The sequence below is a fragment of the Peromyscus maniculatus genome, chromosome 15, assembly GCF_049852395.1.
Source record: "Peromyscus maniculatus bairdii isolate BWxNUB_F1_BW_parent chromosome 15, HU_Pman_BW_mat_3.1, whole genome shotgun sequence".
NCBI lineage: Eukaryota > Metazoa > Chordata > Mammalia > Rodentia > Cricetidae > Peromyscus > Peromyscus maniculatus.
The window spans coordinates 8,255,694-8,327,782 of NC_134866.1; the positions used below are offsets into that span (position 1 = coordinate 8,255,694).

The window sequence follows — 72,089 nt, forward strand, 5'->3', positions numbered from 1 at the left end:
CCACAGATGTTGCCCATTGCAGAGCAGCACACTGCCCTGTCCGGATGCAGTTGCCAAACAGAAGGTTCTCTTGGCAGGCGCGTGGGCACGTGGTGTGCTCAGCGGGCTGCACCCCTGAACCTGCTCTTCCGTTGGCAAATGGGCCTCCTCAGAACTGGCTTGCATCATTCTCCACAGGCCTCCTGCCACCCAAACAGATGGGCACAAGTGTAATTGTGCCAGCCACTAAGAATGCACATCAGTTTGGAGCACCTAATGAAAGACTTGTCTCTTACAGACGATGTCACCCGTGTCCAAACAGCCAACACATGTCATCATGGGGGCCGCACAGGAATTACTTTTATATGCTAATTTCACAATCCATAATTAAAGAGTCTTGGTTTTAGAAATTAGAGGATGAGAATGAAAAAGAGTTGGGGGAAAAAAAAAACACTGTCTCCCTTTAAAGCTCTAGCTGGCGATGTCTGTGGAGCTGGGGTGAGGTGCTTTCTCTCTCCCAGTGGAGTTTAGATTTAAGGCTTCTTTAAACACTAGCTAAATCCATGCCTTGGGACTTATGTGGCTGCCAAGGGAGCTGGAGGCTGAAAGACAGCTCTCTCAGGGACCAGCACATCTCCACACACAGGGATGAAGAAGTTTAAACTCTTCCCACTGAAGCTAGTTCCATAAGCCATGTTCCACAGAACAGGTTCAGAGAAGAAGAATACACCCAAATTCACTGTATTGATAGCCGACTTGCAGTAAAGTCAGAATCCAGGCTGGAAGCCTTTATGGACTCAGTTATCTCAGTTGTCTGGTGATATAGGATGCCTAGACAACAAAGTTAATGTCAGGAGTACCCCATATGGCCTCTGGTGTACCTTACAAATTTAAAGGTTTAAAATTGACAAAGAAATAACACCACCTACAACTCTAAAGCACTTTAGCTCTGGTCTCTTTTTTAGATGCTGAAGACAAATCAGAGATGCACTGATGTACGTTATCCACGTGTCTCCCAGCCGTCTGTCCTGCTGGATCTAATCTTACTCCCCAAACTCTAAAATACCCAAGACTCATTTGGAATATGAGAGAGAAAATATTAGCATCCTAGCTTGTCATCTTTGGAATATTCCACAAAACCCAGGATCATAGGAAAGCCACATAGGAGAAAGCAGATCGTAGAGCAAGGTCAGTGCCCAATAGCCAGCAGGAGGCCCCGTGACTGGACAAGTACACTGCCTGATGTCAGATGGCCCTCAGTCTCTGAGACAGGCTACAGATGCTCATTCTGAGCTACAACACTTGGAAGCCAAGAGCCCCCAGGCCTGGTGCTTCTCTGGTCACATTAAGGGTATCAGGTCCTTTTCCACAGATAAAATTCCTCCAGTCTGTCTACTTTGGGCCTTTCAAAAGTCACTCCTGTTGGCAGACAGCTCTAGACAGAGGCTGCACTGGGGATCACATATCCACGAAGAATATGGCGCAGAAGGAGACCAGAGCCAGGGAGGATAGTTGATTGGCTGCTGCAGGGGGCGGCCTCGCTGTCACAGCTCTGGGTGGTGTCTTTGCTAAGCATAAAAAAAAAAAAAACTATGCAGATGGATGTGAGTCTCAGTTATGCAAGGAAAAGTAACTGTATCTTAGATATTGAGTCAAGCCCTGTCCTGGAGGAGACTTTAGATAAACTAGATAAACCATTTTAAAGAAATTAACCTCCAGTTTTGTTTACCTACAAGTGTGATTTCTATAACTTTCAAAAATGTTCAGGACATCATCTATTTCCTGATGTGCAAAGTCAGAATAAATGTGAGAGTTTAACATTAGCATCCTTCCTTCAGGGACTCAGCCTGCAGGTCACAGATGTGTCTAAACTCATTCTCACCATCTGGGATTTTTTTTGCTGCTGGTCTCCCCTCTTCCAGGCACAAGTCCCTGCAGGGTTCATTTGTCTGGTGGCAGGATGAATGACTGACTCCCAGCACGGACAAGCTTAGGAAGCCGTAATCTGCTGCTGTCCCCCTTGAAGGTCATGAAATTTAATGCTGTGATTAAAGCTCAACACCTCCTATAAATCTCCAGAGAACGGTGATCCCTAAGAAGGCAGATAATTTGGAGGTGGGATGTGTTGACCTGTGCACACATGTTAAACAATTATAAATGGTTTCCTTTCATCTGTCCCAGAAGGAATCGACAGCAAGACACAGAAGCATAAATCCTGTCTAAATGAGACAACCAGGAAATAGCCCATGAGGATTGGTGGGTTCATCACAGTCCTGACACCCGTGTGCGGTGTCAAATGGTGACAGATGACCATGGTTTCCAACCTTGGCTTCACTTGAACTAGTGGCTTCTATCTCTGGCTTCCTTCTTGCAGTAAGAAAAAAGAAATGTCTCATTTATCCTGTTGGCATCATTCCCAGTCAGTGAACGAGTGTGACACTTCTCCCAGGTAACCATCACAAAGGTCCCTAGCTGAGCTACTTAGTGTAGGAATCGTTTTGGCATTGGAAAATACATGGGAAAAGTCATTCCTTGACTTCATGCCTGAGATTTACAGGAGGGGTCTGAGATGCTTGGCATACATGGGACAAGGCAGTTTGGACATCGCCTCTTGCCATTCATGTAATGTTTGATGTGCCAGGATGAAAAAAATGACTTGATATGCAGGCTTTGTCCCAGATATACACGAAACCCTTGAACGCATTATAGGCTCTTTCACCGGAGCAAGTTGGGCTGGAAGCTGATGAACAAAAGTTGGTTGGGAACCACACGCTGGATCCTCGAAAGTCCATATAAAGTATTGGAAGCTAAAGAATTGAGGCAGAGTGACTGGTAATAGAGGGCCACGGCATACACACACACACACACACACACACACACACACACACACACACACACACTAAGCCTATTTGGGGGCAGTAAGCTTAATGATACTGACAAGTACTGAGCCTCCAGGCTGACTCCCTATGACATATTGGTCTCAATGGAGAAGGCCCTTAACTATTGTAATCACTCAACATTTCAATATAACCCACACAATCTCTCTCTAACAGTTTGATGGAACACTGGTATGTTCTGATTGGCTTTCTGTTGCTAGGATACAACACCATGACCAAAAGCAACTAGAGGAGAAAAGGGTTTATTTGGCCTACACTTCCAGGTTTCCAGGTCACAATCCATTACTGAAGGAAGTCAGAAAAGGAACCGAAGAAGAAACCACGAAGGAATATTGGTTATTGCCTGTCTCTCTGGCTCATGCTCTCTGCTAGCTTTCTTACAGAGTCCAGGCCCACAGCTCTCGCGATGGTACCACGCACAGTGGGTTTGGCCTGCCCATATCAATCATCAGTCGAAACAATTCCTTATAGGCCAATTTCATCAACTGCATCCTTTTAAATGCAATTCTTTATTTAAAGTTTCCTCTTCCTATGTGACAAAGTTGTGTCCAATTGACAAAAAAATCATCCAGGACACCACACCCTGTGGCTCAAACAGCAGAACTTATTTATGGACTCACAATCAAGAGGAGCCAGAGGGAGCACCCCCACAGTGGCTCTTTCCTTAGGTTCTGGTGGTTTGCTATTTGAATCTTCAGCCGTGTTTAACCTGTAGCTCATCACTGTGTCATCCCAACCACACTTCATTCTCCCTGCTTGTGTTTCTTTATATAAATTCCCCCTTTTAATAGAGAAGCCATAACTATTGATTAGGGATCCATTTTTCTGCAATATAGCACCTGCAATAACCCAATTGCCCAACAAAGCCATATTCCAAGTTGCTGAGGTTTCGAACTTCAAAAGACAAATCTGAGTTGGTGGGGCTCGGTTCAACACAAAGTGCTCCCTAGTGTGTGACCATTGCAATCATCCACTGTCCGTCCATTCCCCAGCTGAAAGCCCCAGGCCTGTTCTGCCAGAGCCAGAGCAAAGGTCAAAGGTAAAGTGGAGGAAAGTAACAAGAAGGGAAATGAAGATCAAGAATGGAGTCAAGGGGAAAATCAAGGGCCAGCCGATCAAAACTGGAGTATGACACTAAGAAGTTACATAAATTAGTGTGGTGTAACTATGTAAAAATCAGAGAAGAATAAAAACAGTGTGGTGCAACTATCAAAACAGAAGTTTTCATGTTCTCTCATCCTGAAAAGCCTATGTCTACAATTCCCCCCCCAAGCAGGCTGAGAGCTCCTCGGGAAGGGGTTCCAGTGGGGCTTTCCTCAAGCAAGGCCTGGAAACATGGTCTCTTGTGCCTGCCCGGATGAAGCACTCCAGGTGCCCTGGAGAGACAGCCATTCCATTCCATTCAGTGGTTACCTTCCTACTTAGGGACTGATTCCTTCCCTAGAATCCTGAAGAGGATTGGGAGATTTTGATAGATCTACATTCTGAGTTTTATCAAAGACAACTTTCCTGTTTTAGAAAACATGTTTTTTTTTTTTTTCCTTTTTTAGTTTGTGTTTATTTCCATGCACCTTGGGCATAAAAATGGAAAAAGAATATATTTTTAATAATACAAGATATTGGAGTTATATTTTGATTTTAAAAAAGAAGTCAGTCACTTCCATTTCCAATAATGGTTTATTAGAACCATACCACCAGATAAAAACAAATAGAAATACTTGGTGCAATATGAAAAAAATTTCTCCCTATAACAATTTAAAAACTGTCAGGATGTAAAAAATAAAATAAAAATCTAAGCATAGCTAAGATTCAGAGAGCCAGGTATAGGAAGCTTTGCCTCCATGGACCATAGAGGTCCTGCTTGTCCTAAGAAGCTGCTGCCTTGAATTAGAAGCCTCCATGGGCAGCATGGGGGATGGAAACCTATGCAAGGGCTTCTAATGGAGAAGCAGAATGGGTGTTTTCCTCATGGTAAGCTTGGAGAAAAGGAACAGGAACCCGGGAGAGCGGTGCTGCAAGGAAAGGCTTCCTTCACCGCAGGAGAGAGAGCACAGAGGAAGCTGTCTTTCTAAGTAAAACAGGGAAATGAGCACCTTCCTAACAGACGCCATGAGTCCATCTCTGCATGCTGAGGAGTGATGGCTGATCCTGAGTGTCAGCTCGGTGGGATTTAGCAGCACCTAGGAGAAAGGCTTCTGGAAATGTCTATGAAGGTGCTTCAGCAGGCTCTCTGAGGAAGGAGACTTGTCCTGAATGTATGGAGCACTGACTCCCCCTCCCCCCACTCCAGGGTGAGACCTTTCTGCTTCCCAAGACGTGGGGCTATTTCTGCACCTCCTTGACCACGTGGTTTACATGCTTTTGAAACTGCCTCGTTCGGGAATTTGGAAAAGTGTGGAACTGTAGACTAGATAAACCCCAGAGTACTGTGAGAAGAGCCTGTGGCAGGGCCCAAGAGGCCCTGAAAAGTCACTATAGAAAGCTGTGCTCTTGCTTTCTATACATTGCAACAGAGAACCTAGAATTCCGGAAAGGCCAGGATCACAGTATATCTACCAAGAGAAGCTGTTGGAGCCAGCTCAAGAGAGGAACCACATGGGTTTGCTATAAGTCACAGAGATTGAGGAATGGAGATACCAAAGACAGTTGGACCCTGTGTGACTCCATCCTGAGTCCTACATGCCAGCAGAGAGCTTCATGGCTTTGTATTTGCCCTGCTATATTCTGATATTTCCTTGCCACACGTCTATTTCCTCCTTCTGAGATAGGAGTGTTCATTTTGTGCCGCTGTGTAGTGGAAGTATGAAACTTATTTTTTAATATTTTTTTTTTTTTTGTATTTTTAACAAGAGCTCACATTCAAGAGACTGCCTTGAGCCTCAGAAAAGCCTTTAGACTCTGGGCACTTTTTAAACAATGTTAGAACTGTTAAGACTTTGGAGACTACTAGAGATGAACTGAATGCATTTTCATTATGAAATAAACACAAAACATTAAAAGTGGATGAACACACTGGATCTATCCATGAATGGTCCATCAACAGCCAGGAAAGAAAGGAAGAAGAGCTCAGAGGGCTGTGGCCCTCAGTGCTGAACTATTTATTTCTTTCTTTTTATTCTTTCCTCATACAGTACATTCTGACCACAGTTTCCTCCTTCCTCCACTCCTCCCAGATGCCCACACTTCCCTTTTCCCCCAAATCCACTTCCCCTCCATTTCCCATTTTTTTAAAAAAAGCACGGTCTCCCAGAGCTATCAACCAAACACAACGTAACAGTATTTCTTACTAATAGAGGGGTAGCCATTGCCTTCAGTTTCTTCCACTGGCTTCTGTAGAAAGTCCCAAATTATTGGGCACATAGATGTCCCTGAGTGTAACTAAATGGGTCACAAAACGAACCTTTTCAAACGTCATAATTCTGGGGACAGGAACAAGCGAGGAGGGGAGTGTGTAGGAAGAGCAGGATGAAGTGAGAAGAGCAAATGCCTAGAATGCAGTGTATACTTATATGAAATTGTCAAAGAAATAGCTTAATTTCTAAAAACAAAAACAAACAAACAAACAAATAACAACAACAAAAACACCCCAGCTGGTTTCTTCATAGCGATAATGAAAGCTAGAGCACAGAAGTCTCGTATTCTCAGTTAAGCTGAAAGGAAATAACTTTGGATCGTCAAAATACCGTTGAAGAATGAGAGTAAAATACACTCTCAGGAAACTTACAGCTGCATTCTTTATCGTGTGCAGAATTTCATTTTTAAAACTCTGAAATACATGCTTTAGGAAAAAGGAAAACAGCCACAAAAGAAAAGATGATGATGGAAGAAATTAAATAAAATTGTGTTATAAAACATAAACATTGGCCATACGAAACAGTATGAATGAAGTCTTGCATGACTAAATCAAACCGTAATACAAATGCGAGCAATTCAGGGGTGAGGGGAGACACCAATGCACTGTATTGTCTGGGTTAAAAAGCAAGATACTGACTACATTGTGATACATACACTGTGTGCACTGTCTTTTCCAAGATGATGTCTAAGAAGACAGAGGCAGACCAGCGTGGAAGGTCTAGCACCTGGATGCACAGATGTCTGCTTGACCAGTACTGGTCACCAGGCTGATGTTGTAGTGGGCCTGTTATCTGGAGCCACATGGGACAAGCCAGTGCTAAGGGTACTCTGAAATTTGGGTCTGCTGGGGTTGGCCTGACCCTGGAACAGACCTTCAGCCTGAGTCTGGGCTGGGCTGGCACTGGAACCACCCTTTAACCTCATATGGAAAGGGTCTGGGCTGCTGGAGTCATTCCTGCACAGAACCTTTCTAGACCCCTGAGGCCGCTGGAATTGGCCTGGCATGGAGGTAATCCTGGAGAGCAGGAAGCGGGGCCAGGCCAGGAGGCTTAGTTTAGGGGCTCCAATCTTGAGTATTCAGCCACACTGGGCATGGAGCTGGATTTTACTGGGGCAATCCTAGTGTTTGGAAATAGGGTAACATCCAATATTCACCTCCCTCTCCCCCTCTTCTATTCTCAGCTGGAGGGCATAGCTCTTCCTGCTCCACTGCCTACCCAGGGTTGGTACATGGATAACAAATGCACCAACCTAAAATTGCTCTTTGGACTCTCAGTGGCACACACAGTGTATGGCTAAAGCTTGCAAATACGGCACTGAATAAAAACTGGCACAAAAGAGACATTGATTTGAAAATGCTAAATTCGGGATAAGAATTTCAACTCTTACACATAGTAAAACATTCAGTAATTTGGTAATATGGTTTATGAGATGAAAATATGTTTAAAAAGCAAGGAAAAGGTTATCCAAGCAGCAGAACTAGAGTTAGTCCCTGAGGGTGCAGTAGAATGCAGAAGGAATTGGGGGCCCTGTGGAGGCTGTTTCCAAGACTGTGTTTCAGCCAGACTCTTGATTCACAGATTATCTGCAACAGCAGTGTGTGTACATCTCACGCACTTTTCTGTGAGGGTCTTTCAAAGTAAAACAAAGACAATTACTTAAAAACATAATGTCTCTTCCAAGTCTTGGATTTGGAAAATAAAAGCCAGAATTGGTAGGTAGCAGACAAGCTGTAAGCAATCTTGCACAATTGGGTGCCGGAAATGAAGCTGAGTGCTGCTTTTCACGTCTCAGTCAGTGTGAGGTAGATGGTTTAATAGTTGTGTTTAACGTGTCAGATACAGGAACTGTAATAGTCCTTCCTTAAGCGATCGTTTACTAATTTCCTCCCAGTTCAAAACCTTTTCATGAAAACGGCCCTATCTCTCCTGACAGGCACAATTAAATCCTTACCTAATGGCCACCCTATTCTTGTGTCAGCCACTCCCTTTGGTTCCCAAATATGTCTACAATTCCATGTAACCCAGACTGGAATTACCACAAGGTCAAGGTAACAAGGAAAAAGTCCCATACCAAAAAAAAAAAAAAAAAAAAAAAAAAAAAAAAAAAAAAAAAATCAAGCCAAGAGAAAGCACAGGTTGGCAGCATAGATGTTACTCTGCAGAAAGAGGCAGTTTGAGGAACTGATGGCCATTGCCAGAGCTCCTCTGAGGCTAAGGGACACTTCCATTTACAAACCACATTTTGATTTTCACAGAGCAGGCGGGCCATCATTTAGGACCTCAAGTGTCTTTTGTTTCGAGTGATATAAGCGTCCCAGGTGGTTTTGTTTATATTATCCCATTGATTTTTGCATCCGCTCCTGCAAGACATAGGTCTGTTGTCATCTGGCTGTCTGGAAGACTGTCCACTGTTCTGTCCTGAGTTAGACACTTGGGGTAAAGTGGCACAGAGGAGCCAGATAAAAGCTGCCCATTACAACCCTTGGCCACTGGTTGTCCCTTCTGTATAATTGTATGAATTACTTCAGCAGTTCTCCCGGCACGGGTACCAGCGTGTCTCCTTGCCGTCTAGAAGACATCCACTGAGCCCTGGCGCAAGTGGCCCCAACTGTGCCTTCCAGAGTCATTTCTGCAAGGATGACCAGCACATCACTCACAGGATAGAACAAAAATATAAGCAAACAAAAACGATTGGAAACATTCATGTAAAGGTGCTAAGTGCACCACACGAGTGGTCATGAAAGATCAACGATCTCGTCACTTACTGACCCCATGAAGCTAATAGCCTAGCTGCCAACCTGTGAATGTGCAGGAGCCTAAGCTTGAAGCATACGGATTTTAAGTGAAGAGAAAAGCAATAAGGGGAAAAGGGAGGAGAAGTGGGGGTGGAAAGTAGTCCACAGGAGAAATAAAAACAACAACAACAACAAAGAGGCCAGAGTCCTGTAAGTAAACAACTCAGTTGAGTCTCCGAAGAAGCTAGTATGAAAACTGGTCATCATGAAAGAAGTCCTATTTCCCTGTATGTTTCTTCTACTATAAGCCTAACTTGGCTGTCACCATCTTTTAGCCTGAGCTATTTTTATCACAAGAGGCTTGTCCCTGCCTTGTTCTCCCATCTTCACACCCCTCAAACTCCATCTCAGTCCCCTTGATCCCCACCCCAGGTCTCCAGGCTCTAAGTATTTTTCAAACTGTCCAACACATCAAGTCACAAGTCAGGGGAACAAATGGTAAGGGATTTCATGGTGAGTTCCTGAGAAATCAGGTCTGGGAAAGTGGATCTCTCTCAGTGTGAGCATTCAGGTACCTTCTGCTGCTTCAGGTCTGTTGAGGACTGGAGTTCGAAAGGTTAATGGGGAGGGTGAGCAGAATTAGGAAGACCCTTCAAGCCAAAGCAGGCTTCACGTTGTGAAAGGGAAGTGATAGGACACTGGGAAACAGAGTTCATGGTTGGGGTTGGGGGACAGCTATGGGCAAGAGTCCTTGTGCACACACGTGGACCAGAATTCACCCCAGCACCCAGTACAGACCAGGCCGCAGCACAGTCTGCAGATGCGGTGTCGTCAGGGGCGGAGACAGAGGGTCCCTGGGTCTCACCGGTTGCCAGACTAGTGCAGGCTCGGTGGAGATACCGTGTCTCAAGGAAACAAACCACAGAGGAGGAGAGCAGGACACCTAAGTCCTCCTCTGGCCTCCTCATGTGTGTACACACACACACACAGGTATGTGCGTACACAAAAGTCTCTTATTACAGGAGAGATGGCTTGGAAGAGCTTGTGGGCAGTGTGTAAGCCAACTGAAGCTGTATCGTGCCTCAGCACCCAGCCACGCTCAGCAGCGTGCTGGTAACAGCCTGTGTAAGGGGTGATCTCGGTGTGAGTAAAGAAGGTGTGCACAAGATGTTGAGAAAGTGCAGATGTTGAGAAGGTGCACAAGATGGCGAGAAGGTGCACAGGATGGTGAGCAGGTGCAGCGGATGGGGTCACCGGCTGAGTCTGGGGAAGCCGTTTGGTCCCTGCTTTGGCTGTTGTTCCTCTTTCTGGACTGGAGACTGAGTGGGGGGTTCAAAACTTTTGACCCAATGACTGTCACTGAGGCACAGCGGAGTTGGTATTCACGGGAGACCTGCCCTTTCCTAAACAGAAACAAGAAGCCCGCGCGGAGTGGACTGGGGATGGGAACAGAGGGGTGGGGGAAGGGACTGGGAGGAGGGGAGGGTGGGGAAAGTGTACCTAGGATGTAAGATAAATAAATGAATTTTAAAACACGGAAGAGTTAGCAGTTCAAGAGCTCACGTTTTCAGCTTTTCCTGGAAGGATAGGCAAGGGGCCAGCAGTCAGCATCCCTTCATGAAGGAGAAGCTGTGCCTCCCTCAGGTGACATCTACTCTCTGGTCAGATACAGGCCCCTTGCGGCTAGAACAGTCCCTGTCTCTCTCTCTCTCTCTCTCTCTCTCTCTCTCTCTCTCTCTCTCTCTCTCTCTCTCTCTCTCTCACACACACACACACACACACACACACACACACACACACACACACATACACACACACACACACACACACACACACACACACACACACACACGCCTGTGTCACAATGAGAATTTCATATCCCCCAAGGACAATAACCTCATCTGTTTGGGCCACTGATATAAATTAATTGCCTTTGAAGAACACAGGAACACAACAGTTGATCAATAAGTAAGTACTTGTTCAATAAAACACTAGGCCATTAAGATATAGTTTTGGAAGAAGTAGCTTTGGGTGGATGGAAGTGAAGAGTCCTATTTCTTTCAGAGTTCTGCCTGGGGCTAGCCTCGAACCACACCCAAGCCAGGAGAAGGTAAGATCCAGACGCTTCCGTTCACCCTGCTGGTTCCGAGGAGTTGCCGCTGCAGAGCGGGCGAATGAGGATGGAAATGCAGAGGGAACGCCGCCATTGCCTGCCCTGCACCCTCTGTGCGGTGTTCCCTGCCTCTCCTAATCAAAATGGAGCTGTGGGTTTGCTCAGAGCTTATCTCTGCTCCTTCCCTGGCTCCAGCGCAGTCTGAGGCACAAAACATTCTCTGGGCCAGGTTCCCAGGGAGCCAGGCGTGAGGGGTCCTCAGCCCTGAGCTCACATACACTTAGGCGTAATGGGGGGAATTGCACTTGGTGATGATGTGATACGTAATCCTAAAATGGCATAAAAATGCACACGGACAAATGTTGCAAATCAAACTGCGAATTGCTGCCAGAGGCTCGTCCCCTGTGGCGCCTCGCTCGCTCTGAAAATGACTACCAGATGATAAAGCAGAGGGGACCCCGTGCAATCTGATTAGAGGAGGGCCTGGCAAAGCCATTAGGAGAAAATGGGCCTCCTTCAAGTCCATTTTACTTGCTAAAAACAGGGAACATAAGGTTTAAAATATGAGCCAATTTTTCATCTCATTTCTCACTGTCTTGTATCCACTACATCCATCCCAGTGTTTTGAGACTAAGCCTTGCCTCTATTGAAGTCAAAGTTGCGAGGCTGGGGGATGGCTCGGTAATTAAGAGTATGTGCCGCTCTTGCAGAGGACCTGAGTTCAGTTCTCAGCACACAGGGCTCACAACTGCCTGTAACTCCCAGGGAATCTGATGTCTCTGGGCTCCATGAGCACTTGCACTTGCATGTACATACCCATGTATGCATGTACACAACACACACACACACACACACACACACACACACACAATATTAAAATAATAGAAGTAAATCTTTTTAAAAATCGAAGTTTGTAGATGGATATGATAGCTCACACCTATCATCTTAGCACACAAGAGGCTGAGGCAGGAGGATTGCCATGAGTTTGAAGGCAGTCTGGGCTAGGTAGTGAGAGCTTCAAGTCAAGCTGGACTCCGATGTGACACTGTCAAAGGTGAGCCTAGGCTGGGCACAAGGCAGTGCTGTGCCTTTGGCTTCCAGGCAGCTTGCTCTGCCGGCCTTGTCTAGAGGAGCAGTTGGGGAGAAGGAGAAGCCAGTAACAGTCAGGATCGAGCATCATTCAGGGTCCCCTGCATGTGTCTGTCACATGACCCCTGTGCCCTGGGATATCATGGTATACAATGACTTACCACGTCTGGCCAGGAAGGAAGAGAAGCAGCTGTGCATTCAGCTTTCACCTTGACTGACTTGAAAATATTTTCACCTTTCAGTTTACATAAGAAATGTGTCTTCCCTCCAAAGACCCCGCTCTACAGCTCCCAGCTCAAACACACGTCCACCCTGAAAGAGTCTTTCCCTGAACATACCCAGCAGCTAAAGGGCTTAAAAGCTTCAATTCTCTAAAACATATAACAGAAACAATGGAAGGTTGTCCCTGGAATGTAAAATTAACCCGATGTTAAAAGTGCTTTTCAAACAAAGCACTGTCTTCTGCACAGCCATCCCCGGCTGACATTTTCACAGGACATCACTGGTCTGGTCCAGCCCTCTCATTTCATACAGAACATAGCCAAAGTCTAGAAAGCATCACTGAGTTGGGTGCATAGAGTTCCTTTTCTTCCTAGGTCTAGAACTCAACCTCATATTCGCTGCCTCACATTAGGTCCTCAGTACTCTGCACTTCAAACAGGAGTCAGGTCTCACACTACAGTCTGGTTCTTAGAGAAAGAGACAACTGGGATGTTTCCTTCTGGATGGTCCTGCCCACAGGAGTCATTTGTACTAATGTTGTTTTTGATGGTGATGATGATGATGGTCCTGAGCCAATATGAACACACGGCCCCCTCAAAAGTCCTGGCCTGTAAAGAGTTCACTCAGTGGCGATTTAGAGAATGGAGTCTAGGGTCTATGCTAAGTGACTAGGTGAGCAAGTTTTTAAGAACCCTTCTGGCAAATTTTTGATTAGAAAATAATACCTGAGCTGAATCCAAAAAGGGCTTTCCTTAATAATGTCTTCTGGGAGTGGGAAGAGGGGATTTGTCCCACTGTGACTTCCTTGGGGGAAAAGAAAGCATAGATGAATACATCCTCGAAGGAGGGGTCAAGGAGCTGGACTGAGCCAGAGAGAACGAAGCCACCAAGAATGTGGGGGGAGGGGGGAAAGAGAAGGAGGTTCATGCCAGTCTTCTCAGCCCACAGGAAGAGGGTAGCCTCAGAAGAAACCCCATCTCTTACCAGAAGGTGAAGTCCCTGTGATATGGCCTTGTGTTTCCATACAATGTGATCTCGCAAAATACATACAGAAGGGCATCTAGTCTAGGACACATGGAGGGACCCTTCGCAGAGTTTAAAAGGCATAACTTCCTCATAACCAAGCCAGGTCCTCAGGTGACAGGCTGTGGTGGCTCGGGAAGTTGAATGACCTCATCCCTCTGGCTTTCAGCAAAGCAGGGACCTTCTGAGAATAACTACCTCCATAGGAGGAGAGGTGAGGAAGACGAAAGAAATCAGGTTGGATACTGTCAGAGGATCACTGGGACTGCTGGGTACAGAACAGCCTATGTGGAGTGCAGGGGGAGGCAGGGAGGTCAAAGCCAAACTGAGGTCCTCTGAAGAGAGGGGAAATGAGGCCTGGAGTAGACTGTGGACTGGGGAAAGGAGAAAGGGATACAGACTCAAGAGAGGATATAAAATCAACAGAGCAGAGTCAAGGCTTGAGTTCACTCCTTGCGGGTTTACAGTGCAATGACTTCATGCTCTTGACTCACTCTCCGAACACGCCAGTCTTCTCGTACCTGACGTTTTCATGCATATTGAACGTCTCAACATGCTGTATTTTACACTTTTATCGTCACCCATCTCCTGCTCACCCTGTGTTCGGCTGCCATCTGGGATCACATTCCTCTTCCCAGCAGGTTCCTCTGCTGCCTCCCGGAGTGCAGATGGTCTACGGGATAGTTTCCCGGCTACTGTTTCTCGGAAAGCGGTTTTTGCTTTGTTTTGTTTCACCTTCAGATTTGATAATTTTGTTCAGAATCCTGGGTTCCCTGGACCAGACTTTTTCTTTTCAGCTACCTACCAGTTCCCAAATCATACACAGAGACTTCTTCCTAGTCATAAATGCTTGGCCCAGCTTAGACTCATATCTGACTAGCTCTTTTCACTTAAATTAACCTGTTTCTCTTCATCTACCTTTTGCCTCAGGTTATTGTCTTTCTTCTGTATATCTTCCTTTCACTGCTTCTGTGTCCGTCTGTCTGTCAGCTGCCTGGCTTCTGTCCCCAAGTGTGTCCCTTGCTTTCTCCTCTCTTCTTCTCTCATCTTCGATCCCGAGCCTAGATTCCCCTCCTCTTTATTCTCTCTGCTTGGCAGCCCCAACCATCCCTCTCCTGCCTAGCTATTGACCATTCATCTTTTTATTAGACCAATCAGGTGCCTTAGGCAGGCAAGGTGAAACAGATGCAACACATCTCTACAAAATGAAACAAATGTAGCATGAACAAATGTAACACCCCTCTCCACAGTTAAAGTAACATTCCACAGCATACACAAATGGAAGACATCTTTGCCCAGTTAAAATCATATTCCACAGTAGTTCCCAGGCACTTGCTTTCACTGCTTTAAGAAAAGTTCAGTGCAATGACAGTCCCCATTGTCATCAGATGTCAATCATTGGTCTTCTTGTTCCCTGACAAAATAATCCTCTTTACAACTCCCAGCTGCCTTGAATGTTCCCTTTTGTCTTTGGATCCGAAAGGACAAGGAGAGAAGCAGGCCGTGGTATCTTTGTAGCTGTTGTGTTCAAGGCTCAGAGGCCTTGGTTTGGAGGTTGAAAGTTTTCCGATATTTTTTAAATAGTTGGCCGTTATTTCATCAAGCTTTGTTTTCATCTGCTGTGTTTCTCTATTCTTTCTCTACACTTCATGTATCTCCCATTGTCCTGTACATTTTGTGTTTTCATTCTCTAAGCTTTCTGTTTCTGACCCGCCCCCATTCTCTCTGGAGTCCATTGCCGTGATGTTATGCTCAGTTATTTAGAGTTAAATTTCATTTATTTTCATCTTTCCATTTTAAGGGTGTCATTAGAAGTTGTTTCCATGCTTTTCAGTTCTTTATAAAGAATTTTTTATCTTGCAATTTTATTTCTTTCATATGTTAATTTTTGGTGTCCAGTGTTAAAGCAAAGAACTACTTTTGTGTTTCTGTATCTCTGTGATGTCTTTCTTCTAGTCTCATTTACATTTTATAATTTTTCTATACCTTTTTTATTATATGCCACATATTGTATATGAGAAAAGAGTGATACAATCAGAGGCTTTGGATAAAGTCATCCCTCTCTAGGGATAGTCTGTTTCTGGGCTGGAAAATGACTTTGCTCCTGTGTGGGACTGAGCCAGCTGGGAGTTGGTTTATGGTCTTTGGTGAGGAATTAGATGTTTCTTGTCCCTCCTCCTCAGAGGATGTGGGTCATCATCATTGCAACCAGAAACCTGGTATTGTGACTAGAGGACTTCCCCTTACATGGTCCCTTATAGTGGTATTTTATTTGTACTGAATGTACTGAATTAAAATGTGATTTTAATTGTATGTTAATAAATAAAGTTGCCCCAGGGGTCAGAGCTATTAGAGCCATAGCAAGAGCGTGGCAGTGGTGGCACACGCCTTTAATCCCAGCGCTTGGTAGACAGAGCTAGGTAGATCTCTGTGTGTTCAGGGATACAGCCAGCATTGGAGACATACGCCTTTAAGACCTGGAGGGCTGTACTTACAGGCAGTGAAGAGGCAGTCACGTGTTTGGGTTTACAACCAATGAGAAGGCAGAACAGAAAGACTATATAAAGACAAACACACAGGAAGTAGGTCTCTTTCGGAGAGGTAGGAGCACTGCAGGAGGAAGGGTAAAGTTTTAGCTCTGAGCTCTGACCTCTTGGCTTTCTCTTTTACATTGGTTCTGTGTTTCTTATTTAATAAGACGGTTGGTTACATCTACAGTCCCTCCCTGTAATCTTTGCTGCTTCAGCCTTATGAAAGAGCTATGCTCATATGCTTGCTCTATGATTCTGCTTCTGCTTCATATAAAAAAAAATAGCCCCCAATGCTGCACATCTGGCATTTTCTGCCCTTTTATGTATCGGACCCTGGTTAGTCCCTTGAAGCCTTCAGCTGCAGGTCTACATATGTGTGCACATATGTGCTCTAGTTTTTTTTTTTCATTACTCTCTCAGGATCTGAATACAATATAGTCAACCAAAAGAAGAAAGTGGGAAAAAGTGATACGTGAGTTTTCAACATACTTAAAAAACTGATAATAATGTCAGGGAACCTTGGGAAACTGTCCCATGCAGAAAAGCTTTTCCACAGCAAGCTTGGCGGTAGCCTTTGAATGGCCTGCTCACGGCACCCGTCCTTTCTGGCATCTGGAGGCTGAAGGTTCAAGAGGGTTCCTGAACTGGTAAGCGTTGATTCTTGAGTCTAAAGTATTGAAACAATTGGTCTGTGCTGTAGGCTCTCTCCTTCTGGGAATCTGGAGTTTATGTACATACCAAACAGGAAGAAAGTGCTTATGTGATCGGCCTCCAACAAGCGCCCCAGCTGGCAGCATCTCATACGTGTTTGTCACAACCCTCTACCGTGGGGAGTTAAACGTATCCTCCGGGACCGCGTGGAGAGGGACTGGTGAACACATGCACCTGGTTTCCCACAGACTCAACTCCACCTGCCTTTTAAACTTTTACAAACTGTATTGGTGTCCTTTTTCCTAAATAGATCATGCCATGCGCATGACTGTAAGCTGAGTCTTGCAAGCCCTTCCAGAGAAGCATCAAACTTGGGGGTGACTGTGGGATGCCCCACCACAGAGCAAATGAGTTGGGGAAACTAAGAATGTGTGGTTCGGACACACAGTGCTAAAGTACTCGTGTTCTCCTTGACCTGCTGTACATTCACTGTTCGACTAGGGACCTCTGCTCCCACTCATCCGCCCTTGCTTCTGGGAACACGGCCAGCCTTTGTCGCTGAGCTGCCGCCAGCCTTCCCTTTTCCTCTCTTCTTCTGCCTTCCCCACAAATGCAGGGCAGCGTTACGTTTCTGGACCCTCTTGCTATGTGCTCTCTACATATGCACTCTCATCTGCACCCACAGCTTTGAGTACCTCCTCTGCGCAGGGTACTCACATGCTTACAGCTCTGGTCTCGCTCTCCTTTTCAGGCCCCACAACTGGATCTCAACATCCTGCCCATTTCTCAGACAGCTCAAAGCAGCCTCAAATCCTGGACTTTATGACCATTCTTGTAAAATGCCAAACCAGGGTCTTTGCCTCAGGTCCTCCTCTTTCTTCATGTTCTCTCTGGCTTCACATGGACAGCTGGCTGTTCTTGGTCTCTTGTTCTCACTGCATTGCCTTGGGATGGCCTGCTTATCACACCAGTCTTAAGAACAAGGTGCCTCTCTATCTGTCTACAACCCTTTCACTTAATGGACTGGTATAATAAGACTTCGTGTAGCATCTTCTGCATAATTTGTACCAGACACCAGGGATGCAAAGATGGTTAACACACAACATAGTCTTCCAGGACGTTATTGGCTGACGAGTAACAGGAGACACAAAAACGTCAAGATGCATGCATGGTTCATGCAATAGCAGAGTACAATCAGAACACAACATGAACTAAAAACCTGGGGAAGCCTTCTGGCTTCCCAGAAGATGAAGACAGGACACTGGTGGTACATGCTGAAAGCTCCGTGACCAGTGATCGAGATCTTAGGGGCAAGAGGATAAAATGCACATGGCAGGGAGAGTTATACCATATCATACCTATGAAAAGTTTCAACATAAAGTGTCACAGAGAAAATTCAGTTTACTTAAAATATAGGGGCACTGATTTCCTGAAGCAGCAGTCATTTTATAATGTAAGTACCAGAAGAATTAAGAGACTAAAATGGGCACAGTTTGGAATACCCAGCTGGTTGCTGCAAAAATCTCATGAGCACAGCTGGTGAGCAGTCTCCTTCCAATGAAAGCGGGAGCCAAGAGCCAAATGAAATCTCTAGGACATTATCAGCACAAACAAACTAAATTGTCAGGAAATCTTTGAAAGAGAAGAATTGTGGCAAAGGCGGCATTCAGAGGCCTTTATTGAAGGGGAAGGGATCCCTTCTGGATAGTTCTTGTTGTGGTATAGATTAGTGTTTGACCCTGTTCATGCCAACATTAGCCAACACTTCAGAGCCTGGCTGCCCTCACTCGGGCATCACATTTTCCTCTGTTGATGCCACCACCACTAATGGAAGAAAGACTTACACAAAGAATGACCACAGCATCCATTTTTCCTGACCCAAAGCTAAAGACCCCAAGCCCGGCTCACTAGAACAACCAGGCTTCCTCCTTGTCCGCCCTCCCCCAGCTGCTCACAATCAGATGAGGGAGACTGCTCCAGGACAGAGGGGACAAAGAACATCCACAGTAGGGATTTTACTCCAGAATTTTCCTCTTTTCACATTTGAAAAGATGTCAGCTGGAACCCTGTCATCTGCCCCCAAACAGTGCTGAGACAAAGAGAGGACAGTTGATTGACAGCTGTCATTCAGGTCTATAGTAGCCAGATACTCTCCATGAGCAAGCAGATGTTGCTAAACATTTTAACATGCAAAAAAAAAAAAAATGATTCCTGCACACACAATGCATGCTGGGAAGTAAATTGTCTAGCTAAAGTTTTAAAATTTTGTCTATTGCCACAAAACACAATGATCAAAAATTACATCTTCTACATGGACATATGTTCAGGGCAACAAACGAAAATCAATAGTAATAAAATGACAGCAAATAATCTTGACTCATTGCTAACATCAAAAGTGTAGATTCCATCATATAACAAAGTTATACCTGTGTATAAATAGCCCACTGTAATACATAGCTCTTTCTCTAGATTAATAAAAGCAAATTTATTTATGTATACATATTTTTGTTCCCAGACTTATAAACACTTTTTATAGTATTATGACCTTAAAAAAAAGAAGTCAGCAAACACTTCCTGCTCTATTTTTGAAAATGCTCCATGGAACTCAGAAAGCTGAGTTGCAGTTCAGCAATAGACTTATAAACATGATAGGATAAGTCACAGTCAGAGGCTGAACTTTCTGTTTTCCAAGCTCTACTGACTGGTTAGTCTGGAGGATGAATTCCAACCGTAGTTGACCCTAACAGAAGGGAGAATCATATTTGTATATTTAGGGACACTAGTCCTTATTTTTATACTCATTTTAACTTTTAGAAAATGTTTTTTCAAGCTATAGCAAAATAATAATAATTAATAATAACAACTCAAAAATCGAGGCCCCTGTTACAGTCTTTGTCCAAACATCACTCTGAACAGAATGAATACAACAGATTGAAACACACAATTTAAATATTTCCAGGGGTGGTGGTCACGCCTTTTCATTTCCTCTGCCTTTGTTACTTGGGGATTTTCTTTTTTTTTTTTTTTTTTTTTTGGTTTTTTCGAGACAGGGTTTCTCTGTGTAGCTTTGCGCCTTTCCTGGAGCTCACTTGGTAGCCCAGGATGGCCTCGAACTCACAAAGATCCGCCTGCCTCTGCCTCCCAAGTGCTGGGATTAAAGGCGTGCGCCACCACGCCCGGCTACTTGGGGATTTTCTATCTAAAATGAATATAATACATGAATGCAAATAAATACCGAAATGTTCACCTGTAAATTTCACCTGTAAACTCATCCCACCTGTAGGTTACAACTAGGCAGACTAATCAAGTAGTTTAATTCCAGCACATGAAGAAGTGATTTGTTAATTAAGTACAAAAATAATAGATGCAAAAGATTCTGCTGGGCACCGTAGCTAGAGTTTTCCTGCCTAGCCCACAGTCAGGACAAATCTCTGTCACCCGCCAGTCCCACAGTCGCTCAGACCTAACCAAGTAAACACAGAGACTTATATTGTTTAAACTGTTTGGCCATGGCAGGCTTCTTGCTAACTGTTCTTATATCTTAAATTAATCCATTTCTATAAATCTATGCCTCGCCACGTGGCTTGTGGCTTACTGGCATCTTCACATGCTGCTTGTCATGGTGGTGGCTGGCAGTGTCTCCTTCTGCCTTCCTGTTCTCTCAATTCTCCTCTCTGTTAGTCCCACCTATACTTCCTGCCTGGCCACTGGCCAATCAGTGTTTTATGTATTGACCAATCAGAGCACACACAGACCATCCCACAGCAGGGCACAACAATATTGACTTGAAGAGAGAACCTGTCTGCTAACCCTGAGAACTCTAGCACCATGATATTATCAGCCCTCCATTAATACCATTAACCACTAATCAATCAGACAAAGTGACGTAATAACGATTGCCACCACTCTTTCAGAATTTACATCTCGGGGAACAGATCTGAAAGTGATGTATACCACCTTTCAGGCAACCCCCACCACAGCCTGGAGAAGTGAAGCTATTCTCATTTCAGAAAAGCTGGGTCACATATCCTGAGTTGAAAGCTGACAGGTTGGTGTAGTCTAGTCACATACCCAGGAGCCAGCTGTCACTTGTTGCATCTAGTCTGTGTGGTCCCATTGGCGTGCACCCCTGGACCTGGTGTCTCTCTGTAGTCTAGTCTTCTACCACCAACCCTGATGGTCATTTAATGCTGATTTCAGAAGGCCTCCCTTGGGGTTCATGCAGCCAGAAGCATATGGCTGCCTTTGTCTGCCACACACACAGAGAAGAGAGGGCATTGTGAGACCAGGGATATTGCCCACTTACCTGCTCTCATATGGAGGGGACATTACAAACACTTGAAACAGTATCAAAACTTTCCTATCAGCCTGCCAAGGACTGGGAAGAAGATCCTTATACCCTGGGTGGGAGATGAAGGGTGAAGATGGAGAAAACACAAAGGAAAGAACAAGATCTTACATAGGAAGGATCAGGCAGCAAAAGTTTAATATCATCGACAGCATCAAATGCATGTTCCCAAACTAACAGAATTGTAAAAAAAAAAAAAAAGAAAGCAAAACAATCACAGAAAATTTACATTAGAAATTTGCCAACTTGATTTTGTTATTATTGTTGTTTTTTTAGAAGAACTGTTTTCCTTCAGAGATCATTTCTGTTTGATTTTGGTTTGCAAGAGTCTTTGATTAACTAAAAAATATAAAAGCTGTATGTTCTCTCTAATATCTAGATCCTAGCCTTTAATATACATATGTGATGTTTATAAGTGGGAGTGGATATGGGTTAAGGCACACCAAACCAGAAATGGTTTTGTACACACACACAACACACACACACACACACACACACAACACACACATACACACACACACACTAATAATCAAATAAAAAGTGGTTATTAACTTGAGAGGGAGGAAAGGGTTTGAGGGAAGGTACCTGGGGAGGGATGGAGAGAGGGAAGGGAGGAGGAAAGTGATATAACTCTATTTCAATTAAAAACATATTTGTAAAATCGATAAATGAGGGTAAACAGAGATGCTGAGGGAGAGGAAGAAGCAAAGCTGTATATGGGTGATGGGAACAGGGAAGAAGAGGAAAAATGAGAATCAAATAGAACAAAATTCGTTTTAAAATGCCATAATGATACCTAGGACTTCATGTGCCAATAAAGATAAATTATTTTTAAAGCTATTTGATTGATGAGGACGGCATGTGGCACTGGTTTTATTCTACTTTGCTTTCAAAGTCCCACGTGACAATGCTGTATTTATCAGGGGGCGGGAAATGCTGCTATCTCCTTAAATAAAAATCTTGGAAAAATCTAAAGATAACTACATTGGCTACTGTTTGCTGCTACCCCACAATGGATAGCCTTCTGCTAAGCTCTGGCGTCTGCCATCATAACCCAGATTAGACCATGAAGCCCATATCAGAACATCAAAATCCCATTATGGGTCCACTTCTGCTTCACACTACAGGACACTTCAACCACAGAATTTTCCTTTTCTCCTTTTGAAATTATTTCTATCCATGTGAGCAGTTTTAGGGGCTTTATGTCATGTCTGAGTCCCTAAACTGGAAGACCTTGACACAGAGGTGAAAGCCCTGGGCATGAGCAAGAAGATCTGCCTACAAACGCAGTCTCTGCTAGGCCTGAACAATAAGCCCATGTCTCTCAACCAATTTTCCTACTTCTCAGGAAAGCAAGCTGAAGGGTCTTTAAAGGCCATATATTGATCTTACCTTTTATTTGATCCCATCAACTTTTGTTCTTCCAGCCAAACCAATTAATTTCAACTTCTCCCAAAGGGTGGCATGAAAGAACATTAGTCATCGGAGCCAGGTCTCCTTGCAAGCTTACAATGACGGCCCTTCCAAAGCATTTCCTCCGCACTTAGGGTACCACCACAGAGGAAGCTGTGGCTTGCATTTCATTACGTGACATCTACATAAGGAAAAAACCGTGTGCACCAGTGCACACAGTGTGCAAGGAAGAGTCTTAAACATTAGGAGACAGGCACCATATTTTCCCTCCATTTGATTGCAAAGATGACCGTAAGAACCAGGCAGATCTTATCAATAGGGGAGCACACAGGAGCCAAGAGGAAGTGGTGAACTGGGAAGATGATGTCTCACCTACAGGCATTTGGATTTAAGTATTTGCACAACTCAATACCAGTCTCATCAAATAAGGCTGTCTGTGGGACCAGCTTCACTCTTCTATTTTTCCAATCAGGCCCCTTCTCCTGGACTTCATTGGCTCTCAATAGTGCTTTGAAACTATTAATTCTGTCAGAGGTTAATCTATTGACAAAGTCAGAGCCCTCAGGGTGCAATCCCTTCTCGATGATTGGATCAACTGGCTTGGCGTCAATCAAGCCTTCCACACTTGAGCCTTTGGGAGCATATTTCATACACAAACCTAGCAGCAGGCTGCATGAGAGCAGCAGCAGGAAGACTTCACAGAGGGCAGCGTCATAAGAAGCTGTGCTCCCTCTGAGACCATCATACAGCGCACAATCCCACAGCCAGCCCCACAACACTATCGCGCTCGATGGGAAGTCAGAAGTGAGACAATATGAGGAAGCATTAAGCAGTGTGCTGAACTCTGAGCAGCCAACAACCAGTCACCAGCTCAGCTGTGGAACTAGCTCAAAGGGGAGAGGGTTCAGGGGAAAGGTGGTTACAAGATCCCACAAGGTTGAACGCCAATTCCTTTGTGGAGGGTTGAAAGGAAAAGGCTTTGGTAATTAGTATTCAACGGACCTTGACAGGTGAGTCCTGAGGACAGGGTCTATGGTGCAAAGAGCTTAACCCCTTAGGAACCTTCATCAGAACCTCTGCTATGCTATGTAATGCACAAGTTAACCTCCCCATTTCTATGAGGGCACTCCAACTTAAGTGACCACAACTTTTCAAAGAAGACACCGATATGACAAGGTACGGTGATGAAGGGAGACTTGGCCAGGCTTTCATCTGTGTCCAGCTCTCTGCTGCGCCCTGTAGAGTGACATCCTCTCTCAGCATCTGGAGCCACAGATGCAAAGCCGAAGCCCGAGGGTCACCAAAGAGCAAACGCAGGTAGACAAGGGTTCTTTTATGCTTCGAGAGCTTCAAAAGAACAAAGGCCTGGGAACTCAGGCCAGCTGCCTGCTGGAGGAAGCTGGCCTCTGGAAGAGAGGGACGGACGACAAGTCACAAGATGGTGAGGAGGCTCACTGTGCAGCAATGTCCTGTCCTGAGAGAATGACTGGCGGGTGGTTGCCTCAGAGGACACGTGAGGTGAGCAGTTAGATCATCCTGCGCTGGTTTCTTTATAGCAGCAAAGTTGGCAATTCCAGGTCTGTCTGTTTCCTGCCCTTTAATTATAGCTGTTGAAATCCATCACTGTTCTCTTAGGAATTTGGCTACCTATCCCTCCTTCAGGAGCCATAGGGAACATTTCTTCTAGCCACACACAAAAGTTGCAACACCCGACAGCACAGGCTCTCTCCTGTTCTGTTAGTAGTGAGCGTTGCTTTTTATGGTGGGCGGGGTTTTTAATGTTATTATTAAATAAACCCTTGCCAAATATACTCTGCTGAAGAATCTTTTATGGAAAACAGATGGAGGGAACTAAACTGAAATGCAAATCATAACATTATAATGACTTCTTAATTTCAAAAATTATGGATTCAGCATCCCAGGAGGGACCAGGGTAGACTGTGACAGCAGCTGCGGAAGGGACATCAGAAGCTGGAGGTGATGCAAGCCAAGGGAGGCCAAGGAGCTCCAGAATTCACAAAGGGCTTCTCTCATCTTTGAACATGGCATACATAGTAAGTTCTTGCGCATGTCCAAGTCCAAAGTCTTTATACAGGTAAGGGGAAGAAGCAGTGAAACCAACAGCACTCCAGATGTGTCCACATAGGCCACACCGAGTATGAACTTCTAGAAACTCCTATTTAATACACTTCCTCCCCACTTTCTTTACTGCTCCACAGACAGGAGTATGAGGCCACAGTTTGCACATGCCCCTGTTCAAATACAATTGCCCAGAGGTCAAACTCCCACAAGGTGTACCTAACACAGAGGTTTCCATATGTTTTCAAGACTGGCCTTTCTTAAAACACACTGCTCTAGCAGACTGAACGTTTAAGCATTTCTTATAGAAAATGATTACATTTTTCTCCCCAATCTGTCTTTCCTACTGTGCACTTACCATTTTCTTTCCCTTGTTTTTTCCCAAATACAGAAGATACTTTGGGATTATTTCTGTCTTACCAATAAATTTTAATATTGCCCCTGTGAATAAAATTCAACATGCAAAATACACCTCACTCTCCCTCTATCATTTGAACTTTTTAAATACAAAATCTTCTTAGGTATGACAATACCATGTGCAGGCTTCCAATTAATAATACATTTAGAAATAAATCCAAGAAGTAATGTTGTCATCGGCATGGACGTGTGTGCTGCTGCAGGGTCTCTGGCCTATGTCTTCTCGGAGAATTAACAGCTGTCCCCTTGGCAGACTGCACATGCTTTGAGCAGTGCTCGTCTTGGTAGGGCTGACTCAAATGAAACAGTTGGAAGTGTGCAAATTTCTGCCGAGGGACCACTTACTGTATGGGAACTCAGCAGGGGTTGCCCACTGAGACAGAATTGTGAAGTTGTTCTTCCTCTCTCCCCTTTTAGGCCACTTCCTTCCTCTGCCCAACAGAACATCAGCAGAATGCCAATACCAATGGGATAGGTGAGAACAAAGGAGTGCCTGGGTCAGCTGTGGCTCACCTCCTCGTGGAGAAATTGATCGAACTCACTGGGGAGGAGATCAGTAGAGAAGCATGTATTAGCTTCTCTCCATGAGAAGAAGGTATAATCGGCCCAAACCTATGCCACTAACAGTCAGTAAGGACAGTTGTGCTGACTGCCACACATGGAGAACAGGAGCCACTCAAGAGCTTTTGGTGCATTGCAGTTTGAAAGATAAACAGTTCCCTCAGCATCACACGATTCTGCAGGAAACAGAATGCAGTGCAAAGTGGGGCATCCCACAAACTCTCCGGACATTTTGCTGCAGAAACACCAACAGATCTCTCAACAGGTCCCCACCCACATCCTTATCCCCCAACTTGGGAGCACATGACATGGAAGGGTTCCAGGAGGAGTCAGGAAGGCCCTCAGAATACACTTGTTCACTCAAGACCTAGCCTGGTTCACAGATTCAATACTCAAGAGCGTGGAGACAAACCAGAAAGTAACAGAACCTGGGAGCATTTGGACACAAACCAAGAACCCTGAGAGCTAAGCAGCAGCCATCTGCTTTCTTAGACAATACGGTCCCTTAAAAGCCATCCATGTCTTTACCCTGCTGTTGATTTTAGTCAGGTCGTGTGGTTCCTTCCTCCAAGGTCCACAGCTCTAATGGGTTAGGAGCATAGAAATATTGTAAGGGATGAAGGAACCAACTGGGCAGCCTGAGGACACAGTGTAGAAGAGGTTGGACAATCTAGAGGCTCCCAACAAGACCTTCCACTGAAAAAGATAAAATTATATACAAATGCGGGAACACTGTCTTATCATTCATTTGTGTCAGCTAAGCTGAAAGGATGTTCCCTGGTGGGTGTTCCCTTTCCTGAGTAGTCCCGAAGGGCACTGTGTTCCAGATTTGAGTGGACATCAAAAAGCTCTGCCTTCCACTGTAGAGTTCTGTGCAAAGAGGCCGGAGCTGAGGGCCCCCACACAGTTGGCAGCCTGCCCAGCCTGGGAAGCTTCCCAAGCGCATGTGAACCCTCATCGACAAAACCTTTAACTGACAGTGTGGGATGAACTATACAGCAGCCTGAACCTAAAGGAGCATCGATAGTCCTCACTCATGGGCTGAGAGAACCCCACCTCCCTTCAGCTTCTCTGAATCCTGAGCACACAGGGATCTGCATCAAGGGCACCTGTTTGTCACGCTCAGCAGTGGATGGAGCAGGCGACCGACAGCCAAGAGCTGCAGCTTCTCTAGTGGGTACCAGTTCACCTGTGGGGCCAAGTGTGTCTAGATGCCCATCCACATCCAGCTGTCCACCAGCCTTTGATTCAGTAAGAAGGCGCTGGCAGTACATATATCTGCTGCTGGCCTAAATCTTGAGTCCTAAAAACCACCTTCAGACTCCACAGTCTACGCCATTTTGCTTCTCTGGCCTGCAGCAAAGCCACGTAAGTTCTTTGTATTCATGATCACGTTTCACTAAAGAAATTTCACACAAGCTTGAGCTATATAGAATAGGTATCCAAGGCAAACACTTACTGAGAATAAATAATAAAGGGATTTATTTTAAAAATCATTCTTTAATATGCATATAATTTTATAATCTTTGAAAGATGGAAGCAAATTTGTACCCTAATGAGCTGTACATGCTTTACTTTTTCATAGAGAATTACATCTTGGCTTTGATACTGCCCATAGTGCATCTTTAACATTTTTCAGAGCTGATTGATATTTTGATGTCATAATCATCTATGCTGAGACTGCTGCCTCACATAAATATGCAGTACAGAATGACAGAAGTATGCTTAGGGCCATTTCAGAAACTGTTGAAAAGACTAATTCTCCCTCTCTGTCAGCAGGTGTTAATTATTTGCTATTCTTCACCTAGGGATGGACACCCATGAGATATTCCCTCATTTATCCTGGGATTTCAACGGTTACTGGAATTGTCCCGGGTCTTGTTTAGGCAGCTATGTTGCTGGGACTTCATAGATACAGCTTCCCTGTCACAGCTAAAAGGTACCATCTCAGCGCAGACTTCCTGCTCTTCTGGCTCTCAAGATCCTTCTGCTTCTACTTTCTCAGCATACCCTGAACCTTGGGTACAGGAGTTATGTTGTAAATATATCAACTGGGGCTGGGCACCCCATGGTCAGTTGTTCTCTGCATTTTGACTGATTGATGCTTTTGCAATGGTCTCCATCTGCTGCTAAAAGAAGCTTCTTTGGTGACTGTTGAGACCATTGCAAAAGCATCAATTTAAGATGGCTGTGGGCATAGCATAAATATGTACCAATTTTCTATTTACATGGTGAAAATTGATGGTAGGAAAGCTTTGGACACTTTATTTCTATGATTAAGCTACTACATTCCTACAAGTGTGGACCGTTACGTATGTGCAGTGAAAATACAACGATCAGTAATGAACAGCCATCTTGAACCTGAACTGAGGCTTTTCCACCATTTGCTTGTGTTTCACAGTGTGATAGCATAGGAGGATCAAAGTGTGTGTGCTGTGTGTTCAGCAGCAAGGCTTCAGTGAATTCACACGATGCAACATAGTCAAGGACTGCCAGAAACACATCAGACCATTAGGAATCAGAATTAATTTTTAGTGCCGTGCATTCAGAAACCATTTTACTCTTGCTAAATCTCTCTAACTATCACATTCAGCTACGTAACCCTAAGTAAGTTTGTTTGACACATTTGATAAGTGATAGTTGTATAAATCTGTTGAGTGAATACAGAGTAAAGTATTTCAGGGGCCAAAAATGCAAGCTTCAGGACATGTTTACAGCTTTCTCTGCCTGTGAGCACCATCACGTTCATGGGATCACGATGTGCATTGGCAAATTCTTTCACTGAATACCAGAAGCTGTGCTTGCCATGGTCATGCAGCCAATGTCTACAACTGACAGAGAATATATCATGAAGATACTCTTGTCTACTGGTTCTCTTCCTGACCAGGTGTGATTTGTACTTTATCAGCAATAAAGACAAGGTGAGCATCCACTGAAGAAACCATAGAATCTGTTACATATACTTAAGCTCCACAGACCTAAATCCCATTGGAGAAGCTGTTACTGTGTTTAAGAGCATTGGTTGCCAAGGACACATAAAATATACTTCAAGAGAAAAGAACTGATCATCTTTCTGGATCCTTGTAAACATCCTAGGTTGTGAAATTATGGGCCAGACTCTGATGCCTTTTAGTCTTACTACAAGTGGCTCTGGACCAGCTAACTTAGAAACTTGGGCATATGTCTGCTTCTTGAGAACCTTGGATTCTATGTGAATGAACCATGCCTTATAAAGAAAAAGTCTTTGCTCCTGAGACCTGCAGAGAATATCTGGTCCCCATGACGATGAAAATGGAGGTTATCGTCTGATTTTGCAGCTGTTCACTGTATCACTCTGTAGCTGTTCTAGAGTGGAGGTTTCCAGTGACATCACTGACATTTTGTACATTGACACTTTGCAGTTGAGGCTGACTTATTCACTAGAGAATGTGGACAAGCATCCCCAACCTCCATATAGTAGGGACCCATAACAACACCAACCCCAGCTGGAATAACCAAAAGTATCTACAGATATTACCACATGATCATAGTAGCAGATCTACTCCTGCCAAGAGCAACTCAGGGGCCTTGGTAGATATTGGGGTGCAGAGTCAAAGTAAAAACAGATACACTGTCAGGTACTCAGAGTTCAGAAGCAAAGAAAGAGGGACTGGGCAGACAATGTCAAGTCAGAACTGCGAACAAGTAAATGCTCCACACCAAGCCTATCTTCAGATATACCACACGCCAAATAGAGTCAAAACAGACAAAGGGGACTAAGTCAGATTCAAATGAGGACAAACTGGAATACCAACTGGAAGCACACTTGGGGTTGATTAGCCAGATATTAAGAATTTGGAGGTAAGGCGGTGGTGGCGCACGCCTTTAATCCCAGCACTTGGGAGGCAGAGCCAGGTGGATCTCTGTGAGTTCGAGGCCAGCCTGGTCTACAGAGCGAATTCCAGGACAGGCATCAAAACTACACAGAGAAACCCTGTCTCAAAACAAAACAAAAAAAAAGTATTTGGTAACATTGATTAAAGAGTTTGAAGACCTTAGAAACATTAGTAATAATTAAAGGTAATAGAATTATTCTCAATCCCTGAAGTCAAAATTGATTATGTTAGTTAGCTATGGCTGTATAACAATATGCATCAAATCACCAGAATCTTAGATAATAGGCCTTGTGACTTCTCCTGGGTCTATGGTTCCATGGCAATTCTGGTCCTGAATGGACTCATGCATGCATCTGCAGTCAGCTACTGGTCTAAGGATTGCTCCAGGTATGAGCCAAGATTTCCCATGTGCTTAGGTAAATGGAATATGAGCTTCTGGTGTCTGTTGATCTGAACTGTTCCATTATGAAGCAAAAACTACTTTGATTTACTGCCACAGTATAATTCTAGGTAGACTGTCCACTCTAAGGCTCCCCCTATTATTACACTGTCAGAATGATCACCGCGGCAGTCTCACTCAGCAACACAGATCTAGTCCTTCCAGTTGATAACCTTTGTTTAAGCATTGGCTTCAGAATGACTCTAACCTTTTCTAGGAGTCTGTCATAGGTCGAGAAGAATTATTTCTTTTATCTTCTCTGTCACTCACATTGCCCTTCTTTTGTTATCATATGAACCCCCTGCAACTCAAAAGACATGGAGTCACCTCCAAACTGGCATTCACTCTACCTCAGCCAATGTAACAGTGACAATAAAACAGCTACCACTCATTGAGTGCCTGCTGTATACTAGGTTTTATATCAGGATCTGCAAGTGGACGAATTTTTTAAAGCTTTGAAGTGGCTAGTTTTAGAGATAAACTGAAATACTCAGTTTATCTAGTGACTATGCAAATAGTTACAGTATGAGGTATCTTCCAATCCATCAATGAATGAATGGTGTTGACAAAGATTATAACTAATAGCTGTCTGGGATATTTATTTGTGCTATGATGAACATATCACAATATAAAATCTAAGCAATACCCAAGCAAAGGTAGCAGTTCACTCCAGCTAATATATGTGCTGGATTTAAACCCCCTAATCTGACCCAGAGCCTCTACTGATAATCAAAACACTATTGCCTCTGTAATGTTGAGTAATTTATGCTCAGTGAAACTTTTATTTTTTGCCATGAAATATTACTTTAACTCTGTAAAGGGGTATTGCATTTATTTATGCTACATTTGTCTAACTAGGAAAAGATGTGTTACATTTGTTTATGCTGCATTTGTTTAATTATGTAAAAGATGTGTTACTGCTTCACCTTGCCTGCCTAAGGCACCTGATTGGTCTAATAAAAAGTCGAATGGACAATAGCTAGGCAGGTGAGGGATAGGCAGGGCTGGTGGGCAGAGAGAATAAGTAGGAGGGGAAATCTAGGCTCAAGGAAGGGAGAAGAGAACAAGGGAGAAAGAGAGAGAGACACCTAGAGCCAGACAGACAGACAAGGAGTAAGGAGGGAAGTAGGACATACAAAATGAAAGAAAGGTCTAAAAAAAAAAAAAAAGGCAAAATGTAAATGAAGAGAAACAGGTTAAATTAAGTTATAAGAGCTAGTGGGACATGCCTAAGCTAAGGGCAAGCATTTATAACTACTAAGAAGTTTCCTTGTCATGATTTGGGAGCTGATAGGCAGGACAGAGAAAGCTTGCTACATTTTTCCACAATAATTATGAAGTTAAGATTTCTTTTTTTTAAAGAAAGATAAATACAAGTACAGCCATCTGGTTAAAAATAATACAAGATTTGTGATCACTTAGAAATTCAGAGACTGCTGACTTCGCTAACCCCGGAGAATATTAATTTCCTTCACTCGTTTTATGTAGCTACTACTGTAGGGAAAATAGAAATTATTTAATGTCATGGACTCGAGTCTCTGGCTATGATACACCATGACCTTGCTTCTGAACATTGTTCTGGCTCTGGTCAAATAGCTTTTCAGTGGCATGTGGTGTTGGGTTTGTGTGTTTAAGAAACTGAACTAGAAATAGCACAAGTCTGGAGGAGACACGTGCTAAAGCATGAGACGCTGCTGTCTCCTTTGTAGTGTTATTCAACTGTTCCACCAAAATACAAATGCACTGCTTATGGTAACAAGAACGGGTTGATAATTTCTAATTGACAAGGTGAACAAGTTGCATTCAACAGAAAAGTTGGAAGCAGGGAGAAAGATGCACTCTTGAAAATCAACCTTAGAGGTAAGTAGATAAAGGCTCATGAAAATAAAAAAGATGTAGATTTAATTTTCCAAATAAAATTAGCAAAGTACTCATTTTAATAATTTTTTTATTCTTTGAAAATGTCATACATTTATACAATGTATTTTTTATTGTATCCATCCATTGTTATTCCTTCCATTTCCTTCTAGGATGCCTTGTCCCATCTCCCTCCCAACTTCGATTCATTTTAGCGCTTAGGAGAAGCAATGTCAATACAACTGATAGCACCATAAAAGTAGGTTTCTCATTGGGAAAGGGTGTTGAGAAAATTGAGAACAATGTCTACCATACTACAAACTTAAAAATGTGATTTCTAGGTTCTTGGGCTGTTTCCTTCCATTAACACAGGCATGGTAACATTACACATGCTATTTGTATATGTCAATAAAAGTGAGAGTGTGAAACAGACATGCACCTGTCACCAACATCAAGAAGTACAATATTTCCACACCCAAAAACCTCACTCCAACTCCTCCCAACTACTTCCCCTAAGATTTTTCCCAAAGGGAACCTCACCACCTTCTCCTAACAGCTCAGAATAGTTTCTTATGCTTTTTTAGTCTCAAACACATAGAAAATCTCACAGTATAGTATTCTTTGGGGACTGGCTTCTTTCATTTATCATTGAACTCTACCTGTGTTGTGTGCCACAGAAATTCACAGGTTTTCATGGCTCAGGTGAAGTCCATTGCATGAAGTCTACAATAAAACTATCTTTCTTACAACTGATGGGCATTTGAGACACGTTTGTATTAGGAATGTATATATTTATCATTGCAACACGGAGCCATCTCTATTAGAAACAGCATCACTAAAACACAAAATGTGAATGTAGTTCCCTAGTGTGGAGACGGTCAAGAAGCTTTCTCAAGTAACCAAACCAATTTCTGCTCCTTTATGGAGTGTAAGAGTCATGGTTTCCTTTACAACATACTGATTTTATTTTAACTGTATGACATGTTTATCACACCATTAGCAAGTGACCACAGGCAGCTATGAGATACATTCTTTGACAGTACCCATTCAATGACTGGTAGGCAAATAATTCAGACTATTACAGCCACACAACCATACAAGCGCTGCCACTGAATGCACCTTACCTTTCAAAGAACATTGAATCTTTATCCTGCTGTCCCTGCAGCCTTCAAACGACAGCCTTTTGATTATCTACAGTAGGTACAAGTCAGACTGATCCAACACTGGTCACATGAGGCTTCCCCATCCACCACCTGCATATTAAACACGAATCCCATCTCTCCCTTGGCAATCCTCCCTTGACAATCTGTCACTTATCTATCCATTGGTTATAACAGCAGCCATTTGTTGGAGGTCTACTCTGTGCTTGTCACCAAGCTAGCATTAGGAATGAACACTGTCCCCAAGGAGATGACAGTCCATCAGGGAGAAATAGGTATGCCAATAAGCAGTGTTGTGAGCTCAATAAATATAACAAGAAAGATGGAAGAAGCATGTGTAGTACAGCCATAAAATGGAGAGGTCAGTTTGTTTGTGAAGAGAATGCAATGGACAGAACTTTGAGCTGAATCATGAAAGATGGCTGGCAGCATTCCAGGAAAGGGGTAAAGAATTGAGAGTTTCATGAGGCTACACTTGTGGGGGCTGAAAGATGGCCCTGCTGCCCTGGGCCAACCACAAACAAGCAGAGTAAAGTGGAATAATCCAAAGAGATCACAGGCCCGACCCCAAACCACTGAGCCTTCCACTCCCCACCTGCTCCTTAACCCCATTATCTACAAAACCCCCCTCCCAGGCAAGGGGTGTATCCATGCATGCACTGTCTCCCTCCCGCCTTTACATGGAAACACCCTTGTCCATGTTTTCCCTCTGTCACTCAACCTCAGGGAAGCTTCCACCAGGACTGCCTGGCTGCAGATGTCCCCAAAAACTATCCTTGCCTCTTCTTCCTTGAGTTCAACAGAGAAAGCCTTTGCTATCACAAAGTGTGATCTCAAAAAAACATTATTTAATCTGCTACATTTCCTCTGTCAGGTCACTTCCCCAAAGCCCAAAGGCTCAGAGTTCTCTGTTAATTTTAAAACTTCCATGAAATTAGAAAAGACTTCTATTATTCTGAACTTCCCACAGTCTGCCAAACTATGTTAAAAATTAATAAGTCCATAAGCATGCATTGAGATGCTCATGCCTGAAGCATGCAGATTGAAGGTGGAGCATTTCACTAGCTAGAAGTGGAGTTTAAGTAATGACGAGAAAGTGACACATAGAGACACCTGGGAACATAATGGCTATGATGGCTGGGGGGCTCTTAAAGAACAACCTTCCTCCAAAATATATGTTTAAAAAACAAAAACCCTTTAAAATATAAAATCCTATAAACTTGGTATTAGGTACTGTGGTTGATATATTGTGCACCCCAATAAACTTATCTTGGGGTCAGAGAGCAGAACAGCCATAATATTAAACATAGAGGTTAGGCAGTGTTAGCACATGCCTTTAATTCTAGCATTCCAGAGAGATCCATCCGGATCTCTGTGAGTTCAAAGCCACACTGGAAACAGCCAGGCATGGTGACTCATGCCTTTAATCCCAGGAAGTGATGGCAGAAAGGTATATAAGGCGTGAGAGCTGGTTAAGCTTTTAGGCTTTTGAGCAACAGTTCAGCTGAGATTCATTCTGGATGAGGACTCAGAGGCTTCCAGTCTGAGGAAACAGGATCAGCTGAGGAATTGGAGAGGTGAGGAGGCTGTGGCTTGTTCTGCTTCTCTGATCTTCCAGCATTCATCCTAACACCCAGCTCCAGGTTTGTTTTTATTAATAAGACCTCCTAACAATTCATGCTACACAGTACCATAAGCAATTCACTGAAATCATCAATAATGACAAAAATCAGATAATTTGAGTTTTGAGAAGGAACAGGATGGACGTGCTCCCCAGCTGTTTTTGAGGGCAGATGCCCATTCACATAGATGCAAACCTGAAGTCACCAGTGAAGTCATTCTCAACTGCAACCACTGATTTACTAAACCAACTGAACAGCAATCTGTACACATGTATATTGTCTATTTATACCTAGAGATATGTGTAGTCTTCACCTCTCAGCAAGGAAACTTCTCTGCAACAGGAGACCACACACACACACACACACACACACACACACACACACACACACACACACACAAAAAAAAAAAAAAAAAAACCACAACCAATCAAAATGCAGAGTTGTGGAGCTCAGTCCCAACGGGCACATCTACAAAGCACTCTTGCATCTAAGGCTCGGGGATCACTGCGGAAGAGGGGCTGGGAAGACTGCAAAACCCAGAGGACCACAGACTTTGCTCTGAGATTGTGTTTCCTAGTGACAGCAGAAACTACACCCATAAAGTCTCACCAACATGACTGCCCCAATGTGAACTGAACAAGGCTGACACCAACAGACATGCCAAAGCAGATGGGGAAAAGCCCACAAGGCCTCAGCCCCAAACAAAGAACTATAGGTACTCTGGTGACCCATCTAGTGAATAACCTAGCTGTCATCATAGAGCTTTTGTCCAGTGACTGATGGAGGCAGATGCAGAGATCCACGGCCAGGCACCAGGCTGAGCTCCAGGAATCCAATCGATGAGAGAGGGGATGGATTCTGCAGGCAAGGGACGTCGAGATCATGATGGGAGCACTTGCAGAAATGACCAGCCACACTAGTGGAAGCCCATGAACTGTGGACTGGTGGCTGTGGAGCCCCCATGGAACTGGACTAGGCCCTCTGGATACAGAAGACTATTGTTTGGCTCGAACTGTTTGGAGGGCACCCAGGCAGGGGGATCGGGATCTGTCCCTGGTACATGGGCAGGCTTTTAGGAATCTGGAGCCTGTGGTGTGACACCTTGCTCAGCCTTGGTGCAGTGGGAAGGGGCTTGGACCTGTCTATGCTCAGTGTGCTGGGCTCTGTTGACTCCCCATGGGAGACCTTGATTTGGGGGATGTAGGGTGGCTTGGGAGAGAGGGTTGGGGGTGGGAGGAGAGAGGAGGGGGGATCTGTGGGAGGTATATGGAGTGAGTAGAAAATTTCTTAATAAAGAAAAATGAACAACAACAAAAAAAGAACTATAGGTAACTGAGGAAAGCTGGAAACAGGAGAGGTAGTCTTCCAGGGAGAGTATATCAATTGGCTATCCAGTGCTAAATGGTCAGCTCTGAAAAAATACATATATGTAATGTTATAGGTACTGAATAGGGTGTGTGTGTGTGTGTGTGTGTGTGTGTGTGTGTGTGTGTGTGTGTGTGTGTATTAGATATATGCAATAACAATTAATGAAAAAAGAAGGCATGAATTTGAAGGAGAAGAGGGAGGGGTATGTGGGAGGGTTTGGAGGGGGGAAAGGGAAATGTTGTAATTAAATTATAATCTCAAAAAACAACTGAAGTTTTACTAGATTATAAATGGCAGGGATATTCCAAAACCTAGTGTCCACATCTCGCTGACCTGCACTCACACGTTCAGGAGAGGGATTCTAGGAAGCTCAACTTTGGCCAAAAGAATCAAACTCAGGATTGAGCACTGTACCCCACGAGGAAAACAAGACTTCCATTTTGAGTTAAGCCATTGAGTTTATAGCTTGAATTAGGGCATCACATTGAGGCTTCTTGCTCAATGGTTTTCACTAGAGTGTGGGGAACTGCATGAATAAATTTTCACTTTTACATTATCAAATATGGATTCTGACTTTGCAGTACGCAGCAGATTTTCCTGAGTAAACACATACAAAGGAGTGTTAGGAGATTAAGGAGACATGAAGGTCCCTCTGATGGAACTGGAGGAAGTAGAAGTAGACATGGTGTGGTGATATTTTATTTGTGCTTTAATAAATAAAGTTTGCCTGGAGATCGAAGGAAATAGCAAGCCATTTTATGTAAACAAAGAAGTCAGGCAGTGGTAGCACATGCCCTTAATCCTATCACTTAGCAGGCAGGATCTCTGTGTGTTTAAGGCCACACTAGAAAACAGAGGCAAGCATGGTGACACACGCCTTTAATTCCAGTACCAACCATTGAGTTCTGGAAGCCTGTAAAGACAGGAAGTGACAGAGCTGGCCAGGAAGAGGAAGTGATGTAGCTAGACAAGAGCAAATCAGATGGCAAAACAGCAAGGCATATAAGCCTGGGTAGACAGGAAGTTGCTCTCTTTGGAAGCTGTGGAGTTGGTGAGGTAAGGTTAGCTCATGGTTTGTCCTAGTCCTCTGATCTTTCTCTCAAGCTTCAACCCAAATTCTGGCTACATGATTTTTATTTATTAAGACCATTTAGAAGTTCGTCTACAACATGGGATCATCAAAATTTGGAAAGGGATTAACCCAGGCTGATGAAGAAGGACTGTTGTTATTTCCTGTTTCTGTAATAAAACACTCCAACCAAAAACAAGGGAAGAAAAGATGTCATTTGGATTATGTTTTGAAGTTACAGTCCATCATTTAGAGAAATCAGGGCAGGAACTTAAGCAGAGAGTTAAAGCAAAATTATAGAGGAATGCTACTCACTAGCTTGTTCATAGCCTCTTGCTAGCTGGGACCTCCTATGCCAATTAAGAGTCAAGACCATCTCCCACAGAATGTCCACAGGTCAATCTGCTAGGCACCCTCTTCCTTTTCTGGTTACCCTGGACTATATCAAGTTGACAGTCAAAGCTTACTAGGACAAAACCCAGTAAAAACTCTACAGTCTCTATTAGAAATATAAATGGTAGTTGTTTATATTCCTGACAAAGTACAATAGGGGGAGGGCTGGGCTTCTTGGGAGAGAAGGGGTCAACTTCCAAGCAAGAAGAAGGCACAGCTGAAAAAGCCAAACAGCAATGTCAAGTTGCCCCATAAAATTGAGGGAGGTCAAAGGTTTGAATTTGCCAGGTCACTGGGATTAAAAGATAACAAATTATGGGTGTGGATAGGATAGAGATAGGCAGAATAGGTAACCCAGACTCAGAAATCCTACAGGTTCAGGACCATGCTGAGTTGGACACCCCTTCAGAGGAACTAGGAAATGCAAAGTACAAAGACATTGGAGTCTTTGTATCTTTCCCAAATCAAGTGGTCTGCACTCAGTTTAAGAGTACAAAGCTCTACCCACTCTATAATCTCCAACTCAAATGTTTCATCATGGTACCTCCTGGTGCAAAGATTTAATCTCCAGGATTCTCCCAAACCAGAGCCTGTAGGGATCCCATAACCCACATAACATCAAAGAGTCCAATAACTCCAGAAGATTCCCTCTCTGGTATGGTTTTCTGGTCCCTTATCATCTTTCCACACATCAACACAACATCCTCCTTCCTGCCTTTCAAACTCCATTACACATCCCATTAGAGTGTTCATGTTGCTGTCCCACAGTAATAAAGAATATGGCACAGTATCCTCGAAGGCATCATTTTAGAGTCTCTCTTAGTGACAAAGAAGAACACAACTCCACAAAGAGCGGTGTTTGAAGCATGAGAGAGCCATGGGAAGGAATCATTTTCAGTCTGCTTTTCCTTCACTCCTCTTATTCTTTGACAATTCAGTATTTAAGCGGATAACTTGGTGAGATTTATTGGTCATCATTTTGTGGGTTGCCGTGCCCCATTTGATCATAAGTCAGCCTTAACAGAGACTCCAAGGCTCAGGGTAGTAGCTGAACTGCAGCCAAACTTCATGAGACGCTTATGTGGAATTCTGCTCTTCCACGCGGACTCCTCTCTGAGAGGCAACAACCTAAGGCCTCCTTCTAGCACACTTCTCAGAGCTTAGTTTGAGGACGTCAAGATCCCTGTTCTCAGTGCAGATATACATATTCAAATATATAAGCAAATGCTTCCACTCCTGTGCATATGTACATGGATGCCAGTGAACAATATCAAATGTCATTCTTCAGATAATATTCACTTTAAAATTTTTGAAACAAGGTCTCTTACCAGCCTGGAAATAACTAACCTGGTTAGGCTGGCCAGCTGATAAGCCCTAGCTAGGGTTCTTCCTGTCTCTATCTCCCATGTTATAACAAGTATACATCACCATGTGTAGCTAGAGTTTTCCTGCCTTGCCCACAGTCAGGACAAATCTTTGTCACCCGCCAGTCCCATAGCCGCTCAGACCCAACCAGGTAAACACAGAGACTTATTTTGCTTACAAACTGTATGGCCATGGCAGGCTTCTTGCTAACTGTTCTTATAGTTTAAATTAATCCATTTCCATAAATCTATACCTTGCCATGTGGCTTGTGGCTTACCGGCATCTTCACATGCGGCTTGTCATGGCATCGGCTTACAGTGTCTCCCTACCTCAGCCTTCCGCTTCCCAGAATTCTCCTCTCTCCCTGTCCCACCTACTTCCTGCCTGGCCACTGGCCAATCAGTGTTTTATTTATTGACCAGTCAGAGCAATTTGACATACAGATCATCCCACAGCAACCATGCTCCACTGAGCACATGTACAGAAGTGAAAATATATTCACAAACATTCACATACACACACACACACACACACACTATATATATATATATATATATATATATATATATATATATATATAGAGAGAGAGAGAGAGAGAGAGAGAGAGAGAACGTGTGTGTGTACACATTAAAATAATGCACACTATGGTATGAGTATTTTGCCACCACTAAAACTTATATTGAAACATAACCCCAAACTCACCATCACTGGGAGGTAGGACTTAATGAGAGATACTTAGTTCCCAAAGACTTTGCCCTCATGAATGAATTAGTGTCACTCTTAAAAAGGGCACAGAGAAGTGCATTGTAGTGGGTAGCTGTTCCAGCTTTGACCTAGAAATACTACCCCCAGTGAGGCTTCCAGTAACTGTCATACCTACCTATGGACTGCCCCTGAGGCAGGGCCAAGATGGGAGCCCTTAAGACCTGAGATCTGGATGTGCTGGCTCTCTTGGTTCCTGGTGATCCTGGATGCTGGATGTAGACCGAGCAGAGTTCTCCAGAGAACACCGCTGGACTGCACTTCACCTCTCCCAGATCCTGTAACCTATCCCTTTACTTATCGTAAGTAAAACCCCCAAATAAACCTCCCTTTTAACTCTGTGGAGTTGCCTTAATACTTCCACCAATAGTACATTCTTCTGCTTTACTCTTTACTCATTCAAGGTCAGCACTGATGCTGTTTGTCCATTTCCCTATAACCATGTGAGGGCATAGCAACAAGCCAGTTCCATGACTTCAGATTCTCCAGCATCCAGAACTATGGAAGAATAGAATTCCATTATTTATAAGTTAGTCAGTCTGTGATAAGTTGTTATAGAAGATGAGGACAATGGCATATTAAGTATATAGTTTTGAATATGTGTGTCTTCATTGAGCTACTTCTAGTTCCCTGAGATGCCAAAGTACAACGAAGCCTGAGAACCTGTGATCTGGGCCAGATGCTTAGCGCACATCTTTTCCCAGAATCTCTGCACTTGGCACCCCTCCCCTGTTCCACATCTAGAATTGTCTGAAGAAAATACTTTTCTCCGCTGACTCTTTCTGTTTAAACTTCCCCCAACTGACTGGACTGACGAAAGTAAGAAGGTACAAGACTTACCGTGAAAAAAACTTAGTCCTACTCAAGAAGACTAGTGCACACTGCTGGTCCTTCAACTCTCTGTTGATAATGGACAAAATTATCACATTTCTAGGAGCAAACGAGATATACCTGACTATTGGTTATATTCCAGCAAAGACCACGTGACCCACAAAGGAACCACCTGGGCATGTTTAAGAAACCAGTGATCTCCATGATCTAACCTGACCAATTCGATCACCTTTGGGAATGAGTTCTTGGACCATCATTACACACAACCAGAGTTAAAAGTCACTGACTCCAAGCCTGGGGAAGACCATACGTGCACAGCCATCTTGCGTGGTATCTGGATGATGCTTTGGTTGGCCCAACTTTCCATTTTGTGTCTCCCTCTCTCCGTCAATAGGTCCCTGTGTTTTGTCTGAATCTTTTAGTCTTTCTAATCACCTCAAGTCCCAACTCAGGTCCTTATCTTTAAACTCCACAGCCTAAATGACTATTGGCTGTGATACAGTAACTTCTTAGAGATTCAAGTTCAGGTTCCTACAATGTCCTATAGACATTAGCAAAATGGCCAGACAGAGTTGACTGTTAGTTCCCTCTATTCTCTCCACAAATAAAAAAGGATTACAATAATTATTATATTCCAATGGTAGTAACTGAGTAAGTAAGCTGGAGAGTATCGAGGAGATGCTGAACTTATCGTGGTACATGAAGATCCAAAATATTGCCACAAAGAAGAGAGTAAGCCATCTGCTGTTCCTACACTGTCTCAGCTGTCTACATCATCTTGGAGTCAAAATGAATGCCCCCTCAGTGAAGCAGCTGAAACCCTGAATGGTCCCCATCCTAGTGAGGGTTTCTATTACTGTGATGAAATGTCATGATCAAAAGCAACTTGGGGAGGAAAGGGATTATTTGGTTTATGCTTCTAAATCACTGTTCATCATTGAAGGAAATCAGAAATTCAATCAGGGCAGGAGATAGGAGCTGAGGCAGAGGCCATGGAGGAATACTTGCCCCTCACTGGCTTGCTCCTCATGGCTTGTTCACACAGCTTTGTTACAAAACCCAGGACCACCAGCCCGGGGATGGCCCCATCCACAAGGGGCTGAGTCCTCCCTATCAATCACTAATTAAGAAAATGCCCTACAGCTAGATCTTATGAAAGCATTTTTTCTTGGTGGAGGTTCCCTCCTTTCAGATGACTCAAGCTTGCATCAAGTTGACATGAGACTAGTCAGCACAGTTGCTATTGCCACTGCAGATAATAATATACAGATTTTCATATCCTTCACACGCCCTAAAGTTTGGAGAACTGTCCTGGGTTCATGTCTCTGTCTTCCTACCTTATACAGTCGTATTACACACTCCCCTCTACAAAACCAAAACCCCTCTGGCATGTGTCCATCCTAGAGAGCTAGTCGCCATGTTCTTTACTTCACCATGGTCACTCATGTAACCAAAGCACAGTGACCCTGGCTACATTGGTGCAACAGAAATAATCTTCCCAATACATGGCTGTGATTAATCTTTTGGGGAATCAGCTATCACAGGGCAGAGGCCAACACATAACTGACAGCCAAGCTCACCCATGTGCCTCTTACATATAAGCCAACAAGTATCAGTTCCATCCCATCAGGAAGTATAATACTCCACTGGCTAGGAACCTTCACATTCCTAAGCCCATGTTAACTGTCAGCTAGCTAGTATCGTCACACACACACACACACACACACACACACACACACACACATACACACACACACACCATGTCGCTGCAATCATGTATGCCTGCCACCTAGACCAATGACCCAACTAATAAGGCCACTGATGATCATAGTTGAAGAGTGTCAACAAATACCACACTACTGAGTCCATATAGAATCAAAGTAAACACACAACAGCCAGCCTAGATGCTAGTACCCATTAATGAGAACATGCTTCCTTTTGAAGAACTGAAATTGGAAAGGACAACATTAGATGGGTCATGATATAGAGACACTAGACACATGACACTGCCATGGAAACACAACAATTCTTCAGTGACAGATGTTAAAGAAAGAGACATTTGTGAAGTGTCTGAAAATGATTTAATAGACAAAAAGTCAATAATGGACAAGAATATAAAATTATAATAAAAATAATTTATGCTGACAAAATTTATCAAAGAGATAATTTTAAAAGAACAAAAAAAGAAATATTTCTGCTTGGAAATTCAGTGAATAAGATTAAAAACAGAACCTGATCCTCACATCACATCAAGCAGAAGAAATAATTTCTAACCTTGAAAACATAGCTCACAAATTAAGTCAGTGAGAGAAAAATAAAATTGAAAAAGCAAACAATGCTGGTGGGATTCATGGAAATAATTAAGCAAACAAATATTCACATTATTTGAGTTCAAGAAGGAGAAGTAACCACAAATGGAACAGAATTCATATTAAATAAAAATACCTGGAAATTTCCCAAGTCTTCAGAAAGTGAGAGAGACAGAGAGTGGAACAAAGCTTAAAAACAAACAAACAAGTCAGGGCTGTCCACTGTCCCCACTCCTTTTCAATCTAGCACTCAGCACGCACGAGCCGGAAAATAAGGCAAGAGAAGGAAATGAAAGGAATATAAATGGGGAAAGAAGACAAATTATCTGTATTTGCAGATTATGTGATATTATAAAAAGGAAGCCCAAAAGTTATGCCAGAAAACTAGAAGCTTGCAACAACACAAACAAGCAGCAGAAACATAATCAACTTACAAAATCATTAGACTTTTTTTTCATTTACATTATTTTATTCGGAAATATTTACAACAGTACAGTGAAACTAAACTCCAGAGACAGTGGCTGTCATTAGTTTAGGGATCATCAGTTTATTATAAAAGGGAGGCATGAAAGTTGTTTACATGATGAAGAGTTCAGACCATCAGCGGAATGGGCAGCTTCATGTGACACCATTTCAACAGTGATTTCAGTCCACATACTTTCCAAGAATGTCACCACCTCTAAATCAGAAATAATCCTTGTCATCTAGGACTACTTTGGTGCTTCCGTATTCTGGGAGAAGAACTTTGTCTCTGACTTTCACACTGACTGGCTGAATCTCCCCACCCTTTCTTTGGCTCCTGATCCCACACCACTACTGTCCCATACAATATTTCCTTGAGACGTTTCCAGAAGCATAATGTCACCTTGGGTCACAGTTTCGGTGATACTCCTTTTAACCAATACTCTGTCAAAGAGCAGGAGAAACTTTCTGAAAGCCTGTCCAGCCATGACTAGTGCCGCCGCAGCTCGGACTCTACACTCGCGGCTGCCGCTGCAAAGAGAGTCCTCATTAGATTTTTATATACCATCAACAAACACTCTGAGAAAGAGATTGTGGACACACTCCCATTCACAAAATCTTCAAAGAAAATAAAATATCTGGGAAGAAACTTAGCCAAGGAGGTGAAGGACCTTTATAACGAAAACTTTAAATCTCTGAAGAAAAAGACAGAGACAGACACTAGAATGTGGGAGGAAATCCCATGCTCACAGAGTGGTAGGATTAATTCTGCAAAAATTACCATTTTGTTAAAAGCTGTTTACAGATTCAGTGCAACCTTAACCAAAACTCCCATCTTATTCTTCACAGAAATAGAAAAAATATCCTAAAATTTATATGGAACCACAAAAGACCCTAGATAGCCAAAACAACACTAAACAAGAATGATGTTGGTTGGGGCTATCATTCTAGATCCTAAGAGCTATTACAGAGCCATGGTGATTTTATATGTGTGTGTGTGTGTGTGTGTGTGTGTGTGTGTGTGTGTGTGTGTGTGTGTGTATGATATTGGCTCAAAATAGACATGTAGACCAAAAGCATAGACTCAAACATGAGTACATATAACTTCAGCTACCTAATATTTGACAAAGATGTCTAAAACATATCCTAGAGAAACGACACCATAGTCAACAGCTGATGCTAGGAAAACTAGATGTCCACACACAGAAGAATAAAATTAGACTCTTATCTATTTTTGCACAAAAATACCTTGCACAACTATAAATTAACTGAAAACCTCAATGTGAAACCTGAAAAAAGCTTCAACAAAAAGACCTGAAATTGCTAGAAGAAAACACAGGCAGTACCATACATGGTAGAGGTGTAGGAAGGACTTCCTGAATAAGATTCCATTTGCTCAAGAACTCAGATCAACAACTGATAAGTGAAACCTCATAAAACTGAAAAGCTTCTGCACAGCTAAGGGAACAATCACCTGGGTGAAGAGGAGGCCAACAGAATGGAAGTACCCAGCCGCACATCAGACAGAGGACTAACATCCAGAATAGATATGGAACTCAAAAAAACAGAGGAAAAAAATCCCATTCTATGAATAGGTCATGGACCTGAACATGGAGTTCTCAAAGAAGAAATGAAAGTAAGCTAAGAAAAATCATAGAAAATATTAATTATTCTTAGCAATTGTGGAAACAATAATAAAAACATCTGTGAGATATTATCTTATTCCAGCCATAATGGCCAAGATCAACAAAACAACCAACAAGAAATGCTAGCGAGAATATGAGGAAAGGAGAGTCACTGTTGGGCTCGCAAACAGCTTCAGCCACTCTGGGTATAAGTGTGGAGGATTCTCACAAAGCTAAAAATAAATCTATCATATGACTCAGCTACACCACTATTTATCATATGCCCAAAGGACTCAACATCCTAGTCCACAGCTACTTGTTCATAATAGCTAATAAATGAGAAAAACAAAAACTAAAAGCCCTTCAATTGATTAATGGGTAATGAAATAGCTAGAGGAAAACACAGAGAGAAATAACTAAGGATACTGGTCTTAGTAAAAAGTGCTTTAATATAGCCCTATAGTCACAGATAACAAAAGTTTGTTGATGGTATTATACAAAATCACAAAAAATGCACAGCAGAGTAAATAATATAATTAATAGAAAATTTAGAGAATAGCAAAAACTATGTATTTACCAACACACAGGGATTACTATCTAGACCACACAACAACTGAATAGCAAATAAATTAATAAAAACAAAAAATCATCTTCTGAAAAGAAGATGAGCAGATAACCATTGAGTACATGAAAATGCTGTCACTTATGACCAGAGAAATGTGAATCAGAACACAATGAGATGACATCTCACCCCAATTAGAATGACTTTTATTTAAAAAAATAATAAATACTAGTAATAATCAGAGAAAAGAACTTCCCTACACTGTTGATGCGTGTAAGTCAGTCCCACCACTGTAAAAATCAGTGTGGCCATTCCTCTAAACCTGGAAGTTAAAGTAGATCACAGAACCACATGATCCAGTAATTCTACTACTGGGATACACATCCAACAGCAAAGAAATGGGTATGCTGGCAACATGGGCAGTACCCTGCCTCCTGCAGCACTGTTCACAACAGCCAAGATGTGGTGTCAAGTGTCCACGAAGAAAGAGAGAAGAGAACAAATATTATTCATTCATAAAAAAGAATAAAATCCTATAATTTACTGCAATATGGTGGGAACCAGAGGACATTAGGTTGATTGAAATAAGTAAGGCATGGAGAGGCAAACTATATGTTCTTACCAACATGTGGCAGTTAAGAAGATTTACCCCTAGCCGGGCGGTGGTGGCGCACGCCTTTAATCCCAGCACTCGGGAGGCAGAGCCAGGCGGATCTCTGTGAGTTCGAGGCCAGCCTGGACTACCAAGTGAGTTCCAGGAAAAGGCGCAAAGCTACACAGAGAAACCCTGTCTCGAAAAACCTAAAAAAAAAAAAAAAAAAAAAGAAGATTTACCCCATAGTAGAGTAGAGCAGTGGTTACCAAAGAAACAGAGAAGATGGCCAGTTGATACTGGAGACGCTAGATAGTAGTACTCTTTCTATTATTCTGTGGCATAACCAGGTAGCTACACTTGACAAAAATTAAGTCTGTATTTTAAAACAGCTAGTAGAAAGAATTTTTAATGTCCCTAGCACACAAAAAAGTGATAGACATTTGAACTACCCTGATTCTGTCTCCCACTGTATTTTATATACATACATATATGTGTGTGTGTGTGTGTGTGTGTGTGTGTGTGTGTGTGTGTGTGTGTGTGTGTGTTCTTTTTTTAAGAAAAAAATCCAGGTGTTCATTAAAAATAATAAGTTTCTAGAGACCCATGTTCATACGACTATAGTTTTTACAATTGAGTAGTCAAGTAATTCACATGAAAAATTCTTTTTAGTTTTAAATTAATAACTGTTCATTTTGAAAGTAACATAATCCCAGCACTCGGGAGGCAGAGCCAGGTGGATCTCTGTGAGTTCGAGGCCAGCCTGGGCTACCAAGTGAGTTCCAGGAAAGGCGCAAAGCTACACAGAGAAACCCTGTCTCGAAAAACCAAAAAAAAAAAAAGAAAGTAACATATACATGTGGGGCCGAGGAGCTCCCTCAGTCAGTACAATGCTTGGCATTCAAGCATGGAGAACTGGTGTAGATCACCGGCATTCATGTAACAAAGCCAGGTACAGAGCAGTGGGTCTCTAATCCATGCACCAGGGAGGCAGCGTCAGGAGGAATCCTGAGCAAGGGGTGGGCATGGCTTGCCAGCCAGTCAGGCTAGCTGAGCTCCAGGTTCATTGAGAAATCCTATCTCAAAACATAGATGAAGACTCAAGAAAGATTCTCAGTGTTGGCCACTAGCTCCATGAACACGCACAGACGTGCCCACGCATCCACACACATGTGCACACCTCCACATAAGCATACAGGTACACACAATAATATTATATGTACATATAATAAAGGCTACTTCATCTCCCCAACCTTCCCCTCTGAAACAAGAGGGAAACAAAAGAATATTTTTATTTGGGCAGCTAGACTAAGGGCTGCTGTATTCTATGTGGTCAACACAGGTTCCCAAGATGTATCCACTGAATAAAACTCTGGACGGTCTCCGGAATCTTAAAAGCTACTCAGAAGACTGAGGTCAGCTGGGTATGAGAAAGACTGCTTATATCCTGTGTTGAATGTGGCCTTGAGGTGCCAAGGAAGACTGGAGGATGGTGAACTGTTGGCTCTCTGTGCCGTGTACGAGCATCCTTATGTTGAGGTCCTGACTCCGGTGTCTCTGAAGTTAGCCTTATATAGAGATAAAGTCTTTTTTAATTAATTAAATTAAAATGGACTCTTGATCATGCTCCATACTCCAAGTAATGGTGTCTTTATCAGAAGCGGTGTGAACCCACAAACAGAACACATCAGGAAGGGGCAGATGAGAAGTCCATGTGAGAACACATAGAGGAACTAAGGAGAGAGGTCTCAGGAAAAAAAAAAATCACTTCTGCCAACACTTTGTACTTCTAACCTTCAGGACTGAGGAAATAAATTACTGTTGTTTCAGTGCCCAGTGTGTGGTAATTTGTTATGGTAGTTATGGCAAAGTAAGGCAATGTGCTCAATTCCAATCTAGTTGTCTAGAGATGCTAAGGCAATCCAAAGGCCCCATTATCAAATACTACAAATGCCTCACTCTATACCATCAGTCTTCAGGCACCAGGCAAAACCAGTCTGTCTCTTTATGCTATTCTACTAGTACCTTTCTAGACAAGATGCAAACTCGAAGTGAGTTCTATGAGATTATTTTCAAGCTTCCTGAATGCCAAAAGGTGACCCACACATACTTCTCATACATAGAAACCAGACAATGGCTAGCATGCTTCCTGGTGAAGAGCCATGGCTGGCACCATGTCAGACTTCTAAGACTCATGGTTTTCTGATTTCCAAAGAGCCTGCTCAGCTCCACTTCACTGGGTCTACCATCCACAGCAAATGCAGCTTGTCTCACAGGCTCAGACCGATTCCCGTTCATGGCTGCTGCTGTCCTTGGTAGTCATACCACGGTACTGACATCTCAAACTGTTTGGGTCTCCACTGCAACTGGGATGTGCTTTCAGCAACAGCCTCTCCTAGATTCTTCAGGGACTCTAACCCTGCTGTGTGGTACCAGGCTTCAACCTCTCTCCATGGCCCCTTTAATCCTGGAACTTCGACTTCACCTGAAGTCACCCCTACACCAATGTCCTCTCCTGGTCTCTCGTGATGCCAAATATCAGCTGATCTCCACAATCCCTTCATGCCTTCAAAGCCAGTCCCTCATGGGTAACTCATACATATGGTGGTATTTTATTTGTACTGAAATGTGATTTTGATTATATGTTAATAAATAAAGTTGCCCTGGGGTCAGAGCTATTAGAACCATAGCAAGAGCGTGGCGGTGGTGGCACACACCTTTAATCCCAGCACTTGGTAGGCAGAGCTAGGTAAGTCTCTGTGTGTTCAGGGATACAGCCAGCATTGGAGACATACACCTTTAAAACCTGGAGGGCTGTACTTACAGGCAGTGACGAGGCAGTCATGTGTTTGGGTTTACAACCAATGAGAAGGCAGAACAGAAAGACTATATAAAGACAGACACACAGGAAGTAGCTCTCTTTCGGGGAAGTTAGGAGCACTGCAGAAGCAAGGGTAAGATTTTATCTCTGAGCTCTGACCTCTTGGCTTTCTCTTTTACATTGGCTCTGTGTTTCTTATTTAATAAGATGGTTGGTTACATCCACATTTGGTGCCCAACGTGACAAGAATCCATTAAAAACCACTTGGCTTGGCGGCAGGTCCAGTTTTCCGAAAGGGCGACAGGCTCCCTAGCCTGGGCGGCTTCCTAGTCCGAGCGGTGACTCCCTAGCCCGGGCCCAGATCTGCTTGGCCTCAGGCCAGACTAACCGTGAGCTACTTGCTTAAAGCCAGTGCTACAAACAACTCAGGCCTGCCCTGCCAAACAGGGCCCCTGCCTGTAAAGCCAACACATGTGGTCAGAGCTTAAGGAAGCCAAAGCCAAGCCTTGACTCGGCTCAAGAGGGAACACGTGGCTGGATTTAAGCTTTAGCCGGCTATGCGCTCGCTCTCTCTCTCTCTCTCTCTCTCTCTCTCTCTCTCTCTCTCTCTCTCTCTTCACACGTCAGACACTAGATGGCTGTTTTGAAATTCCCTTGGATTTTTACTGTTCTACGGAGATTTGGTAAGTCACAACATATCAGATATTTTAAAGGAAACTATTTAAAAGAGATTTTTTTTCCACATTTAAAAAAATGGGTTTTATGTGTACATTGGAAGAATGGGTTTTGTTTGAAATTTTAGGCAGTCTGACAATGGAACAACTATATGAGAAGATTAATATTGATCGAATTATGCAGTTTATTACTATGCTTATCCTCATTTCACTATTTAAAAAGATAGTCAATTTAAGTGCCAGGATGACAGCTTTAGAAAAACTTGTTAAACCTGTAAAAATTCAGACAGAAGAAATTAACAGTGAAGTTGTTTCAAGTCTGGATCATAAGGTTACAGAAAGAAAGCCTGTTTTCACACAGTCACCCTTAATTTATCCTGTAACCATACAGCAGTTGCCTGATCAAATGGCTACACAAAATATTTGGGCTCCAATTGAAATGTTGGATTTACAAAGGTTTAAGGAGGCAGTAGTATCCTATGGCATGCATTTCCCATATGTAAAGCAAATGATAAACTCTTGGTCAACATATAATAGGATTGTACCACAGGACTGGCAGGAGCTGGCACAAGCTGTTCTGGAACCCAGCCAGAGGTTACAGTGGCTAACTTGGTTCAAGGATGAAGCTAAAAACAGAAAAACAATGGAGGGATAAAGGAATACAAGTTTGCCAGGAGCAGCTTATTGGAGAAGGCCAATATGCTTCAGTACAAACACAATGTTTATATGATGTCCAAACCCTAATTTTATGTCGAACGGCAGCCTTGAATGCATGGGACAGAGTTGAGGAACATTGGGAAAAAACTGAGTCATTTACAAAGGTTATGCAAGTCCCAAAAGAATCTTTCAGAGATTTTTTACAAAGACTGGCTTCAGCAGTAAAGAGAATGGTCTTGGATTCAGAAGCTAGTAAGATAATAATTGAATCTTTGGCCTTTGAGGATGCGAATCCAGCATGCAAAAGAATAATCAGGCCATTAAAGGCAAGATCTGCACCTTTGGAAAATTGGATTAGAGATACGGTTAATGTTGAGGCTCATGAGCATGATGATATGTGGTTAGGAGAAGCAATTTCAAAAGGTTTGAGGAATGTTAGATGTTTTGGATGTGGAAAGCAAGGACATATGAAAAAGGACTGTAAACAGGTCATTCCTAGAAACAATGTTTCTTCAAGGAACAATGGCAACAGAATGCCCCTTCCTTCTGGAGTATGGAGAAGGTGTGGTAAGAGAAAACACTGGACCAACGAATGTAGATCAACAAGGACAGACAGGGTAATCCTTTGCCTCAGTCTTCGGGAAACTCCCAGAGGGGCCTCATGCAGGCCCCCATAGCAAATCCAGTTCAAACCTTTCCTGCAGCCGTAGAGGAAACCCCTGCTCAGAGCAATTAAATAACCAAATGCCTATTGGAATAAATCATGCTGGTCAGGATGATGAAACAGAGAGAATAGAAAATTCAGGAGAAAACATAAAGAAAAAATTTTGGCAAACTTCTATTAATGAACAAAGACCAAAATTAACAATAAAAATAAATGGTGTTTTGTTGTCTGGTCTGGTAGACACAGGTGCGGACGTTACCATAGTTGCATCAGAATTTTGGCATCCAACTTGGCCTCTTCAGGAGGTAAATGTTCAACTGTTAGGAATTGGAACATTATCTCAAGTGAAACAGAGTGCAAGATGGCTTAAATGTTTAGGCCCAGAAGGACAGAGAGGAAAAACCATATGTGGCTAACATAGCTATGAACCTGTGGGGTCGAGACTTGTTGCAACAATGGAATACTCAGATTAACATCCCTCCAATCTCAGAAACAAATCATAAACTGGCACATGTTTCTGACAGAAATATTAGAAGGCATTATTCTGAGTGGTCACCAGCCATCCATATTATACAAGAACAGAGCACAACAACTGTTGATCTCCCAAAGACACCAACAGCTCTACCTTTAAAATGGTTAACAGACAAGCCTGTATGGGTCCAGCAATGGCCTTTAACAACAGAGAAACTCCAGGCTTTAGAAGAGCTGGTAGAAGAACAGTTAAATGCTCAGCATATTGAAGAATCAACCAGCCCTTGGAATTCTCCTGTATTTGTTATTAAAAGGAAATCTGATAAATGGAGAATGGTAACAGACCTTAGAGCAATTAAAGTAATTCAGCCAATGGGCTCTCTACAATCTGGAATTCCTTTGCCTACTCTGTTACCAAAAGGATGGCCTCTCATAGTTATTGATTTAAAGGACTGTTTCTTTTCAATACCCTCACAAGAAAAAGACAGAGAAAGATTTGCTTTTACAGTGCCTACTTATAATAATTCTCAACCGGTTAAAAGATTTCAATGGAGGGTCCTCCCACAGGGAATGTTGAATAGCCCAACTCTGTGCCAATATTTTGTACAACAGCCATTGGAAGTGATACGTAAAAAAAATTCTAAATCTATAATTTATCATTATATGGATGATATTTTACTAGCTGACTCAAATGCAGATACTTTAGAAAGAATGTTTGAAGAAGTAGAGAAAAATTTGCCTTGCTGGGATTACAAATTGCTCCTGAAAAGATACAAAGAGGAGATTCTATTAATTATTTAGGATATAAAATAGAGCTACAAAAAATTAGACCCCAAAAGGTGCAAATTCGGAGAGATAGACTACAGACTCTTAATGACTTTCAAAGATTATTTGGAGATATTTCTCATCTACGAACTATTGTTGGGGTAAAAAATGATGAACTGACTAATTTGTTCAAAACCTTAGAAGGTGACAAGGACTTAAATAGTCCAAGAGAATTATCACCTGAAGCTGAGATAGAATTGGCCTTGGTAGAAAAGAAAGTACATGAAGGGCACGTGGATCGTATTGATCCAAAGCTGGATTGCATTTTGGTTATTTTACCTTCTAGGCATTCTCTTACAGGAATATTAATGCAGAGGGAAGATATTATATTGGAATGGATATTTTTATCAAATAAACCAAATAAAAAATTAAAAACTTATGGGGGAAAAATCTCTGACTTGATTTGGAAAGGAAAATTGAGACTTCGTCAATTAGCAGGCATAGACCCAGCAGAAATTGTCATACCATTAACTAAGGAGGACATTGAAAAATTATGGACAGAAAGTGAACCTTGGCAAAGAGCTTGCAGTAATTTTTTGGGAGAAATTAACAGCAAATATCCCAAAAGCGATAGAATTGATCATATAAAGAGAGTTGATTGGATCTTGCCTCAAATTGTATGGGAAAAACCAATATCTGGAGTTTGTACATTTTATACAGGTGCCAACAAAGAAGGAAAGGCAGGTTACAAATCAGAAAATTTAAGTAAAGTGGTTCAAAGTCCTTATAATTCAGTTCAAAAATCAGAATTGTATGCTATTCTGTTGGTATTAATGGATTTTTCAGAACCTCTCAACATAGTTACTGACTCTTAGTATGCTGAAAGTGTGGTATTACATATTGAGACTGCAGAATTTATCCCTGATGCTTCAGAATTAACTTCACTATTTATTCAATTACAAGATACAATCAAGAAAAGGAGTCATCTTTTATATATAACTCACATTCGATCCCATATTGGTCTGCTAGGCCCTCTAGCACAAGGCAATGATGAGATGGATAAATTATTGATAGGAAATGTGCTGGAGACCTCAGAATTTCATAAAAAAAAATCATGTCAATAGTAAAGGTTTAAAAAAGGATTTTTCCATAACCTGGCAACAAGCCAAAGAAATAGTAAAAAAAATGTCCTACTTGTTCCTTCTATAATCAAACGCCATTACCAGCAGGATGTAACACAAAGGGTACTCAGAGGAATAAAATCTGGCAGATGGACATGTTTCACTTTGCAGAATTTGGAAAATTGAAATATGTACACCACACCATCAATACTTATTCAGGATTTCAATGGGCAACTGCTTTGAGTTCTGAAAAAGCTGATTCTGTAATCACTCATTTGCTAGAAGTTATGGCCATCATGGGTATACCTACACAAATCAAAACTGACAATTCTCCATCATATGTCTCTGTTAAAATGAAACAGTTTTTTGCTTATTATAATATAAAGCATATTACAGGTATACCACATAATCCTACAGGTAAGCAGTTATAGAAAGATCAAACAGAACTCTAAAGGATATGCTAAAATAAACAGAAAGGGGTAATAAAAACCCCCAGAAATAGACTGCATAATGCTTTATTAGCCTTGAATTTTCTTAATGCCAATGAGAAAGGAACAGCAGCTGCAGAGAGACATTGGATAATAGAAAAAACTACAGAATTAAATCAGCCTATATACTTTAAGGATGTGCTGACCTCAGAGTGGAAACCAGGGTATGTATTACGTTGGGGACGAGGTTTTGCTTTTGTTTCTACAGGAGAAGATAAGCTGTGGGTACCATCAAAATTGATAAAGATTTGATTTGAGCAAGAGAGACCTCTTAATTAGAGGAGGTGATAGTTCATCAACCAGCATGAACATTCAATATAAACTAACTTGTACCAGTAACACATGTCTTTTCATTTAATCAGATAATAACTTGCCAAAAAGGAACATCCCCAAAATTAGTCTTAGGGAAAGGTTTTTGTTTTTGTCTTTTAGGAGAATGAAGGTTAAGGAATCTGAAAAACACTGGACAAATGAGACAACTGAAGAAAAGGGACAAATCATCTATCCTAGAATGAAATGGCGTATGGGTATATATTATCTAAAAAAATTTTTTGTCTTCCTAAATGTTTGTTTCTGCTTTTCTCTAAAGATGTAACACTATTGGTCTTCTAATAGTCCCAGTTCAAGTAAAATTTAAAGCTGACTTTGGAGTTAGAGAATGGCTCTCTCCTTCTTTAAACTCAAGCATGTTGTTAAAAGGAAAATGCAAACTCCCTGTATCATGCCAGAATAAAAGAGCCATCTTCTGCTATGGGACAGGACAAAAGCCAAATTGATTAAGGAACTATTCTATTACTAATCTCAACTCTTTGATTCTATTTTGATTCTTCAAACTTTTCTTAAAGTATGGATTTTATATCAAAATTTACAAGATTAATATATATATATATATATATATACATTTTAAACTTTGTTAGGATATGAATGGTCATATAGAGTACTAACTAATTCTAGATAAAAGACTTCAATTAGCTACATATACATGTCTTTGTGTTCGAGTCTCTTATCAGTTTCCTGCAGGAAATCACGGCCAGGCCTAACATCAACTGAAGTCTCCAGGAAGAAGATGGAACCCCACAACAACAATTCCACGTGGACAATAATAATATCATTAAGCTGACAAACATCATCTACAGATCAGCTTTGAACTACAAGGTGCTCAGAGCAATTTTGAGATGACTAGCTGAGATGATCCAGTCTCAAAGACTACTTGAATAAGGACTTGAGATAAACCCTGAACTTTGGTATTATACACAGACTGGATAATGAAGGATATAGTTACCTTTCCTAGAATTTGACAATTAACCTAAAATTTTTCTTTCAGGATAAAGATAACTTAGCCCATCCCCAGCAGGAAGCAATTTTAAGAATACAACGCCCACATTTCCAAAAAGGTGGTGTGGGGCGGGTAGTTTTTGGTCTTTTTAACGAGTTTTGGGTCTGGGATAATTTTCATTGTTTAGGGGGGTTGGTTACAAGTTGTTATCAAGGGTTAGGAAAAAGGCTAAGCAAAGGAGATTAGATTTAAGGTTCTTGTTTAAAAAAAAGAAAAAGAAAGAAATGAAAAAGACAATTACTAGTTTTAAATACTTTACATTGGATTGGATTGTTTTATATTGTATACAAATTTGAAATTGATATTGTTAGAAAATGCTATATGTATATTTCTAATTGTACTTATACCGTTCATTTAACAATGTAATGCAATTTTCTGATCCTTGAATGTTATTATTACCAACTATTAGGATATAAAGAAATGAAAGTTAGTAGTTAGACATTACAATAGAACTTGTAGTCATATTAGATATGTTTTAAAAATTGAGCGGATATATTTTAGATAGACAGGTCATCTTCAAACCCTTCAGAGATCTACAGAATATGGCATTTAAAATATTTTAATAACTTAGAAATTTTTCTTTTTTGAGACATGTAGGCTCCTGGCAGTACCAGTCTACTTCAGAGAAAATATGGGCATTGAAGAAACTGCAAATGGAGTTAACTTTCATTGTGGCAAAAGTTAGCCACTGGACAACAAATTATCCTTGAATCAACAGGACAAAATGGACAGACAGAACAAGAAACAAAGGACTACTGATTCTTGCCAAAACAAGTGTGGTTATGGCTTTATCAAAAGACATCTTCTGAGACCAGGACAATATGGCACCATCCCTGAAGTGGCCTTCGCAATCTGGAAAAGGTACAGTGCCCTTTTCTTCAAAGGCACCTGAACAGGCAGTCAGCTGATGGCTTCTGATGTGCAATGGAACAGCAGCTGAAACAGTTATTCTTGAAGAGTAGCTAAGCTCATGCCTCTCAATAGTAGACTGGCATTTAATAGAGGGATGTGGAGAAGAAGGGGATGCTGAGATGAAGCCATATATACACAGCCAAGAAGAATGGACAGCTGAATTCAAAAACCTTCAACACTTTCCAGAATTTAAAATCCTGAATCATGACATGACACTAGTGGAATTCAGGTGTTTCTGGTACATGGACTGCTCTCACCCAATGTGAGGTTGAACTGTTGACCTTGTGTACATCCTACTTCACAAATGAGTCTGTCAGATACACTAAGCCTATAGGCTAAAGATGATGCTCCAACACTGCGGAGAAACCTCAGGTGACTGTCCAGGCAGCTGGCTGTTTCTGTCAACTCACAAATTTTGGAAGTTGCTTGCATGCACTTCCTGTTTTTATTTTTGTTAGCTAATATTATTTCCTTCTTGGGTCTCTGAGGGAGTTGAAGATTAGTTAGTTATAGTTGAAGATTAATTAGGATAGAAAGTAAATTAGATACATTTTGGACTTACCAAAATAGGATAGATAATGGAATTATTTTCTCTGGTTTGTCAAATACAAATCGACTAGACATTGTTTAGGTATTTATTACTTTTATATATTGTATATAGTTATTGTACTTTTGTATATAGTTTTTCTTTTGTTAGTTATAACCTTTTGCTTTTTTTCTTTTTATTAAAATAGAAAAGGGGAAATATGGTTGTATTTTATTTGTACTGAAATGTGATTTTGATTATATGTTAATAAATAAAGTTGCCCTGGGGTCAGAGCTATTAGAGCCATAGCAAGAGCGTGGCGGTGGTGGCACACACCTTTAATCCCAGCACTTGGTAGGCAGAGCTAGGTAAGTCTCTGTGTGTTCAGGGATATAGCCAGCATTGGAGACATACACCTTTAAGACCTGGAGGGGTATACTTACAGGCAGTGACGAGGCAGTCATGTGTTTGGGTTTACAACCAATGAGAAGGCAGAACAGAAAGACTATATTAAAGACAAACACACAGGAAGTAGATCTCTTTTGAAGAGCTAGGAGCACTGCAGGAGGAAGGGTAAGGTTTTAGCTCTGAGCTCTAACCTCTTGGCTTTCTCTTTTACATTGGTTCTGTGTTTCTTATTTAATAAGATGGTAGGTTACATCTACACGTACACTACCAAGTTTGGCTGCCAGCTTTGGTACCATCTGCAACACAGGTTCTGTGTGCTGACCCTCAGGAAATACTCCCAGATATACAGCCCTGAATGATCCTACTCTTTTCTTAATCACCACTAGTTTCTCAACTCCAACTAACCAACATCAGTTGTTCTAGTAGAGCAAAGGTTTTGCTGAATCTTCTTAATCACAGCCAATTCTTCAGTCCCAGATGACCAGAATCACAGATCCTTAATTCAAGCTATCAACAGCCCCAATGGAGTCTTTAAGGGACTCACAAACTTCCCTCTGATATTTCACAACCTAAGCTTCCATTGTCTGCCCTGCTATCTGATGTATCTTTTTAGTTTCCATAACAGCTCACAGAGGTCTGAATACTCAGTGGCTTTCCCAGCCCAAAGTTCTAAAAATCATCCCCCAATCATCTTCAAAACAGTATGGTCACGTCTGTCACAGACTTACCCTACTCCTGGTACCAATTTTGCTAGGGTTCCTATTTCTATTATTAGGGAAAGCACCATGACCAAAAGCAACTTGTGGAGGAAAAGACTTTTTTTAGTTTACAGTTCCACATTACAAACCATCACTGAGGGGAGTTAGGGCAGGAACTCCAAGAGAGCAGGAGCGTGGAGGCAGGGATTAAAGTAGAGGCCATGGGAGAAGGCTGCTTGCTGCCTGGCTCCCACCCTTGCTCAGCCTGCTTTCTGATACCATGTAGGACCACAGGCCAATCTGTTAGGGGCATTTTCTCAACTGAGTTTCCTATTCCCAAATGACTCCAGCTTGTATCAAGTTGACATAAAACTCCCCTGCACTCTGTCACAGGGAGAAAAGCCAGGAATGCAAAAACAGTACCTCTGAGGCAAAGCCAACTCATGAGGAAGAGGCACCTGGCTTCTTCCTGCTTTGAACGTGGACCTGGCTTTGATCAATAAGCTATTATAAATACGATGCACAGCTGTAAGAGAAAATAACTTCTTTTCAGAGGAAAGGCACAAATGAAGGCACCACCATCACCTTTGAAAGTCAATACCCCCTGCCATGGGGCAGTGGCTGCCATCCAAAAAAATCACTGTGGCTTTGCTGGGCATTGGGCAGTCTCAAAAAGCCTGCAGAAGCAAAACCCTGAGGGTTTATTTTTATTTATTTATTTATTTATTTATTTATTTATTTATTTAGCCTACATTTTTGGAGGTGGACAATAACTATTACAGATCTGTTGTCTTGCAAATCCAATATATGCAGTCTGACCTTCCAGGTACTTTATCAACAGGTCTGCCCCTGCCCAACCACCTTTTATTACACTGTCTGGAATGCTCTTAAATATCTTTTATCACAGACAGTAGGACTTTGTATGTGTGCCGGTTCATTTAAATTAAAATTTTAGAAGTGTCAGTTGCCCTAATGAAAAAAACTGGAGGGTTGGGGAGATAACTCAGCTGTCAAAGCATTTGTTCTCAAGCAGGAATACCAGAGGTCAGATCCCAAGAAAGCACACAAATGCCAGGTAGGCGTGGTGGCTCACCTGTGATTCCAGCCTCAGAAGGCAGAAGCAGGAGATTCCTGGAGCAATCTGGATGGTGGAACTAACCATCAAGTGAGCTCTGGGTTTGATTAAAGGACCTTGCCTCAAAGGAATAAGGCAGAAGAGTAGCCAGGGAAGATTCACGGCATCAAACTCAGGCTTCCACAGATGTATCCCCCTTGTGAATCCATATACATGCGAGCATGCATACATACAATACATACATGCATTCACACCACACACACAAATACACAAAAAGACGTTTTTTAATTAATAAGTGAAGAACCCAGTGGTGATCTGCTTTAGTCCTAGATAGTAGCCAGTATGCCATAAGACAAGTGCATCTGTTACTTGAGTATCAACCTCCACAGTGCATCTGTAACCTGAGTATCAGCCTCCACAGTGCATCTGTAACCTGAGTATCAACCTCCACAGTGCATCTATAACCTGAGTATCAACCTCCACAGTGCATCTGTAACCCGAGTATCAACCTCCACAGTGCATCTGTAACCCAAGTATCAACCTCCACAGTGCATCTGTAACCCGAGTATCAACCTCCACAGTGCATCTGTAACCTGAGTATCAACCTCCACAGTGCATCTGTAACCCGAGTATCAACCTCCACAGTGCATCTGTAACCTGAGTGTCAACCTCCACAGTGCATCTGTAACCTGAGTGTCAACCTCCACAGTGCATCTGTAACCTGAGTATCAGCCTCCACAGTGCATCTGTAACCTGAGTGTCAACCTCCACAGTGCATCTGTAACCCGAGTATCAACCTCCACAGTGCATCTGTAACCCGAGTGTCAACCTCCACAGTGCATCTGTAACCTGAGTGTCAGCCTCCACAGTGCATCTGTAACCTGAGTATCAGCCTCCATAGTGCATCTGTAACCTGAGGATCAGCCTCCACAGTGCATCTGTAACCTGAGTATCAGCCTCCACAGTGCATCTGTAACCTGAGTATCAACCTCCACAGTGCATCTGTAACCTGAGTGTCAACCTCCACAGTGCATCTATAACCTGAGGATCAACCTCCACAGTGCATCTGTAACCTGAGGATCAACCTCCACAGTGCATCTGTAACCTGAGTGTCAACCTCCACAGTGCATCTGTAACCCGAGTGTCAACCTCCACAGTGCATCTGTAACCTGAGTGTCAACCTCCACAGTGCATCTGTAACCTGAGTATCAGCCTCCACAGTGCATCTGTAACCTGAGTATCAGCCTCCACAGTGCATCTGTAACCTGAGTATCAACCTCCACAGTGCATCTGTAACCTGAGTGTCAGCCTCCACAGTGCATCTGTAACCTGAGTGTCAACCTCCACACTGTCCCACTCTCATCCACACACCCAGTATCAGGGATGCATGTCCACTGGTTAGAATGGAGGCCTCTAAAACTTTAACATGGGGAATGTTAGAAATAGTTTCTAATTTCTATTAAAATTAAAGGTATTCAAGAAATCCCTGTGTATGGGCAAATATGTTTTAGGACACCCTACCCTTAAACAAGTCCATGAAGCCTCAGAGACTTGTTGCTTTCTTCTTCAGAATGAGGTAAGGCTGTGTTCTCCTGTATCTCAGATTTAACCACCAGCCCCTGAGTTTTCTGCTTATACGAGGTGACCATAAAGTCAGAGCCTGCCTCTCACAGAGGACAGGAAAGAACCCCAAACTAAACTTCACCCACTTTATAGATCCAAGTGGATTCTCTGTCTTTTGTTTCTTAATAAACATTTGTATAGTGACCATCTAGATAGGCACCAAATTTTCACTGAGACTTGCTTTCATGAGAACGTAGCATTTAGGATACAGGAGAACAGCTAATCTTCAGCCACTTTAATTGGTTTGGGTCAGGTTACAACTAGCCGCCCCCTCCAAGCCCTCCCATGACACCTACCCTTGTTTCCTTAACCATTAACACCCTTCTAGTTCACTGGCTTCCTCTACTAAAGTTTTTACTTTGTCCTCTATTGGTGAAATTATTATGGCTACTCCACGTAGTTAAAAGGAAGATTTGTTTAGTGGATAACTTACAAAAAAGGGAAAGGTAGGTTGTGGGGTCTGAGGAAGGTGTATCGAAGTCCAGCGGTGTCCTCTGCAGCTCTGCTCGGTCAACCTCCATCATCTAGGGTCCCAGAACAGAGCGAGCACTGGCCCATCCAGCTCTCGGGTCCCCAGGCGCCTCCCCTCGCCCCGCTTCATAGGCATGACAGTTGCCAGAGTCTCAGTGGGGGTAGGAACTTCCAGATCCAAGCTGGAATGGCTACCCACTACAGTCTTCTGAAAACAAGGACTGGGAAACTGTGATAGATTCCTGTCGTCTCCCAAAGCATGTTCTCCATGGCAGTATTTTCTGGATCTAACTGCCTGTAATTGTATTCAAAGCTCATTAACACAAGATCCTCTTTTCCTCACATTTAATTGTGATGTTGAACTTTAGGTCTCCAATTGATAGGACTGAGGAATATCCAGGGGGCTGGTACAGACTTTTCTGGCTGTTTCCTGAAGAAATAGGTGTATGAATTGGTCAAATACACTTAATTGGGGGAAAGACATCATCCAATCAGCTGAGAGCCCAGAGAAGACAGAGAGAATGAAAAGACAGAGAACGGATTTTTTTTCTCTCCCTCTGTCATTCTTCTGGTCTGTACATCAGAACTCCAGTTCTCTAGTCTCCAGACTGCAGAAGGCTCACCATACCCCTCTGGCCTCCAGTTCTTTGACCTTTGGCTGAGAATGACATCATCTGCTTACATATTTGGGAAGCTTTTGGACTTGGATTGAGCCACACCACCAGCCTCCCAGGGTCTTGGGCTTGCAAATGCCATTGGAGGGGCTCTCAGCTGCTGTGATCTCATGAGACTATCCTTTCAATAAGCACCATCTACCCATTGGCCCAGCCTCTGTCTAGCTCCTTGTCTATTTTCTCTTGGTTCAGCTATTTGGGAATTCTAACTGATCCATGCTCACACAGGCATCCCCGGTAAAACTCAGTGGATCACAAAACAAAACCAAAGGATACAAACGCAGGAAAGGGATTTGTAGGAGCCTGGAGGATGTGGAAGTTCTGAGGATAAGACTAATTAAAATTCATTTTGTACATGTATGAAAGTATCAAAGAATAAATTTAACATATAAATTAATTTTAAAAATGCATTCACTATTTTGTAGTTCCCTAAAGAATGACCATAACTTCTGAACACAGAAATTCTTGACAACTGTACATACTCCTTTTGCCTCCTCTGAGAGCATGAACATTGGGGCTAAAAAGGGAACCCAGAGCATGGCTCCAGTGAATAAGAAATGATCCAGGAGAAAAGTCTGCATGCCTGTGATTTAGTGAGCATCCATGTATATGCGTGTATGCATTTGTACAGTGGGAAGGTATTAGTATTAGACTTCAGGAACACAGAGAAATGTGGCTACTTCCCCCAGAAAACTCAGGAAGGTCTTCATAGTCCCTCTAGTTAGTTATTTAAAGAGGGGCACTGTTAGTGGTCTAAAGAAAGCTCAACATGCAATCAGGGGGGGGTTGACTAATGATCTACCAGCACGTGTATAACACTCAGCAAAGTATTTAATTGCCTTGAGTCTCCAGATATATGAGTATATATAAAATCAAACTACCATCAACCCAACAGTGTCATCACAAAGACAGAGTGCAGTGTTCTTTTTCATCTAAATGCTATCCAAGGGTAAGTCACTGGTATTCTCAAGTGTTTACATTCAGATAATTTTAAACACTTGTTGGGGGTTTACCCAAATAACCTGTTTTACCCAAATAACCTGTAAGAAATATCTATGTAAGAAGAAGGGATTTTTTTTTATTTAATCCTTCTAGAGTTAAAAATGCTACACTTCAGAAGGATTCGCTTTGGTTACTAAAATTGGATGATGAATGTGGGTTTTTCACAGACCTGCTGTCTCACACCTGGCACTTTCTCATGTCTTCTCAAGGTGAAAATGGGGGTTACATCTGAAGCACAGCCTCTTTTGTGGGCAGTCTGAGTGACTCTGAACGTGTGGTGTGAACTCTGAAAGCAGAGTGCAGGCAGATCTGCCTGAGCCCCCTGAGTCCAGGATACAAATGGCACGTCCTGCCCAGAACATGGAGAGGCACTGGCCGTTTTCAACCTCATTTGTGTTCTGTGAGTGACAAGCTAGGCAGGTGTTCTATTTCTGCCTAAAGACAGGTTTTATGAGATCATAATTACCATTCTTAGGATGGTTCATTTTTCCCTGAATTATCAGTAGGAAGAAGGCATTTGGCTTTACTAAGCAGGCTCCCTCTGCTTTCGTTGGCCAAGCAGCTGAAAATATGCTAGGAAAATGGTGAAAGCCACTGCACAATTTATCTGAAGGGAACAAGAGATAAAGTCACCAGAAGCCTGCAGTCTACAGAACCCGTTCTTCTCTGCTTTTCATTGATCTATAAACATAGCACTTAAAGACAAAACACGGATGAGAACGCGTCTTCAAAGCAGTCTCTCCAATTTTAACTTTAATTAATCCTCTGAATTTCATACAATGTGTTTTCTAATTACACAGGAACTTGCTCCAGAATCCTAAGTAGCATGCTTATGGTTCTGCAGCCACCTCTCTGCTCCTAATGACTAAGCTTTAAACCACTAATACATATCTTTAGGTTAATTAAATGGGTGCATTTTCATTGCCTATCAATTGTTCATAATGAGCTGATACCATTTCAGGTCTAAAATAACCATCCAAGATAAATATCTGCTCTCAGCCTAATGTGCTTCCTATTATTATTAATGGAGAAAATGTGTGAGTAAACTACTCTCCGAAATGAGCACAGTTCCCAGACATGAGAAGGGCTTGACTTTAAAGTACCCCCATTTTGTGGCATGCTGATGTAATCTTAGCTTGGCAAGGTAGCCTGGGATCGTGGGTGCAGGGTAAGAGGGAATTCTTTAAGCCAGAGGAATAAGGTAGGAGCTACATGCAAATGCAGTCTTCAGCTTCCTCCTAAGCAAATCCTGTTCTTATTGGGAGCTGCTGCAGGCCTCTAGTGACAAAAAGGAATGGCAAAGCCTACCTCATCCTGCTCTGTCACCTCCAGATGGCACATCAGGCAAACAGGTTTCACATAAAATTCTGTCACACATGCCAACATTCCTAGCAAGAAGGTATCAATCTGTTCCTAGAAACTGCAGACCCAGCTCTTAAGCCCTCAGCAATTCCTTGCGGATTTGGCAGAGTTGACAGAGAATCAACAAAGCAATCAAGACAAAGGAAGAAAGAAGGTATTGGGTGTGAAGCTAAGGACAGACCTGCCCAGGAGAACACAGGTCCTCCAGTGCCTGCACTCGGGCCCACAGAAGAACAGAAAAACCAACAACAACGCAACTATCATGAGCACCGCTCACTCCACCCAATAAAGGTCACCACTGTTGATCTTTGTGCTAATGCACTAACTGCAGCACTGAGATCTTCTGATTAAAGCGGTTGAAGATTTGGAGAGTAAACTCTGTGAATTCTTGTTGAACATCTTGAAAATGGTAACTGTGCCTGCTATTAGAAGGTATATTCCTCTGGGGGACACTATAAATACCAGTAAACAACCCCTCAGATATAAAGCAAAACTAACTAGCTCACACATGTAAATATTATGAAATAGATACCCTTATGTGTTTGAGGCTGAATCTGTACTCAAGACACAAAAGCAACAGGAGAGTTCAGAGGGCCATTCCCCATTCCACTCGAACTTCGCACAGCCCAGCTTTTCTGAATTCAGGTACCAAAGGGCAGTTCCATTCCCCACTTAAAAATGAGCCAATAAGACTGTTGACAGTAAAACTTGGAGTGAGCATAGACTAAGGACAGACATATAAAGAGTATCTATTTTAAATGTTTTCTTATTGATTTCTAGAAATGACTCCCATAGTAGCTTTATAATTTGTGGAGCATCTGTTGGAGCAACAGTTAAAAGTGGAGATGGCTCAGGGGTTAAGAGCACTGGCTATTCTTCCAGAGGTCCTGAGTTCAATTCCCAGCAACCACATGGTGGCTCCCAACCATCTGTAGTGAGATCTGGCGCCCTCTTCTGGCATGCAGAAAGAACATTGTATACATAATAAATATTTTTTTTTTTTTAAAGTGGAGATGTGTGTAGGGAGTACAAATGGCCTGGCATTATTCAAAGGTGGGCTCTAGCCTTGGATTCTATTCCAAAATGGAGCTATTGATTTTGTCCCATTCTGTGATGAAATGTGGCACCACATACTAGGAAGCTGAAATGCCTCACATTATATAAGCAACACATTTCATTGGAAATAGGAGGGTTTTCTCGGGTTTTTTATAATGCTCATGCTCAAGGGGATATAATTTGTGTTGGAAAAAGCATTACTGGCTGCATTTGGTCCTGATAGCTGTTTATCAGGGACAACCTATTTCTGAAAACTATCTGTTTGAAACTTCATCTTCTCTCTTGAATCCCATGCTACCAATACCATGATTCAGGTGCACAACAGTTTCACTTTGTGCCTCGTACTCATTCATCAAGCTTTCGCCAAGTCCTTCCACACAGAACACTAGGGAAAGCCCTGAGACGTCTGCAGAGAAAAGCAGCACAGAGTTTCAGCTTTCAAGTACTTTTAATACTGAATTTGATATTAAAACCAGAACAATTCGCTGTAAAGGGTGTTGAAAGGGTCAATTCAAATGAATGTCTTAATACAAAAATGACATAGAGACTGAAAAAGATGAACCACTGGAAACTTGGTTGGTTAAAATTGTACATTAAAGCATGATTCTCACAGAAGGATAATCTGGTGAGGTACAAAGCTATGTCATACTCTGTATGGGCAGAGACAACACCACCATTCTAGTGAAGACAGGGTTCAGGTATAGCTTAGATGTGGAAAAGCACATTTGCCCATCTGGAAAACCCTGTAGCCAGATGTAAAGGGTGGCAAGACACAGTGAGAAAAAAAAAAAAGACATGACCATGTGTGAAGGCTGAAGATGTGGGTAAACTTTATGTCCCGTTCTGTCTGTAAAGGGCATTGAAAGCTTTTAAAAGATGAGTGTGCATTATAAATGCAATATTTTTTTGGAGAGTAACCCTCATTCAGAGGGAGCACACGGGGAGAGACAAAGGCAGGAAGCAGGACAACCCATGGGAAATGACCTCCATTGCGTAAGCAAGAAGGGATATGGGTCTGGAGCCTAAACCAAAGTGACCTGGAAAGACTGGAAATACAGTTGTTCTATTCGCTTTGTAGAGAGGGGAGAGAAATACAACTACAGTAGAAAAACAGCTTTGGCAGGTGCCTTATATAATAGATTGTCCTTCATTCCCCCCACCCATGGATTTTTGCTTTAACTGACCACCGAATAATTGCTTTGGCACTAAGCAATTTATCATCGTCCTAAATCCAGCCCAGCAGACATGAACTGGAAGGATTTTAAAAATATTGTGTTTAGTGGACTGCAAGATATCATTGCTGCTAGCCTTCTAGTAGCATATGATATTACCTCTGCCTCACGCATTTCACCAGCAGAGAATGCCAACATATCACATTTGATACCAGGGATAAACTTTAAACTCTGAAACACAATGCATAGTTGAATAGCACGCTGCACTACTTAACCTTACTGAATTCTAGTGGAGCTATAAAGTATTTATTATACATTTCTTATTCATTAATAAAGTTATCGTTTAATCGTGTACTAATTGTACATATTTGAATTCAGGTCAGCAACGTCCATAGTGGTGACAGATGCTAGAACATTCATTTTGCGTTGTTTCCCCCAGGGTTGTCCTCTCTCCATGTCTCAGAATCACAAGCCCTGTGCAGCAGCATTCAACACCCACAAGGTTATGGCACCAGTGACCGCAATTTGACTAGCTAGCAACTAGTGACATAAGTGATTTAAAACATTGCCTTCTAGTTTCTGGTCCAGTCTATAATGAGCCTGAATGTCACCACCCCATCTTAACAGCAAGTAGATGTCAAAACATATACTGCAATAGTGACCAGAGTGGAAAAATATGCCTATGGGTGCAACAGCAGCATGAGTGTTTATGGGGTAACCGAATACTCTCCTATCAGATTGAAGGAGGAAACAAATGCCTAGCATTTCAAATCTGACTAGAACATGCCGTTGGGGATTGGACAGGACCCAAGTGTGAACATACTGTTATTGTTTTGGTAAACAGACATAGCATCAAAGAACCCTCTGAATCCACGTATCTCCACTCATATATTAGTACATCAGATAGAGTTCTTTTTACAGTGAACGATTAATTCGAAAACTCACAACAAGTCAAGGCATGAGGAATAAATGACTGTGGAGTACAGTGTTGAGGTGCAAATAGGACACACCCCTCCCTACAGCAGCTGGGGAACCATGACAAAAAAGGGGCAGAAAGCTTGAAAAAATCAGAGGTCAAGAAGGATCAGAAGAAAACAACATCTACTACTCACGACAGGACCACTGCATTCATGAACGATCAGCAGTTGTTATTTCCTGCATGAGATAAAGGCAGTCAACATTTTACCATGTAGTGGGAAGGGTTCATCAGCTCCACCCCTAGCTGAAGAGCTAAGGACAGTTGATGGCATCTTGAGAGGGAGAATCAGTTTTCTTTAAGTTTTCCTGGTAGAGGTCAAGCATGCTCCAGTGGATGGAGCCACACCCAGAAATATATGGACAACACAAATCCAAGTCGATAGTTTATTGATTTTTAAAAAAGAGGACATGAAGTTGGAGGAGTAGGGAGATGGGGTGGATCTGGAATAGCTAAGGGGCAGAGCTGGGTGAATATATTCAAAATGCACTGTGTGGCATTGCTGATGAATTCATAAGAATGTTTCTTTTAAATCCAACCAAGACGTGGTTGGTTATTTTCCTGATGTCCATGCTACTATTGCACCAATGGGGACATCTTGCAGGCAAGTCACTATTACAGCTCACAGAGCTCATAGCTGCGTGAGATGGATGATTGCTTTTCTCCTCCAGTAAGCATGTTCTAGCACTGGGAATACTAGCCAGTAGGGGAGAAGCTTCCAGTTGAGTACCAGCTAGATTTGTCTGTGTTCGATGCCGTAAGTATGTGGTGTCTTCAGCAGTAAGATTGTGGAGGAGAACCAATACCAATGGCAATGACTTGTAGTGTTTGGGTGGTCTGTGACCAATGACTCAAAAATATGTAAACCATCCCTGGTACTGTGGGTTTTATCTAGTGGCATAAATGTATTTGGCAGCGTGATGTCTAGTTGAAGCATTATCTCCCCAATGACATGTTAACAGCACTCAGATTCCTTTTATGTGTATATCCTTTAGGAAGCTTGTATAGCAGTAGGGTTCCGCATGGCTTTTTTAGACTTTTTAGTGTAATATATATTTCCCTATATTCTTTCTTCTTTCCTGCCCTCCCCCTCCCAACCCTTCAATATTCCTGCTCTACTTTCCCCTCTATCTCTTTCTTGTTTTGGTTTTAGTTTTGGGTTTGGTTTGGTTTGGTTTAAAAGACAGGGTTTCTCTTTGTAACCCTGTCTGTCCTGGAACTCTCTCTGTATATCAGGCTGATCTTGAACTCAGAGATCCACTTGCCTCAACTTCCCAAGTGCTGGGATTAAATATATGTGCCACCATGCCATCCCTTATCTCTTTATAACACTATATTCTATGTCCCCTTTCTTGGAAGATCCCCTCTTCAACCCTAGCCCATGGTTAGCCACCTAACTTCTGTAGTTATTCAGATTGAAGCATAAATATCTGATATTGGTGAAATTATTAAGGTCACCCCATGTAGTTAAAAGGGAGATTTATTTAGTGGTGTAACTTACAAGTGAAGGGATAGGTAGGTTGCAGGGTCTGGGAAAGACATAGCACAATCCAGCGGTGTTCTCTGGAGAACTCTGCTAGGTCTACCTCCAGTGTCCAGGGTCCAGGAATCAAGAGAGCCAGCACATCCAGATCTCCCATCTTCAAAGTCCTCTCTTGGCCCCGCCTTGTAGGCGTGACAGTTACCGAAGCCTCAATGGGGGTTGGAGCTTCCAGATCAAGGTTGGAATGGCTACCCACTACAATCTAAACCATAAAATATGACATCGACTTATAGGAGAAAACATGCAATGTTTGTACTTCTGGGTCTAGGTTACCTCTCAGGATAATTGTTTCTATCTCTATCTACTTACCTGTAAATTTTATAATTTTATTTTTCTTAACAGCTGAATAATATTCCACTGTATAAATATACCACATTTTCACTATCCATTCACCAAATGATAGACATTGTGCTGCTCAGTTTTTGTCCATTTGGCCTAGACGTGTAAGAGGAGAAGGAATCTTAACTGAGGAAATGTCTTGATGAGATTGCCTTTTGGCAAACCTGTGCAGTATTTACTCAATTGGTGATTGATGTGGGAGGGCCTAGCCCATTGTGGGTGGTGATACCCCTGGATGGGTAATCATAGAATATATAAGAAAGCATGCTAAGCAAACTGTAAGGATCAAGCAAGTAAGCAGTACTCTGCCATGACCTCTCCATCAGTTCCTGGCTCCCGGTTCTTGTCTTGGGTTCTTGCACTGAGCTCCCTGGATAATGGACTACAAGCTACGAGATAAATAAACTCTTTACTCTTCAAGTTACTTTTGGTCTTGGTGTTTTATCACAGCAAAAGAAACACTAATTAAGATAGACATCTCAATTGTTTCCAACTTCTGGCTATTATAAATAGAACAACAATGAATGTGAATGAACGAGTGTCTCTGTGGTAGAGTCCTTCAGGTATACACCCAAGAGTGACATAGCTTGATCTTGTAGTAGATTAATTTTCAGCTTTGAGGAACCATCATGAATATGCTGAGAAAGAAATCAGGGGAAAATTCCTTTCACAATAACCTAAAAAAATTATAAGAATAAACTTAACTAAGAAGACAGAAGACACATGCAATAATAACTTTTTTAAAACTGAAGAGATTAGGAAATGTAAAGATGTCTATGATCATAAACCAAAAAAGTTAATATTGTGAAAATGGCCATATTACCTAAAGAAATTCACAGATATGGTCCGTTTGTCATCAAAATTTCAATGACATTTTTAAAATCCTAAAATTCATATGAAATCAAAAGACTCTAAGTGTCCTGAACAGTCCCAAGGAAAAAAAGCTAGAGTTAATAATATATTTGATTTAAAATTATGGTAAAGATTGTCACTAAAATAACATGACATTGGCACAAAAACGTACACCAACTGAATAGAATGTAGGACACAGAAATAAAGCCATGCAGCTGTGACTAACTTACTTTTTTTTTCACCAAAACACATTGTAAAAGAAGACACCTTCATCAACAAGTGGATTTCCACAGACGGAAGAATGAAACTCTCACTCACCCTATCACTCACCCCATACAAACAACAGCACACAAAATGAACCAAAGACCTAAACATAAGACCAGAAACAACTCCTGAGAGAAGCACTTCAAGACCAAAGCACAGGCATGGATGTTTAAGGGACTCCAACAGCTCAAAAAATAATAGCAGGAAGCAACAAAAGTGAGTTCGTAAAACTAAAAATTCATAACAAACAATTAACCTAGCAAAGATTGGGAGAAATATTTGCCAGCTACTCATCTGATGGGAGATTGATGTCCAAAATATATAAAGAACTCAAAGAATTAAACATCACAGAAATACAATCAGTAAATGAATGAGGAGTTGAATAAATAGTTCTCAAAAATAGTAAAAATGTCCAGTCAGTGGCACATGATAGTAATTTACATATACTTAGCCATTAGTTACATACAAACTGTAACTTTGTATGAACATCAACTTGAAATATATCAAATGTCTTAATCAAAGGACTAAAACTCTGACAATAATAGAGGAAATCAATTAAAGATATATAGGCAAGGACTTTCTAAAAAGAAGATCCAGGAGCCTAAGAAATTAACTAAGGACTAGCAGATGGCATCCCATGAAACTTGAAGTTTTAACACAGAAAAGGAACAACCAAGTAAAGGGACAGCAATATGATGGAAGAAAATCTACTCTAGCTGTGTATCTGACTAAGATCCAGATAAGAATACACCCCAACCCCCCCCCAAAAAAAAACTAATCAAGAAATGGGCTATTCAGTCGGTAAATGGGCTAATGAGAAGAAAGTTCTCAAGATATAAAAAACAAATGGCCCGTAAGCATACAGAAAACAGTCAACATCTTTAGTCACCAAGGAAATTCAAATTAAACTACGTTGAGAGTCCATCTCACTCTAGACAAAATGGCTGTCATAAAGAAAACAACAAACATTGGTGAGGGTGGGGAAACGTGAATTCTTGTACACTGCTGGGAGAAACATAAATTAGTCAGGCCACTATAAAAACAGTAGGGCGGCTCTTCAAAAACTACCTTATGACCCATCTACCCCATTCTTAATCTGTATCCAAACAATTTTAAGTCAACATGCCCCCAAAATATGTGAACATACACAGTCACTGCAGCACTATTTATAATAGCCAAGATATGAAACAACAGATAGATAGTTAAGAAAGTGTGGTTTACAAACACAATGGAAATTTTTTTCAGTCACATGGAAGCGTGAAATTGTATCATTTGCTGGAAAATGTATACACCTAGAGATTATGCTATGCCAAGTAAGCCATATTCAGAAGGACAGATACCGTATATTCTCTAATTTGTAGATAATATGTTTTTATAAATCACATATGCCATATGCATACAATGATATGACATGAGATATTTTGGAGAAAGGAAGAGGTGAGTGGGAGAGAGGACAAGGTAGAAGAAAAAAGTGGGAGGGTATGGGGGAGATAAACATGCTGAGAATACATGATATACTTTAAAGAAATAGTTTTCATGAAATCCAATAATATAAACAGTGAATTGTACCAATTTTTTTTTAAATACAATTCAAAATGTATAGGATGCAATGAAAGTGTTGCTCAAAAGCAAGTTTACAGCCGTGAACTCATCTGTGAGAAGAGAGAGATCTAAAATCAATCATCTAAGCATCTGTCTTGGGAAACTAGAAGGAAAAAAAAGCCAAGAAAATCCAAAGCAATCAGAGGAAAAGCAAGGGCAAGACTCAGGGAAGAAGTCGTTGATACTGAAACAGGAGACCAAGAAACACAAAATATTGGCCAAATCGATAAGCTTCTAGTAAGGCTGAGAAGTAAGACAAGATACAAATGGCTAATACTACAACCTAAAGGAGAGGCACCTACAGCACTCACAGACTCAGGAAGAACAATAATGTTTACCATACAGTAAACTCTTTGATAACCCCAAATAGGATAACACAGATGGAATGATCTTACTTGAAAGATACAATCTGTCAAAACGCATAAGAAATACACAAGATAAACAGATACACGCATATATAAAGAATGGAATTAATAATTAATAACCTTCAAAACAGAAATCACTAGGACTAGATAGGTTCATGGGTAAATTCTACCAGACATTAAAACATAAGTTTTCTACAATTGTTTTTCAGAGTATAGTCACACATCAAATACTTCCTAACTCATGTTATAAGGCCAACATTATCCTAATACTAAAACAAGACTAAGACATTAGATACAGAGAGAGAAGGAAAAAATAAAATTATCTTTGCAGATGCCAAGACAGTATGTGTAAAACATTTTCAGAAGAATCTGCAATAAGTAAACTCATAACTGATTAAAGCAATGTTTAAGGACACAAGATTAACTTTCAGGCATTAATCACATCCCAATACACCAGCAATAAATAA

General features: G+C 42.1%; 1 long non-coding RNA gene and 1 pseudogene across 1 annotated transcript; one reads left to right on the forward strand and one right to left on the reverse strand.

Annotated features, from left to right (window-relative positions):
- Window positions 1-24,274: 24,274 nt before the first annotated feature.
- LOC143268743 (uncharacterized) lies at window positions 24,275-28,632 on the forward strand. The gene is made up of 3 exons (XR_013044866.1): window positions 24,275-24,411; window positions 25,271-25,328; window positions 27,223-28,632. It is a non-coding gene; the product is annotated as an uncharacterized LOC143268743 (long non-coding RNA).
- Window positions 28,633-42,964: 14,332 nt separating this feature from the next.
- On the reverse strand, window positions 42,965-43,427 carry LOC102905060 (10 kDa heat shock protein, mitochondrial pseudogene; annotated as a pseudogene).
- Between the last annotated feature and the right edge of the window lie 28,662 nt (window positions 43,428-72,089).